The 72,089-nt window shown below is 39.4% G+C and overlaps 1 long non-coding RNA gene across 1 annotated transcript; it reads right to left on the reverse strand.

Moving 5' to 3' along the window:
- Positions 1–28,133: 28,133 nt before the first annotated feature.
- Positions 28,134–60,013, reverse strand: LOC124871874. Its single transcript, XR_007039137.1, has 3 exons — positions 59,925–60,013; positions 30,000–30,033; positions 28,134–28,304 (listed from the first exon to the last, which is right to left on the reverse strand). It is a non-coding gene; the product is annotated as an uncharacterized LOC124871874 (long non-coding RNA).
- Between the last annotated feature and the right edge of the window lie 12,076 nt (positions 60,014–72,089).

The raw sequence follows: 72,089 nt of genomic DNA on the forward strand, positions 1-72,089 counted from the left end.
AAAAAGGTTTTATCTAACCCCTTTGCATGTTACTCCATTCTCCCACTCAGCATCAACAAATAAAATCTGTTTATTTAACTTAAATAATTTTTTGTAGAACCATTCACGCTTATTGCCCCCAATGGTGAAGATATTTAAAAAAGCCTAAAATAATTAGCAGCAGCATAACCTCACACTAAAAAAAAAAAGGAATATTTTCCGCGGGAAACAGTTTAGGAAATAGTAATTTTTTATCAAACTCAGCTTTGTCACAATTATTGACACCCCTGCAGATAACACTTTGTTTGACATACACGGTTCAAGGTTCCCTGGGCGTTTGGAAGAGAAACAGGCCCACAGCATCACAGATCTTCCACCATACTTAACAAAAGCCATGAAGTGCTTTCCACCTATTCATCCTATGATTCACAGTCGACCTGTCTGGAGTGTTTGTGACTGAAAGACTTAATCACATTCTTATCTGATCAAAACTCAGTTCCAGTTAAAGTCCTAGAAGAGTTTAACAAACCCCACGTTTGTGTTGGTTGAACAGAAAATGTGTGTTTCCGTTCTTCCTGAACAACTAGTTGGTATTTAGATAGAGTCTAATGGTTGTTCTGGAGACTTGGTGATGCCAAATTACCATTATTTGCTGAAGTTCTCTAACAGTGAGCTCTGGAGATGTCCTTACCTCCCTTAACATCTTCCTCACTGTGCATGGTGTCCAGCCTAGTTTGTCTTGTTGTACATCTGGTCAAATGAAGGGTTGTATATATTTTTGTCAGTTTCACTTTTTATGCTGCAATAAAAGATAAATTTTTTGAAATGTGTATTCCACATCTTTAATAGGGTGCCAATAATTGTGCATGGTACTGTATGTGTGTCATTGTACATTTATTTGCATTTTTGTTCACTTATTCCAGTAATTCATTCTATCAGCAGTCAATCCCAATAAGCAGAAAAAATGTTGATCAAGCCTAATGTAGGATTACACATTGATGGGAATTATTATAGATACAAAGTTTAAAAATATAATGTTTTAAATCTAATTGCATAACTGCACAATTGTATGGTTTAAGAGTGAATACTGCAGACTGAAATTTCAGTTCATGCTGACAACCCTAAATTAAAATGTGACAGCAGTGTCAGATGAATGGACCAAGGGTTAATATTCACTTCATGATGAAGTGGTGCTTTTAAAACTCATGTTGGAGATCAAACCCTTTCTTTGTATTTTGCATTTGCACAGACTGCCAGTGGATTTTTTTTCATCCAATCTTTTTTTTCTATTGGCTACACTGAAACAGCTACACATAGCGTTTCATCAGCTTAAAAAGCCAAGGCAGTATTGTCAAAAGGTGGTAAAGAAATCAAGACTGGAAAATGGCCAAGGCCTAAGATCGTCTCCCTGAACTCCCCATTGGACGGCTGTCTTAATGGACAGGCAACATTCCACCTCTAAGTGGTTTGACATCTTGCTGCCATAAATAAACTCCAACAGGGATGCTCTATTAGGCTAAACAAGGCTTTGTGTGTCCCTGTGAAGCCAGGAAGCACCCTCCTAATGGTTCACTAATGCCTTTATTGGATTACTGCAACATCTCCTATTGCATTATGTCACAACCATGGCATTCTGGAGGATTTGATGGAATGGACATGGGCTATGTGTGACGAACATTACACAAGCTCAAAAACTCTTCAATCAGGAATATATCAGATCTTTCCTGTACTTGGCACTGATTGCATATTACGCTGCTACTCAAAGGCTTTCCTGCATTTGGTAATAGGACGAGTATGCTAAAAGACAAAGAACAAGACACTGTTAACCCCTTTTATTTTTCATACTGGGCAGATAGTGGACAGAGATGAAAACTTTCCCACTGAAGTTTACATCAGCAAACCATTAATGCGCAATATAAAATTGATTTTCGTTAAGTCCAGACACGTGTGCATTTGCAAAGATAAAGGACTATTATGATTCGCCCAATATTTATACCGCCCTAGAGGTTGTAAATTCTAACCTGCCGACTACGGAAGCAATTACTGTGCAAATAACACAGATGGTGCAAGAAACAAAGCACTTAAGAAAATGGTTTGTCCATTAGACAGACACTTTGGTCTCTATAAGGACCTTGGCTTCTGTATCATCCTCCAAAATAATCTGTGTGAGAAATGCATGAATGCATTTGCATCCATACATTTGAGCATGTCCATGTATGTTTTCTGACTGCTGTTTGTGACCTTTCTCTGTTTGGTTATTTTACTGCAAACATTCAGAGCTCCCAAGCAACAGTTAGGGTCTTTTTTGTTAATTACAAAGATGATACAGTTGGTGCCATAAAAAGCTGTCAAAATGCATTGTTTTGGAGGCATGCACTAACCCTAACCCCTATACATGCATTTTACTGTTCTTGCATTCTTAATGTTCTGTTAATGGCTTTTGAACAAACATGTGTGAAGACCTCTCACACCTAGAGGAATTTGTTAGTGGTACTAATGGCAAGACTGATGTAGGCAGCTGCCTTCTGAATGTGATCACCTCCCCTAATAAGTCTCTGTGGGACAAATACAACCCATCTCCACTCACCTTCCGGTATTACAATTATGCACCCTTTGCCACAGAGGCTGTGGGCACAGAAGAGGAAAGAAAGTTCAAACACATACACCAAGTCTGGTGCAAACTCTTTTGGGACTGAAAAGAAATCCAGCCGGTAGATATTTTTTTCTAGCAGCAGACAAACCTGTAGGACATATCATTCAAGGTGTCAGATGAAAGTGCAAGTATAACTTTACTGATGAGGAGGAGAAGGACAAGAGCAGCAGCTAAGGGTGTACAGGTCCAGCTTTTCCCTGTGAAAAAAATCATAATCTGATCACTGGAAGGCATTTCAGCTCCCTGTTTGTGTGTTGCAGAAAATTGCATTCTTACTTATAAGTAAGTGGGAAATAAACAGGCTGTCAATCACCCCTGAAGGTGATTAGCTTACAGTAATTAATGTGTGTGATTCCCTGAGTAGAACCAATCACATGGGACTGTGCTTGAGTAGAACTCAGTGCAGCATCCATGCTAGCACAAACTTGTGCAACCAAATGTTTGGTAGATTGCGTATCCATTCTCTGGTTGAGAATACAAGGACAAGAAGAAGTAGGCCAATGAGGCACAGTTCAGGCATCACTTGTGAAAGCGGTTTTAACTTGTTGACCAACATGAATTTTACCAGTAACAACTACACATTTCGCTAAAATTGTTCTTTTAGTTTCTGCAGCATCTTTAGAGCCTCTTCAGCAGATTTTCATTTCATTACTAAAAATCAGTGAAGTGCTTGGCATCAAGACAGATTATTGATACTTAAGAAAATGACTAATTTTGGTAGATTTATCACAGGCTGATAATTTCGGCCAACCTCACTGGTACCCCGCCAAAAGTGTAAAAATGTGCAATGTTAGATGGTCATTTAGAATTAATTGATAAAGCTATAAATAACCATAGGGTAACCATAGGATTATATACTTTCTAAAAGGTAATTTTATTTTGGGATTTTGGCAGCTACTTGAAGGCAGATGGTGCCATTTGCCACATTAGGATGTTGGGTGTTCTAGTGTTACAGTGTCAAGTTTTTAAAAAGGGATTTGGTCATTATGGTTGTTCCAGAACTTTGACCTGATATAACCAGACATTTAAGCATAAAGTTAGGGAATCCATGATCTCTCTGCATAGACGTTTTTGTACAATTTAAACAAAACAATTTAACTCATAATCTGTGGTTCTATGATGCCTCCAAAATCTCTTTTAGATTAAGAAATCTGGAATCAAATCGTTAAATTATATCCTCCCCCTGGAGTGGTTTTACTTTGTTTTGACTGTCTGCTGCTACATGCAGAGCACAAATCCTTGTGTGCTTGTGCATGGTCAGTGATCACGGAGGCTTCTACACTACCTTGTACAGACTGTAAATCACACATGATCTGGCACCCACTTTGGAAAATGGCTTTTGCTTTTTGCGACCCAAGCCCCTAAGCTTTGCCTCATCTTGTGGTAATGGCAGATAGTGAAAGAATTTGGCTTTTACTCAGTGGAGTGGGAAGGTAAAAAGGCAAAAGCTGTGCAAGAAACTGCAGAAAAATCTCTTAAAGCACCTTTCATTTTGCAAGAGGGGAAATGCTTCAATTCAGTCGGAGTAAAACCTGTGTTTAAAACAGGTAAGCATGCACAACCTTTATGTGTTACTAGTTTTCTATTTCAGAGTAAAACTGTGTTTATTGCTGATGTGAATACTTCAGTACAGCAACTATATGCAAAGATAAAACATATGACTGTATCTGCCTGAGGATTTAAAGATAATTCATAATTTAAGCAAACAAGTTGATCATTGTTTTAAATTTAATATACTGGTCTACATCCAGTACTGGGAAAAAAGTATTTTCTCTCTTAAATTTTTTTTTCTGTTTTGGCTTTTTTGTCACGTCGAAATATTTCAGATTATTAAACACATTTTAATATCAGACAAAGATAAACTAAATAAAAAAAAAAGACGCTTTCAGAAAATTGTTTAATTCGTCAGGGTTTATGGTAGTGAAGTCTGACCAGGTTGCAGGAAGACAGTGAAAATGTGATTTAACGAAGGCTAGAAAGTGCAGGATATATAAAGCCAGGAGTTCAGGTCCAAAACAGAGATGCATAAAACTTACAAACAACGAAGCTGAACAAGAACTAAGCAGGCTGGAACTCAGGAACATAGCAGGTCTCTGGCTGGCGCATGACAGGAGGATAGAAAGAGAGAAAGAAAGACACGGTGACAGGGAACAAGGAAAACTGGTAAGGTTATATACAGAGGGAAGTGAATAGTGAGACAATAGGAAGGAGAGGGAGGTAATCAGGGTGAGTACTGACAGGTGTGATGACCAGGTGTAGGGAACTGAGGGAAATAGGTTTCTATGGCTAATGGTGCGTTCACACCAAATGTGATTTCTGCCCCTCATTTGTGTGCTTTTGCCCGCCTCACATTCCGCGTGAACTCCGCGTTGGCATTTGACAACAAGCGGCAACGCTTCGCCGCGTCATCAAATAGGAGGAGTTTCCATCTGCTGCTTGCTGGTTTCAACTGAACATGCTGGACATGGATTTCACGGATAATCACGGTGTTTTACCTGTGGAGAGCTGAAAAACGCCGCCAACATCAACATCCCTGGGTTCACCAGATTCTTCAGGGACGGGAACAGTTCAGAGATTACCACCACCTACTCCAGGAGCTGCGTCTGGATGATGGTCGATTTCAGCAGTACTTCTGTCTATCCAGGACCCAGTTCGACTATCTGCTGCCCCGCGTTGGGAGACGAATCGGCCTCCGGGACGCCAACTACCGGCGACCGCAGTGAAGCCAGTCCGAAGCCGGACACCGGACACTCCAGCTCCGCGGAGCCAGCGGCATCCAGCCCACGGTCGATCCGAGTTAGGCACACAGATTTCGGCTAGCTGCTCTCTGTTGCTCCCTCTTCTGACGCACGGTGGTTCACTAGGGACCGTCAATAAGTTTCCGAACCAAACAATCGTGGAAAATCTAAGTGCCTGAATCGGATCAACCATGAGCTAGATGCCGCTAACTCCGCGGAGCTTGAACATCCAACTTAAAGTAACTTCACCGCGGTGTACCGGCGCTGTATCCCTGCTGCTGAACGCCTGTCCATCTGTCTTCGGTGAGTAAATAAATCTCAGCTCAGTAAAAAAACAGCCAATTTTTAATGTCAACATCTCCTAAATATAAGATATTTGTACCTAAACATAACCAGGCCAGGTCCTTTCTGTACTTGTCTCAGTAAAAGTAATTAGTTGAGTCATACAACTCTGGCTTGCCGCACACAGCCACTATGATCTGGTCCTCCATCTTCACTGACAACCGCTTCTTCTCCGCTTTGGTCCTTCACCCTATGTCACAGCCACATCCAGTCCCTAATTGGTTGACGCGACGCGAATTTAGGAAAAAGTTCAGATTTTTTAGCTCCCGCTTCGCTTGCCGCGCCGCTCCGCTCCTGAACGCGCCTCTACATAGGGATAACATGTAAATTGGCCGCTCCTTTCGCAGAAATCGCGTTTGGTGTGAACGCACCATGAGGGAAAGCAAACATTAAACTAACTGGGAGGAACAGGGATAAGAAAGCCTAAACATAAGCTAACATAACATAGTAACTCTAGAAGGAACTAAATCTAAGGACATGGAAAGAACTAAGTAAAGGAACAGAAATGCTGAATAACAGAATATGACTGACTGCCAGACAGGAACTGAAACAGGAGGGACTAACCAAGAGAAGTTTACTATAATAACTAACCTGGGAGAAAATAAGTAACATGAAGCATGGGGGAAAATGAACTAATAAAACTAAGGAGCACAGAACTACTGGGAAAGCCAATACAGGAACCTAGCCAGAGAATAAACACAAATGAATATAACTACTAAACAGAAAGCACATGAGAACGACATAAGAAAAACAAAGTAAACAAACACAGAACTCAAAATGGAAAATCCTGACATTATGAAGGGAAAAGAAAACTGCAGAATTGTTTTACCAAGAAAATCTAAGGAGCTTAGAGAGGGTTATTACAAAAGACTTGAAACATGAAATCCAACCAAATATCAAATTCAATTAGGACCTTTTCATTTGCAGAATTGCGAACGTTGATATTGCGATGACAGTTGTGATGCATTTCATTCTGCATATATATATTTCTGTGATAAGAATTGCGATTTATTTTGCCAACAATAAACTCATTATAATGTCTGAAAACCCCCCAAATCTGACAGTATAGCTGGGATTGTTATTTTTGCTGTTTAGTTGTACAATTGCATTACTTAATGTAACTGGACTGTTTGATAATACATTTTATTTTCAATTATGGAGGTGTTAAAGGTACAAAGGTGGATCAAAGTATTTCTTTTTGGGTGCTGTGACTGAATGTAGTGACAACAGTGATTGTAAAAATATGGTGCTGCAATGCCATTTATTGTTTTCAGACATTAAAATGAACACCTTGTAAATAGGCTCTCATAATCCGTGGATTTCAGTAACATCTGGAATATACCCTCCCAGATGTGTATTTATTACCTTAGTGTAGCATGGAATAAAAACCAAAGAATTCATCCTCATGGCTACTAACTAATTGGTCACACAGTGGACCTTTCTTTCAGCTCCAGATGATGCTCCGGGATCACAGTGAATTCTGGGAGAACAGATGGAAAAGAGTAAGAAGGCGAATTAAAAGGAGTAAAAAAAGGCCTGTGTAAAAGTAACTGTTACCCTGAGGTGTTCTGCAGACTTTAGGGTGAAGTCGTCCTAAATAACTGACAAAAGACTGATGGGTGTACAAAAGAGCCTGGGCTACTTTTGGACACCAAGGTGACTTCTAAAGGTGTTTTTTCCAGGCATCTTCCCAGAACTAGGGTCCTGTCTCATTCATGTGATGGAGTGTGAAGATGAAGCCTTTGAGGCATTCGTGCAGAAATGCTTGAAATGAAACATTAGCATGGATATAAGAGGGAAGCAGGGAGTTCATGTACCTAAAAAAGTTCTTCGAAGCACTTAGCACAGAGCGGCTGCTGTGATTCGGTGAGTGCTGACTTGGTGTTTTTTCAAGGACCTCTGTGCATGATGGAGAAGCTCTGCTGTTAAACTTTGTTTTTTCTTGGTACTTCACACTGAGCAATGTTTCTCTACTAAACACCTGTCAGCAAGAAGTCGGCCAGAATGAATTGCTCACATAGTTTAGCTACTTAAAGTAATCTGAACATTTATGACTGACACAACATAAGCAATGGTGTGAAGGCAGTATAACCTTAGTTTAGCATTCAGTGGATACAATGCTGTAAACCCTCTGAGCTGGAACCCTCTCACAATGCACAAACCTTGAGCTTGTGCAGTTATTTTTACCAACTCATGCTCATTTCTGCATGATTAATCTGTGGTCATTAGCAAACACACTGGATTCTTCAGCTGTATGTGTGGTAAATATCCATCATCATTTCACAGTGTCCAGATTTTCCCATTCGATTTGCTCCAATCCCTTGCAGCAGGTCAGGAGAGGAGAGAAGAGCAGAGGGAAAGTTGAGGGAGAATAATGTCATTTCAGGATAGGCCTTATTTAATTTACTGCAGGTCGATAGAGGTTCTCCAATTGCCTCTCCCAGATTAATAAGTAACCCACACGCGCTGTCCATCACTGTCCATCTCCCATTAGGTTTCTGAAATGGGGGCCCAAATTGCCTTGCGAGGTTGACTCTGATGGAAAACACACTCTCTCCATCCTTTTCCTTCTCAATTCCCATCCATTCCTCTCTGTCAAGTTTTCTCTTTCTCTTTCTGTTATCAGGTTTCATTTTTAAAATGCACTTTCTGCAGAGCAGTACAGGTGTTTTAAAAGAACGCAGTCATTCATAAACACCCTGAGATGATTAGGTTTGTGACTTCTCAGTTTTAATGACCATTCAGTCCATTTCTTAAGTTTTTTTTCTGTCACAGTCCTGGCAAAGTGGGGGTAAATTTAGACTCATGTCACCAAAATATGGGCTGTCCAGGACTTTGTATATCTGGACCTGAAAATATGACAGCTCAGAAAGAAGCAAGTATCTGAGCTGCAACCAGGTTCATAGGAAGCAGCTCAGTGTTACATTAAGCTGGACACTCTTTTCCGCTGATCTTTAACACCTCCATAATGGAAAGCATTCTTTCACTGCTCTTGGCAAATGGTGTAAAGAAAAGAAAATGATTTCAGGGACTTTTGAAATAACAAAACATGCTTAAAAAGGAGAATTAGGAAGTAACCTAATTTATTTAGAGAAGTTTTGCAAGCACAAGATGTCCTACCTAACTTTACAAAATGAATGTGTTTTTGTTTTCTATACAATTTTGATCCTTTATAAGATTTAAATGGGGATATTAATGTGAAACAGTAGTAGTGCTCACATATGACTGAACGTGGACCACTTTTTCAATAATCTAAGACTGAAACTGTGGAAAAATAGTAGATTCTCTTATTTTTTTGTGTTTCAAGAGACCAATTCCTACTTTTAATTTAAGAATGTGATTAATTTTTAATTTTAGAAACAAAAACTTGCATGTGGTACCTTTAAAGTAGAGACCGGGTAAACTGATCTTAAGATGAGGACATTCCCAGGATGTGTAATATTAGAACCGATCTTCCTGACCCACATGCAGAATCACTCTAGGACACAGGTAAGTTTCAAAAGTTTAATTATCTCAAGAGGCAAAACTATGGGAAGAAACTTGTGCCATCAGAAACTGAATTTGAATTTCTGTATTTGTGTAATTTGATATTAAATGCATTGATTTGAAACTGAATTTAATGGTTTGAAACTGAATTAATTTGCATTGAAAATGTATTTTGTTGCTTTGAAAATTCAGTTTGCCTACTTTCACTTTCTGTTCTAAAATTCAGTTTTTTGTGTCACACATCCGGGTCCTTGAGGATAGCCTTAGATTAATCAAACACAGATTCATCGATTTACGTTTCACATCAGGTTAAACGTCCTTTATGGCATTTTTGAGCTGGGGCAGTGCAGCATACATGAGCTTGGCGGATGTCCATCACCAAGTCAAATGAGCATCTATAAGAAGTCATGTAAACAAATGATGGTCAAACAGCAACACTTATGCTACCTGTAGCTTTAGCTAAACTTGCCAGATCAGCATGGTGTGGCCGGTGTTACATCGGTCTGCGTTTCCCTGCCTTTACCTCAGCGTAACTTATGTTGCCTAGCAACAGTGATAGTGTGAAGCACAGAGCTGTGAAGCCGAACAAAAGGAGGCCTAATGGCTTATTTTCTTGTTTTATAATCTTGTTCATTATTCAGCCATTTAAATTGTTAAAGTTTTGTTTTCATAGATAAAAAAAATATATAAAAATCTATTTGTAAAAATGTAACAATTTAACATATTAACTTTAGGAACAACGTTTAAATCAGTTTATTTGTAGAGCATAAAAATAAAAGAACCAAACATCAACATTAGATTTCATCTGACTGAATTATATCTGTGTTTAACTTCCATCCATTGGGGAAACCCAGCAGGAGCTTGAAAACAACGTGCCGGGAGTTAACTGTGCGCTGGCGAGGAGAGCGGGCTGGGAGCCCGGTGTCAGGGCAGCAGAAGCGGACGTCTCCAAACACGTCGGAGCACGTGTGGAATTAAGCGAAATCTTGATAAACCGAGCAGATATTTCGGTCAGGGTTAGTAATGAACCTGGGAGAAAGTTTCTTAGTAGAACCTTTAAGGTTGATGTCCCGAGTGGACAACCATACCTGTTGACCCGGGCTGTAAGTGGGTGCAGGAACACGGTGCCGGTTGGCCAACCTATGATTTCTAGCACAAGTGTCATTGAGAGCAGCCACCGTCCGCCGCCACACCCCTTTACATCTGCGAATCTGGCGACGTACAGAGGGAATGGCAATAGTCTGTTCGTCCCTAGGCAAGAGAAGTGGCTGGTAACCCAAAGAGACGTCGAATGGAGATAAACCTGTAGCAGCAGATACATGAATATTGTGTGCATACTCAACCCAGGGCAAATGTGAGGACCAGGAGGAGGGATTGGATGAACACACACAACGAAGCGTAGCCTCAAGCTCCTGATTCATCCTCTCTACCTGACCGTTGGTTTGAGGATGAAAGCCTGAAGTCAAGGCTACCTTGGCCCCTAAAATCGAGCAAAACTCCTTCCAAACTTTAGAAATAAACTGGGGCCCCCGATCCGATAGAATCTCCTTAGGATCCCGTGTAACCGAAATACATGCTTCACTAGTTTAGCTGTCTCAAGGGAGGATGGTAGCTTGTGTAATGGGATTAGGTGGCAAGCCTTAGAAAATCGATCTACAGGTCCTTCTCAAAAAATTAGCATATTGTGATAAAGTTCATTATTTTCCATAATGTCATGATGAAAATTTAACATTCATATATTTTAGATTCATTGCACACTAACTGAAATATTTCAGGTCTTTTATTGTCTTAATACGGATGATTTTGGCATACAGCTCATGAAAACCCAAAATTCCTATCTCAAAAAAAATTAGCATATCATTAAAAGGGTCTCTAAACGAGCTATGAACCTAATCATCTGAATCAACGAGTTAACTCTAAACACCTGCAAAAAATTCCTGCGGCCTTTAAAACTCCCAGCCTGGTTCATCACTCAAAACCCCAATCATGGGTAAGACTGCCGACCTGACTGCTGTCCAGAAGGCCACTATTGACACCCTCAAGCAAGAGGGTAAGACACAGAAAGAAATTTCTGAACGAAAAGGCTGTTCCCAGAGTGCTGTATCAAGGCACCTCAGTGGGAAGTCTGTGGGAAGGAAAAAGTGTGGCAGAAAACGGTGCACAACGAGAAGAGGTGACCGGACCCTGAGGAAGATTGTGGAGAAGGGCCGATTCCAGACCTTGGGGGACCTGCGGAAGCAGTGGACTGAGTCTGGAGTAGAAACATCCAGAGCCACCGTGCACAGGCGTGTGCAGGAAATGGGCTACAGGTGCCGCATTCCCCAGACCTGGGCTACAGAGAAGCAGCACTGGACTGTTGCTCAGTGGTCCAAAGTACTTTTTTCGGATGAAAGCAAATTCTGCATGTCATTCGGAAATCAAGGTGCCAGAGTCTGGAGGAGGACTGGGGAGAAGGAAATGCCAAAATGCCAGAAGTCCATTGTCAAGTACCCACAGTCAGTGATGGTCTGGGGTGCCGTGTCAGCTGCTGGTGTTGGTCCACTGTGTTTTATCAAGGGCAGGGTCAATGCAGCTAGCTATCAGGAGATTTTGGAGCACTTCATGCTTCCATCTGCTGAAAAGCTTTATGGAGATGAAGATTTCATTTTTCAGCACGACCTGGCACCTGCTCACAGTGCCAAAACCACTGGTAAATGGTTTACTGACCATGGTATCACTGTGCTCAATTGGCCTGCCAACTCTCCTGACCTGAACCCCATAGAGAATCTGTGGGATATTGTGAAGAGAACGTTGAGAGACTCAAGACCCAACACTCTGGATGAGCTAAAGGCCGCTATCGAAGCATCCTGGGCCTCCATAAGACCTCAGCAGTGCCACAGGCTGATTGCCTCCATGCCACGCCGCATTGAAGCAGTCATTTCTGCCAAAGGATTCCCGACCAAGTATTGAGTGCATAACTGTACATGATTATTTGAAGGTTGACGTTTTTTGTATTAAAAACACTTTTCTTTTATTGGTCAGATGAAATATGCTAATTTTGTGAGATAGGAATGTTGGGTTTTCATGAGCTGTATGCTAAAATCATCCGTATTAAGACAATAAAAGACCTGAAATATTTCAGTTAGTGTGCAATGAATCTAAAATATATGAATGTTAAATTTTCATCATGACATTATAGAAAATAATGAACTTTATCACAATATGCAAATTTTTTGAGAAGGACCTGTATAACAGTATAAATGGTGGTGAAACCCTTGGAAGGAGGGTCTCACATAGTCTATGGCTATGTGAGACCAAGGACGGCCCGGGACAGATAAAGGCTGCAATAAACCGGCCGGAGGCTGGTTGCGTGACTTATTATGCGCACAAGTTTGGGAGGTCTGTATGTAAGTCCTAGCATCCTCAAAAAGAGAGGGCCACTAGAACAGCCTATTCGTTCAGAAATTTCTTTCTGTGTCTTACCCTCTTGCTTGAGGGTGTCAATAGTGGCCTTCTAGACAGCAGTCAGGTCGGCAGTCTTACCCATGATTGGGGTTTTGAATGATGAACCAGGCTGGGAGTTTTAAAGGCCTCAGGAATCTTTTGCAGGTGTTTAGAGTTAACTCGTTTATTCAGATGATTAGGTTCATAGCTCGTTTAGAGACCCTTTTAATGATATGCTAATTTTGTGAGATAGGAATTTTGGGTTTTCATGAGCTGTATGCCAAAATCATCTGTATTAAGACAATAAAAGACCTGAAATATTTCAGTTAGTGTGCAATGAATCTAAAATATATTAATATGAAATTTTCATCATTACATTATGGAAAATAATGAACTTTATCACAATATGCTAATATTTTGAGAAGGACCTGTATACTGAAAGCATGATATTTTCTACATTAAGCATGTGTAGTTTATATTTAATTGCTGTTTCAGTTTTTTGCCTTGAACAGGTAGTTGTAAATTGTTAAAATGCCTTAAATATAATGTATAAACTAGTTTTGTAATGTATATTTTATAATATATTTACATATTTATTTTTAATAAAGATGTTTTTGTGACCTTTTTCATGGTTATCAGACGGGAAATAGGCAGAGAGAGAAGAGGGGAAGATGTGCATCAAAAGTTTGAAGGTTGGTAGTTGAACCCTGGACGACTGTCTGGAGGACTAATTGGAGTCATATATGGGGAACTCACTCTACAGCTGTGCCACTCTCCCCCCATGGTTTTTCACATCTCTTGTTCATAGACAAGCCAGTATTTAAAAGTAGCAACTGTTTGTGTTAAAACTGGCCAGCTGGATTAGACAACATTTGACAACTTACAGATCTTGCAGAGATTGGAGCTGGGGATGAAATGGGATAGATCCAAAAATCTAAGTTTGACTTACTTCCAGCACACAGATATGGACGTTTGGATCAATTATCTCAACAAACACAACGCTGAACTTAATTTGTTTCTCAGGTTCTATGAATACAGCAGGGATTTTCTCTGCCACTTTCAGAAAACCAAGAATCTGATCTACTCTACAGTTAGCTAAGTAAAGTTCAGCGTTAAATCTACAGATGCTGTAATGCACACATTAGGCAAAACTCCACTAATACCTTAAAGATTTGCACAGAGAAACATTACAGAAGAGTTATACTATTTTTATAAGGTTGTATTATTCTAAATGCACAAGCATGAAAAAACTGCAACATTATTTTAGTATTTGTGCTAAATATATAAACATTTATTATTCTCACAATCATAGCAATGAATAGTAACATAAATGTATGCACCTTAAAAGAGGTAAAAACCCACTACCAATTGAATTTGTGAAGGGGGTACCAAGTGATTTGTTGTTTGTACCAGCTGATCCAGCAGAGACTGGGGACAGGGGTCTGAGCGGTGATAACATGTTATCTCCTCACAGCAGCTGAGCTAAACAAGGATTCACCTTCAGAGACTGGCAGAGATGGAGAGGCAGAAGCAACAGATAAAGAATAATACAAGCAGTACAGTAAAACTGCCCTGACGAGGGAGAGCAACAGTAATCTGCATTTATTTCCGGACTGAAACTGGCCTGAGTTTCCCTTCTCTCCGTGTTATCAGCTGAGGCACCTCCATTAACAGTTTGTGTGAAAAATACATAAAGAGCAGGCAAAAAAACATTGTGGTTACGCTGACATCTGTAATATCTGAATGCAAGGTGCAAACCCTATTTTTGTGTGGTTGAATATTTTTGTATGGTTATTCTCTAACACCGTTCTTTGTGGCTTTCAGTCTAATTTAAGCAGATTTCTGAAAGCATTATATTTCAGCCTCTGACTTCAACAATAAACCCATTTAAAGCGGCCATTGCCAAAAGGTTCATCCTATGTTCTGTAACATAGCAGAATGGTTTTTGTTAAAGGAGGAAAGTGTTTTTCTCTCATTGAAGTTTCACAGCATCAGTTGGTAAATATTCACAACAGCTCTCTGGTTCATCATAAATATGTTTCTGTAGAGAATCACTAATTATCATTAAGATTAAACAAGAAACCAGTTCATTGTTTGCATCATGTTCTGGTGTTCTCAAAAGTCTACAGACTCCTGTTAAAATGTAAGGTTCTGTGATGTAAAAGTGTAGGGATCCAATTTCCAGGTGTTTACTAGATCTTTAAAGCTATAAAAAAAATAGATATAGATGTCACTGCAGAAATATCTTAAAACACTTGAACGGTGTCAGTTCCGTGTCCTTTGTCCCTATACACATGCACTATTCAGAACAGGAACACTTTAAACGTGACTTACAGTACATGCTTCAAAGATGTGGCAGGACTTCATGTCCCACAAAATTCCCTTAATTTCCTCACATATAGACCTCCATTAGGCTTTATTTAGTTACATGATTTTACAACTATATAAGAAAGCAAATTGAAATGCTAAGTGCGGCATGTTGTTTTAGGGGTGATGAACTATATTTCATTGTGTTTGACTGCACCATGAAGTCTGGCTATTATGTTGAAGGTTTCCGTCTTCATTGATATTTTTGCGTTAGTACTTAAAAAGGTTAACTTATTAGAAACTGGATAAATAAATAAAAAAATAAATAAAAGGCCTTTTACAGAGAACTGCCTCCCGGAGAGTCATTGTGACCCAAATGCAAGGATAATAAGTGTGTCACACAATCTGTGTTATTATACACCCACACCACTTGTCAGCGTTTGTCTCCAAAGGTCAGATCTGGGCACAGAAGGTTGACCAAGGGATTGGCTGCTGTTTCAGGCAACACTAGGCAACACAAACCTTTCTCTCTGCCCAGTGATACTGAGGCTGGTCATCCATATCATGTAACAGGTTGATCGCCTCTGGTAAATTAGCTGACTATGTCTGCGATTAGCAGCTCTCATATGCATGTAGACCAAGAGTCACATCCTGGAAATATTGAACTCTTCATAAAACACACACAGGTGCTCAAATGTCACCATCCTAAGCAGGATTGTGTCAATACCTCCCTGACCTTTCTCTGTGTTTACCCTTGTAGGACCTCAAGCTTGGTGGTTGTATGGCAAATGGAAGGCGAACAGGGGGTCTTGCTGTGCAGGAAGGGGCAGATTGGAAGTTGGCACTGCAGGCAACTGAAACAGCAAAAACTTGTTCTGAGCTGAGCCATAAAACCTTGAAGTAGCAAATCCCCCTCAGAGAGGAATTCAATTTTATGATCAGTTTTTGGGTTATTTTCAAGGCACATTGTTTGGAGGCACAGAGACAGAAGTATGAGAAATTAAAATATGTTGGATCGCAGTGAGAATCAAATCATGAAGCAAACTTCTAAATTAGGTTAGGAGAAATAAAAAAGAATCTCTGAGACTCAGACACCGCAGGTGGACAAAGACACAGTATGCAGATAGATACACACTGTCTCCATCACAGCATGTTATCATTATTTATTTCATTATTTATGTTATTTTTAGACATACTGTTCTTTTTGTTTCCACTTTAATCAGGTGCACATACAGAAATAACCTGGTTAGGTTAAGAAGATTATTATGAAGATGCTTTTTTTAAGATGGAATGTTTTTGTTAACTAGGTTTTTATGACCAACAGAGCTGATAATTATCCATATTCACCAACAGGAAATCTTTGTGTTATGTTCAACCTTTATTAAGTGAGGTTGATTGCTTGGTTGACTTCAAAGCAAGTTAGTGTGTCTACCTTTTTTAAACAAACATGGATCATGTTAGTTAACTTAGGTAAACTCATTTTAGTTGCATATGAAGTGTTAAAATTAATATTTTGCTCTAGATCTTGAACTTTCATTAGTAATGGTTTTATCCGCATTTTATCTGACCGGTCTTTAAAGGAATTTACTGCTCGTTGATAAAGCTATTCGCTCAAGTGTTTTTACTTTTTATTTGCAACAATAGCATCCTTTATTTTTATTTTATTTTTTTACAGTAAGCTCACAGGAGGGTGGAAAGAGGTGGAAGACATGCAGCAAAGATTTCCTGGGTCGAGAGTCAAGGAATGAAGCCTCTGAATATGGGTGGAATGTTTTACCCCTGCACCACCACCACACCCCCATGAGTCATTTTTAAGGGAGGAACAAAGTTTCATGTGATCATTTCATTCGGAGATGTGCCATACGTACTACTCAGGAACTGTTTAGAGACCACTGATCATATTTAAAGGGGAGGAACAAACAATCTATTAACCTTGACTGGATTTGAAGTCTGCAATTACATTGCAAAATAATCACTTTACTGTTTTACTATAATAAAGCTGTTTGTGATGCTGTGTACTGTACTGGTTAGGTCCCATACACCTATGGTGTCCAGTATAGACATGTTAAACAGACATGAATCAGGTTGTGGTGTGTCTCAGTGGAAAAAACATACAGATTTCTTGTGATAGGTAGCTTAGGTACTGTTATTCCCATGTTACAGGTGTGATTAGTCAGCAACAGTAACACAGAGGGAGCTCCAAGATGTGACATTATTCCCTTTTCAGGTCATGTACAGCGTAACCTGCAGTATACTGTGCTTTTGTAACAGAATAACTTAGATTTCTCTACAGAGTCTGTCTTTTTTGTCAGATTTAGAATGTGGAATCATTACTCTTATGACAAGTCAAAGCTGTAATTACACAGTAAATTATGGTGATGTTTGATTTGATTTTGCATTTTGAGCTGATGTATTCCTTTAAATCCTTGTCCCATGATATTTCTTTGCTAGGACTATTATCATGCTATAATGTGTTATTATACTTCAGAGTTCCCTTGATTCTCAGTGAGACACATCTTCCATTTCGATAAAAGTTAGATGAGGAGGCATGAAAACTCCAACCCACAACAATGAATATCCAGTATGTGTGTTGGCTGCTGATTTACTGCTTTTGCTGCTATAATATGGACTTTCAGCAGAGAGATAATTTTTTTCGGACAAGCTACTGGCACATCAGTGTGTAATCAGGGCCCAAACTTCAACAAGAAAATTTCATCTATGGGACTGTCTGATCAGAGGTCCCCACCAGATAGTTTGAAGAAATATCTGTGTTCATGTGTCCAGCTTGTTTTAATCCTGCCATCCTGGATAATCAGAAAGACAAGGATATTGTCCCACACGGGGTTGAGAAAAAAATCTGAAAAGATATTACAGCTCTTGAACCTTGAATTGTTTCAATACGAGAATTATAATATGTATTATTCTAGCCCCCTTATTCAAGCCTCTTTAGTTTCCGATCAGTGGAAGTAGATGAGTTTCTGTTGTTTGTCTTTGTTTTATTGGTGTGGTTTATTACCTATGCTCTTCATTAGAAAACACTTAAAAACATAGATTAGTTTGAATAACAATATATTTAGATTCAAACAGGAGCTTTGGCTGATTTTTCTCTTAAAGCTTAGGTGGCAAGTCCTTATCTCTGCTAAAGATAGATGAAAGTGTTGTGAAAAAGATGAATGCCTGGCCTTTTTGAATTTATATTATTAATTGTTGATTCTTCAATAGGAAAGGACAATAATTCACAAGAGATTGATAGTTTATTTATTGGTAAAATACAAGAGAAGTCTTGTAAATTATATAGCTGAGTGATTAAAAATAACGCTATCATGCTATATAACATTTCCTTGCACCAACATTAGCAGTGCTAGTTATTTTATTTGTCAATGTTGAGACTGCCAATAATCAATATGAAGCATGTCTGCATAAAATAACTCCCAAACGGTTTTTAAAGTCCGCTTGTAATTTACTACATCATAATAAAGAAAAAAAAAAGAGTTTTACTGCGAAGGTTTTTAGTATTAATTCATTTCACTCCATGCTGTTCTACTGCTGCAACTCAAGCCTCCATTACAAAGAGTTTGATTGGAAACAGCAAATGAAATAACAAGATTAGGTCTTTCCAACGGTTGAACATATTTTAAGAGAACAAAAACTATTGTCTTCGGCTGCTCCTTTGTCTTTCTATGTGGTGTCATTAAGATAGTGAAGATTAAAGCTGTGTGGGATTAATGGACACCCTGCACTGCAGAGAAAAGTTGGTCCGGGCACACAGGATCACAGGTAATGAAGAAGCAGCTTGAAATATGAGTTCATGCAGGGCCAAGGTGATACATTTGTAGTGCAGGAGTGGTCACTGCTGACATATCGCCCCAGCAGAAATGACTGAAATTCTGACACTGTGACTGGCTTTGTGGCCAGTAAACATTTGAAAACAATACTTAATATTCCAAATAGTTAATAAAATTGACAGTGCTGCCAAAGTGGTGCTTGGGCAGCAACAGAACACATCAAAACCAAGACTGAAAGACAATAATGGAAACTTTCAAAGAAGTAGGTGGGATCATTTATGTCATTGTGTTCGAAACAGCTCTGACCCACATACAGAAGGACACTCCAGAGAACGAAAATCAGTAAAATGATGTTTATTGAGTGACTAATAATCAGGAACAAGAACGGATAAATCTCCAACAGGATGGAAGGAAAGGGAAGAGAACTGGTGAGACAAGGGACTGAAATAAGATGAAAAACTAGTGACAAAAACTCTGAGCTGGGATAGTGAACGGCTTACTAGTTTGATGTAGTCAGGTCGCCAGGGGTTGAGGGATTTGGCGTTTAGGTCCATATAAGCAGTGTTCGTCTTGATGTTCTCTCCTGGTGCTGTTCTGAGGTGGAGGAAGAACTGTGAGGTAATCCAAGTTGTAATGGTTTACGTAGGAGGGTGGACAGGATACGCTTAATGTCAAAGGTGCAGAGAAACGGAGGAATCAGGATGGCTGCCAGCCAGAGCGAAATCCAGTCGAAGACAATAATTCAGGAAGCAAAGTCTGTAGGTAGTTTTTAGCCACAGAGTCTTCTGAGGCAGTAAATCCAAGAGTCAGGTTCTCAGCCTGCGAAGGAGCATAAACAAAGTGCACGAAAAACAAAGCTTAGTCTAGAGGTGGTTGAGTTTGTTACCACTGTAGGCAAACACTCTCACATCGAGTGCTGGCAGCCTCCTGCTTAAATACTCCTCCAAGCAATCAGCAGAACAAGACGCACCTGTCCACCAGGGCACCTGAGAACTCCAGCACCATCTGGGAAACTGAACACAATATTAGAAACACAAAAACACACACAGACAAACCAAAACCCTGACAATTTATCCATTGTTTTCCTATTGTACTGTCATGGCATTGTGAAATATACCCCTCAGGTAAGCCCAACAGCAAATACTTTAGTATCTGAAGGCATTAGCATGTCATAAAATGAGACAAACGGATTAATGAATAATTTTATGGTCCTTCTGATTCAATTCAATTAAATTCAATTCAGTTTTATTTATATAGTGGCAATTCACAACACATGTTGTCTCAAGGCACTTCACAAAGGGTTTGGAATGGTATAGGGTTGTTGGGGGGGTTAGATTAAACTACTGAGTGTTAGAGTTTGGCCATTTTAGAATGGGCTATGTGTAGGGGTACTAAGTTAAATAATACACTGATAAAGTGTATCCATCTAGAGCCCACTGATGGCCATTGTTATACTAAAAACCTCAAGGATCGGGGGTACCTCTCTCTGTCAGACTGATTATAACCATTGGAAAAGAGAAGGGGTCGCACAGGTAGCAGAAATGATTGCACTCATACTTGATACTAGAGAAACTTAGTGCTCCCTGTGTACGTAATAAACCTAGACTATGTGAAATAAAGAAATGAAGGAAATGAGTGAGCCGCAGTCTGAGCAGTTTAATCATATAGTGCATATCAAAATAATATATGGTAAATATATTATAAATGATTACAAACTTTTTCACAAAACAGATCTGCAAAATTGGTTAACATTTCTATTTAACCCCCTCTTCTCTGATATCCATAAATAAAATCAAGTGCATAAAACTTGAAGCTTTAATCTCATTACAATTGCAGCTGCTCTGTTTCTGACCTCAGAGGTTTGTTAGAGAAAAAACAGCATTATGAAGACCAAGGATCACAGTGGACAGGTGTGGGAGAACCTTTGTACGTCTCAATGAGCTCTGTTCAATGCATCGTTATTATGGAAACAAAACTGCATACCTATCAAGGTATGGCTTTCCACCTAAATTGATGGAACAGGCAATGAGAAAATTGATCAGAGAAGTACTCAAGAGCCCCATGGTAACTGGTGGAGCTGGTGGGAGGTCTGGTAGTCTTGCACTCTACAAAGCCGGTTAAACTTTCAGACCTACGTGAAAAAATTTGTGAAGGAAAGCTAAAATTGCGCTTCACCCTGAACACACCAACCCTACAGCATGTGAAACGTGGTGGGAGCATCATGCTGTGGGGATGCAATACTGCTGCAGAGACTTTCGATCCAGTCTGACTGAGTTTAAGATATTTTGTGAAGAAGAATTGAAAAAATCTCAGTCTTTAATTGTGCAAAGACTTGCAGCTGTATCTGCAGTGAAAGGTAGTTCTACAGAGTACTCACTCAGTGGGACTGAATACAAGTGCATAACACACTTTTTGTTTTTATTAGTAAAAAATATTTATGTATAATTCTTGCCATATTTTTTTACCCAACAAATTATGCACTGTGTAAATGTTTAATGAATGTGAATACTTTTGCAAGGCACCTTATTTGGTCACAGTTTCAGGCTTTTGTGAGAAACAATCGTTGATTAGTTAACCCTCTTGTTTATTCTCTATTTACTCATCAGACAGGAAAAGGGTGTTTTATCCTCTATAAAAGCTGTAATATGAAGATCAGCTCTTTGTTAATAACATAAAGCAATGCATCAATTTCCTCTCTAAAACACAGTCAACGTTTTCTTTAAATGGTGAAGCTGAGCTGGACTTCTCCAGCTGGAGGTGGTATTCCTACACATCATGGGCAGAATCACCTGGTAATGATTGTGCTGGACTCACACACTTCAGTGAAAGAGGCAAGGCACATAAATTCCCTGTGTGAGCATACATGAGCCCTGAGCAGTTAGAAATCTAAGCATGCTGTAAATAAACATGCCTGATTACGGAATCTGTTTGATGAAATAATAGGGGGTTATTTCTTCATATATAAAATATGACAAGGAGTGTGCCCCAGTTCATTGTGTACTGCTAATTCTAAGCCCTTTTTAAAAACTCTGATTACTCTCAGCATAATCTACATTTGCTGGAGCAGCGTAACTTTTAAACCTACACTAAAAGCTTGTTAAGATGTCCAACTGTTTTGGTTCCAAAACCAAATACACAGTATTTTTTTAGCAAAATACACTGGAATCTATAGCTAAATATGATGTTGCTGTTCTGACCTGGAAACATAATTTATTTTCATCAGTTGCGTAAACAATTATGACACAAATCTGATTTTCACCTTTAGAATCTTTTCCATTGTATCAAGCAGAAAGCATAAAAAACATGTTAGTAGAATTATTACAGTAACACAGGCTGCACATTAGAACTAAACATGGTCTATAGAGTTCATAGCTCACCAAAAACACACTTAAAGAAAACATTTTTTAAAATACAAACATGACTGACTCAAGGGATTTAGTCAAATTTACATCTCAGAGTTTATGTGTCTGTATGAACTGGGATGGTTTATTTATTTACACAGCTGTTTTCATCCGCAATCATCATCTTTTGCAAAGTAGCTAAATTCTTTTTAAGCATAGCAGCATTTTGAAACCTAAATGATGACATCACTGGTATGACCTGTCTGAAAATGTGACCTTAGTGTGATGTAGACCATTTTGCATGTCTTTTATATAATTCTGGCAAATCTATTGTTGACAAACAGAACAAAGCTTTATTGAGTAAACTGCCAACCTATTTGAGTGCATTATTCATACCTTCAAACGCTTGCTATGACATGCAGCCCATGAGCTGGTTTCATTTTAGAGTATGGTTATCAAAAGTGTATCTAAAGTCAGTTAAAAACTAGTCACTAACCACAGCAGCCTATCCTCCAGAGTCTGTTAAAAGAAAACAGCATAGTTTTAAATGTTTTTGTCGACAAATAGGGAGCCAGTGTAATGACTGAAGAACTGTGTGATATGATCCATTTTCCTGGTGTTTGTTAGAACACTGGCAGCAGCTTTGTGGATGAGATACAGTTGTGTGATTGATTTTTACAGAGACCAGTAAAGACACTGTTGCATTAATCGAACGGACTGAAAACAGAGACATGCACCAGTTTTGCTGTCCTGTTTTAATAGGAAACACTTCTGGACAATTCTGGAAAAGATTTTAAGATGATAGTAAACTAATTTATTAGAATTTCTGTGGTTGTCAAAATTTAGATCCGAGTCCATAACTAAACTCAGGCTCATCTTCATTATCTGGGGCCTTTAGCCCAATTGAGTTTAGTTGAGCCCTGATCACAGTCCTCACATTTTTGGCTTCTGTTTTATCTGCGTTAACCTGGATGAAATTCTGAGCCATGCGCTCGTGGATATTATCAACACAGTTAAGCTAGAGTACTAGTTTTATTTGATGACATGGAGATTTAAAGTTGTGTGGAATCTTGTAGATGTTAATCAAACTCATCTGAGAATGTTTTTTTTCAGGAACCCCAAAATAATTTTTTAGAAGCTAATCTTTCTTTTTTATCTAATTGGCTGCTGACTTGCCTAATGCTTATTGTTTTCACATTAATTAGAATCTTAAAAATACAATAATATTGGTAGCATGTCGAGTTTGAAATTTTAGTATCAGTGACAACCTTATTTGCATTACAGTCTATTAGGAACCATTTTTTATAGAACATTTGCATGTAAATTGTTTTAAGCTTTTGAGATGCCGTAGCAGTGGAAATGATCAGAAAGCTTCAGTGAGGAACCAGGTCCAGGTGTTTGTAAAACTGCACAGGTCTTTTCCCTGCACAGAAAATGAAACACCAGCAGGTCACTAAAGACATTTGAGCTGTCATGATGCATGTCCCTTATCACTGACAGGAAAAAATACTCTCCTCTTAGCTTTTGTCTTGTCTATGTGAATGCAAGTTGGAACCAGATTCGGGGAAAAATCTCAGAATCTTTAGTGGCTAAATGGTCCATTACATCCAAAGGACCCTTGATGATGGCTCTTCTGTGGAGCTTTTTCACAGAAAACAGCTAGCTGCTGTGGGTAAAAATGAAGATAAAGAGAAGTAAGAGAGCAAAAATAGTAAAGCAGCAGGACAGCCAAAACATATTTTTTAGCTTCATTTTCATTCACAGCTAGATAATTTCTGGGAATTTAAGTTTTCTTTGCACATGTAGGAGTAAAACTAGAGCGAACATGTTTATGCAACTTCCAAAGCCTTGTTGTTTTTAAAATTCATTTTATGCACATTGGATCTTTGAAAGTGAAATCATGGAAATAGTTGCTTAAAATGTATGCTGAGGATCTATGAAAGATTCAAAAGAGAATATTTATTTTTTGGCATTAAATATGCAACAGAATGAAACAGCTGTTGATATTGGGTATAATTCTATCAATGCTTTTTGTAAATATCTGAACTTTAGCCCTAAACATATCTGGAAAGGTCTGGTTTCCTTAGCAAGAAGCTTTAAAATCAACATATTTAACATATGACATTTTACTGTTATTTCTTTTTTATATCATCCCTCCTTTACAAACTATTTTTGTCTGGGAACTAATTTATTATATTTTATGCTTGTGGCCTTGTTTTTTTGTTGTTGCAAAGACCTACAAATTCAATAAAAAATATCACATATTCATTATCTATTATTCTTTTAAACTGTTTGTTTGAAGCAGTTTTTGTCATCTATAAAAATGTCACAGCAGAGAATGAATATGGCTTGACCACAATAATGAGATCTAGAGCAACTCAAGCACTGGATCAACACACAAAGTAAAAATTGCAGGGTCTGTCTCAATCAGTTTCAGTCTAATCAATTAGTAATATCATCAATATCAGCATCAAGTCAAATTAAGTGTTTACCTCCTTGTGCGTGCTGAAGGAAACAAATGAAGATTTTTATTTCTTTTAATTGCCAAAACAAAGCTGTAGTGCAGAGAGAGCTGAGAGAGCTGACACTGCAAACAGCAATAAATGTGTTTTTCAGAATAACAGTATAAATGTCAGCTTATATTGTCTGCGCAGTGCATCAGAATGAATGTGGAGTGTGCCGTGTGTACAGCTGTAAAGGAGCTCATCATTGTAAAGCAAGTATGGCAAACTGTCACTGCCAATCATCTCATACAAATGTGACATTTGGAAACCAACGCTGTGCTTTATTTCCATCAGTTATTGTGCCATGCACACATTTGCACAATTGAAAGAGCATATGAATATGGAATTAGACAAAATATTTCCATATTGCTTTTATGATTATTGGGCAATTTTTTTCTCATATGTATACCAGAGGCACCAAGAATTGCTAATGAAGGATTTTACAGATCAGCTACGGGACTGATTTTCTCACCAGGATGAGTAATACAGTCATCTGAAAAAAGCTATAACAGAGATGATGAAGGAAGGAAAATATGTATTTTTACTAAGTTTTACAGTATTACAAAAAACATTGCTAGCTGGTGTTTTGTAGAGGTAGGTTCACTAAGCCCTACAGGTTAAGTCTAATAGATCAGAATTAGTGATTGATTGTTAAAATCTTCCTATTATGCAATAGTAGGTTTGTTTTGGCTATGGATAACTATTAAGTTCAGAGGCCAGTTATTAATAAAGTTGGTCATTTTAATTAAAATGACCAAGTTGGGGCACCACCTGATAATCAGGAGTTAATAGCCAATCAGCTCTCTGTCAGTTGGTCTATGAACACCTGCCAGGTGAGGTCTGGTGTAATAGAACAACAGACGAAGCAGTGAATTTATGCACTGGCGTTGTCAAACAGCTAGTACTGCACATGTATACAGAATAAACAGAAAATATTTTATTAACAAAATGCTTTAATTTAGAGTTAAAATGCTTCAGTCAACAAACTCTTTAACTAGGCCAGTGACATTCAACTAAACTACTGAGTAAAAGGGGAAGTGATTGACAGTAGACACTGTTGTTGAGGGAAGGCAATGTAGGGGGTGTTCTCTGGAAGTCCATCGTCATCTCCACTGTCTTTAGTGGGTTTAGCTACAGGTGGTTCCGAGTGGTGCACTCAGAACCAACTGCAGCTAAGGTGGATCGCTAATCCATCTCCTGTCTGTATGCAGACTCGTCACTGTTCTGGACCAGAGTGAGAAGAAGACAAACCACTGGGATGTGCCGGTGCAGATGGTTCTTGAATGGGAGAAGAAGCTTCCCAGCCTCACATGCTGCTGCCGGTCAGTCAGGAAGCTGGTGATCCACTGATAGGTGGAGGTCGGCGCTGAAAGCTACGTGAACTTTTGGTGGAGGATGTCTGGGTTGATGGTGTTGAATGCCAAGCTGAAATCTACCAACACGATCCTGGCATATGTCATTAGGTGGTTGAGGTGCTGCAGGATGAAGTGTAGACCAAAGTTGATAGCATCATCTGCTGATCCGTTTGCTCGGTAAGAAACCTGCAGGTGGTCCAGCAGGGTGTCTGTGATTTCCTTCAGGTGCATCAACACCAGTTGCTACAATAATTTAATGACCATAGAAGTTAGAGGAACAGACCTGTTGTGATTTAGTCCTGTGATGGTGCGTTTTTTTGGTGACTGGGATTATGGTGGAGCATTTAAAGCAGGAGGTAACCTAACACAGCTCCCAAGACTTGTGAGTAAGGATACCCGGGGCTTTCTTCCCTTTCAGATACTGGAAGACCCTATTAACATCTTCCTCTTTGATCTTTATTGCAGGCAGGGGTAGAGAGTAGGGGGGGGTGTAGAGTTATTGGTGGGAGATGCAGGTAGACCCTTTGTGTGAGAGTGAGGTGTGAATGGCTGATATTCAAACCTACAGAAGTGGCCAATCTGACTCTAACACTGCAGCTCACATTTCTTTTTAGCTGAAGACGTCAACCCCAGTTTTAATATTCTGAATATCTGTTTGTGAAAAAAGAGAAAAAAAATGAATAAAGCAATAATTAGCTCTTTTTTTACCAATACCAAAGAAACATATTTAAAACATGTATGGATAACACACAGCTGACTATGTACACTGCTCAAAAAAATAAAGGGAACACTTAAACAACACAATATAACTCCAAGTATATAAAACTTCTGTGAAATCAAACTGTCCACTTAGGAAGCAACACTGATTGACAATCAATTTCACAGCTGTTGGGCAAATGGAATAGACAACAGGGGGAAATCTTTGGCGATTAGCAAGACTCACTCAATAAGGAGTGGTTCTGCAGGTGGGGACCACAGACCACTTCTCAGTACCTATGCTTTCTGGCTGATGTTTTGGTCACTTTTGAATGTTGGTGGTGCTTTCACACTCGTGGTAGCATGAGACGGACTCTACAACCCACACAAGTGGCTCAGGTAGTGCAGCTCATCCAGAATGGCACATCAATGTGAGCTGTGGCAAGAAGGTTTGCTGTGTCTGTCAGCGTAGTGTCCAGATCCTGGAGGCGCTACCAGGAGACAGGCCAGTACACCAGGAGACCTGGAGGAGGCCGTAAGACGGCAACAACCCAGCAGCAGGACCGCTACCTCCGCCTTTGTGCAAGGAGGAACAGGAGAAGCACTGTCAGAGCCCTGCAAAATGACCTCCAGCAGGCCACAAATGTGCATGTGTCTGCACAAACGGTTAGAAACTGACTCCATGAGGATGGTAGGAGGGCCCGACGTCCACAAATGGGGGTTGTGCTCACAGCCCAACACCGTGCAGGATGCTTGGCATTTGCCAGAGAACACCAGGATTGGCAAATTCACCACTGGCGCCCTGAGCTCTTCACAGATGAAAGCAGGTTCACACTGAGCACATGTAACAGACGTGACAGAGTCTGGAGACACCGTGGAGAGCGATCTGCTGCCTGCAACATCCTTCAGCATGACTGGTGACAGTGGGTCAGTAATGGTGTGGGGTGGCTGGAGTGTGTCAGCAGTTCCTGCAAGATGAAGACACTAAAGCTATGGACTGGCCCGCCCGTTCCCCAGACATTAATCCGATTGAGCACATCTGCTACATCATGTCTCGCTCCATCCACCAACGTCACGTTGCACCACAGACTGTCCAGGAGTTGGCGGATGCGTTAGTCCAGGTCTGGGAGGAGATCCCTCAGGAGACCATCCGCCGTCTCATCAGGAGCATGCCCAGAAGTTGGAGGGAGGTCATACAGGCATGTGGAGGCCACACACAATACTGAGCCTCATTTTGACTTGTTTTAAGGACATTACATCAATGTTGGATCAGCCTCTAGTGTGTTTTTCCACTTTAATTTTGTGTGTGACTCCAAATCCAGGCCTCCATTGATTAATAAATTTGATTTCCATTAAACGATTTTTGTGTGATTTTGTTGTCAGCAGATTCAACTTTGTACAGAACAAAGTATTCAATGAGAATATTTCATTCATTCAGATCTAGGATGTTATTTGAGTGTTCCCTTTATTTTTTTGAGCAGTTTATTTCATTGAAATAATGCTTTGTGGGTGTTACCAGTTATTGATATGATTGCAGAAAATGGCAAGTCTGGCAATCAGAGGTCATGTAAGCCCATCCTGAGTACCCACAACCTTCATGTGTTTGTATAGATAGTCTGATTTCAGTGCACACTGACTGCCGTTATTTTAGCCATTGTCTGTTTAAACGCTGTCAGATCCTCGTGCCCTTCATGCCTGAGAAGAGGAAAAGCACATGTTAAGTCACAGCGATCATGTAGCCGAGTGCAACTCGCTCCTCAGAGAGTTCTTTCTGCCTCTATTTGAAATGATGTTAATGCAAATCAAGTAGGAGTGAAGGACTAAGTGCAAAAGTGTGAGATGAATATCAATCGCTCCCTTTTAACATAAAACCTTCTTTTCTTTTTAACCCACTACAGTGATATCTGCACCCAGGGAATCAGTAAATGTGAGAATAAAAAAGAGTTTGCATTCAGGTTTTAATCTGAATGTGGTTTTCCCTTTTTATACAGATACCAGCACACTGAAAAAAAGATTTCTGGTAAGTCACTGCTTAGTTTGAACGTTCTGCTATATTTAATCTGTCATATTTAAATAAGTCTATTCAGTATTCTATACCAAATAAGACTAAATCAATGCATCCATTTTCTCATAAAGTAAATGATTTCGTTCACAGTATTTTGGTTTGAAAGTGACTCACTGGAGAACATTTTGCTGAGGCTGCTGGTTAGAATTAGACCTTAGCTACACTAAACTCCCTCTGCACCTGATGAATGGGTATGAATGGCTCTAAAGAGAGTTGTCCCTCTTAAATGCTTAATTCCACCTCTAACTCTAAAAACACTAAGGTGGTGTGTTATATTGCTTTTACTCTAATATGAATGGTGGTTGATACTTTCTTTAATATAAATGACCCAGTGAAATCTCCAAGGCTCACAAAGGAAGAGTTGCTTTGAGACTTTCTACCTATTTATTGTCAACATGAGCTGTGCAGTATATCTGCATCGAGTTGTTCCTAAACTTTTGCCCAGTGCTTCTGGATAACTAGCTTATATCCAAGGGTTTGTGGAAACCTACCAAACAAGGAGAATGTGTCATCCTTCAATATAAATATTCTATTTAAAATGCTTCAATGGTATTTTTTAACAATAGTTGAAAAAGGAAAATAATTTTGGATTGTATCCAAAAAACATAAAACCACGGCTGCCCAAATCACGGCAGAATTAAATATGCACCTCAACTCTCCTGTTTCCACCAGAACTGTCCGTCGGGAGCTCCACAGGGTCAATATACACGGCCGGGCTGCTATAGCCAAACCTTTGGTCACTCATGCCAATGCCAAACTTCGGTTTCAATGGTGCAAGGAGTGCAGATCTTGGGCTGTGGACAATGTGAAACATGTATTGTTCTCTGATGAGTCCACCTTTACTGTTTTCCCCACATCCGGGAGAGTTATGGTGTGGAGAAGCCCCAAAGAAGCATATCACCCAGACTGTTGCATGCCCAGAGTGAAGCATCGGGGTGGAAGACGAACTGACGCTGTATTGGGCACAAAAGGAGGCCCTACACCATACTAATAAATTATTGTGGTCTAAAACCAGGTGTTTCAGTTTCATTGTCCAACCCCTGTATAATTACTATAGACAATTTCTGCTATATATATGTAAGACATATTAAATATATATGTGATGTAATTAGCTGCAATTTTTCTCACTTTAACGTAGTATCAATGACATTAATATGTTTTAGCTTCTACATTGTGTACAATGTATAAAAGATTGAAGACTCATTAAATTGCCAGGGGTGTATACTTTAATTAACATGAAGTATAAGAAAGTGTCTATACTACAAAACAGGATCAGTGGTATATTAAGATACTCTTAAGGTTCAGGTTGGGGTTTTACTTCTTACCTGGGTTTATCACTCTGGAAACGTGTTGGAGATCCTAAGAATATAAAAAAATGAAAAGGAGAGTGGTGTGTGAACATACTCCTTCTCTGCACCTTGTTTCTCCTTTATATTAGTTTAACAGAAGTTGTGAGAGATTTTACAGCAGAATGAGACAATATGTAACCTAATACAGGGACGTATTACTTTAAACTTTGTTCCTGTTAAAAGCTGAGGATTAGAAATGATTAACTGGCCTCTTTTCTACTAAAAGCACCAGGATTTAAATTCCCAGGATTTGTTTTACCCAGGTAAAAAGAATCCTGGGAATTTGGGGGCCTTCTGTTTCCATTGCTCAGAAAGGTCCTGGTACATTTATTTAAATCAGCCATATAGGGAAGTTGTGAAGAAAACTGCAATATACCTTCAGTCCAGCAGGCATTACTCCTTTAATCCCTTTAAAACAATTAGGTAATTATGTTTTTGTCTCAACTGATAAATAATGGTAAATGATGAGCAGCTTTACTCCTTAAATTGTTCTGAATCCATAAGCAGGAAAAGTTTAAATCATTTTTTACCAACCTGCATCTGGCCAGAGTTGTTGCTTTATGACTGCATGATTCATTTACAATAACTAGTAAACACTGGTTAACTCACTTATATTTCTTTTATTATTATAGTATACTATATCTACAGCACAAACAGAAGAAAAATATCTTTAATAAAAATGTCATTTATTAGAATTTAAAAAATGGATAATCAGTCCAGAAGTACAAGGATTGATACATTGCAAAACAAATATTCAAAATATTATAAATATAATAAATTTTATGAACAAATATTTATATAATGTAGAAGATGATGAGGAGAAAGTCGGGTAGACGATGGCAGGAGATGATGGTAAAGAGGATCACTGGGAGCTTTAGGGAAAATACATCCAAATATGGAACTGTGGTCTCTCCTCCTGCAGAGCTGTCTGCATAAAACTATGAAAAATGGAAAATAATTCAGGGTTCACACTCCACTAAGTTATCTTCACATGAAAAGCTAGTTTTAGGATAATTTTTATTTTTTATGCACAAGGAAACGTTAAAATGCTATGTTTAATCAATAAGTGGTAACCTATTAAAATGTTTTTCTTACAGAACTTTGGCAAAATAATTTATAATTATTGTATTAACCTTAAATGTCAAAAATGTCTGGCAAAAAATATTGCATTTTATATTCTGGTACTTGCAGATATTGACCACATTCACCACTGGAAATCCCAGAGTGCTGCGCGGTAGATCAGGCAGCGGTTAGTGGGGAAGCAGAGCAATGCTGCTCTGAAAACTCAGAAAGCACATTTTGAGCTCTACTTTCTTGCTTAAAAACATCTTAAAAGCTACTTCTTGTGACAAATTAAAGGTATAAAATAGATAAACTTATATACTCACCTGTGCCATTACCATAGATGGCACAATGCAACTGCTGCAACAATCCTGGGGGAATTAGGAAAGACCTACTTCAGAGTACGACCTTCTACAGGTGAAAATAAAGCTTTGGGAAAGTGAAATTACCCGGGTGAACTGGTATCAAAACACACCGTGGGCTTTTGAAGAGCCTGGGACTTTCCACAAGCAATGGACAATGGGCTCCTAATTGTGTTTCTCAATAGAAATGCCTTCCTCTGAAAAGATCTCCTTGTCAAATGTGATGAAATATCATGAGCACAGAGCACCTCAAAGTTTGGAAGGTGCTGCATGTTGCGTCTGTTTATTTATGTTCATACTTAGATGCCTTTCATACATTTTTTAAGACTTTAGAATCACCGATGTAAGGATTATGATTGTTGATTAATTCATATTTATCAAGAATTATAATTTAAAACCATAATTTGAAAAAAAAAAAATTCTTAACCAAAAATCAATACTTGCAAATCGAAATCAGAGATGTCCTCTGGTGCTGTAATTATGGCTCAAGGCCCTTGATAATAACAATTATAAGGTTCTCAGTAATAATTGATAACTATTACTAGATGTCACTGTTTAATCAACTGCTTCACCGAAGGTGGGGGACCTTTGACCTTATTTTGACAGACAAACAAGAAAGAGCTTACTGCTTTGCAGTTAGTTCAAACCTCAGCTGCAAGACTTTTGACCAGAACAAACAGTAGGGCTCACATCACACCTGTGTTAAAATCTCTCCATTGGTTCCCTGTTATGTATCATATTCAGTTTAAAATTTTAGTGCTAACTTTTTGAGCCCTACATGGACAGGCTCCTGCCTACATTTGTGACCTAATTAAGCCTTACAGCTCGACTCATAGTCTGAGGTCATCAGGACAGAACCTGTTAAGGGTTGACCATTCTTTAAGGTTACTTCTCCTCGACTCTGGAATTAACTTTCTCTCGAGTTGCACTCTCTGGACTCAGTAGATGTGTTCAAAAAGCTCCTTAAAACCTATTTGTTTAGATGAGCCATTTTGTATTGTTCCATTTTAATGTTTTATATTGTATGTTGTGATTACTGTGAAGCACTTTGTGACTCTGTGTCTATGAAAAGTGCTATAGAAATAAAGTTTACTTACTTACTTACTTACTTTTGGTTTGGATGCCGCTCATGTAAATTGTAATATGGCCTTTTGCTGGTACACAGAGCATTCAGACAAACGGAAATGTAGGTTCTGGCTTGGTGTTTGAACAACCAATGAATAAAATTGAAAGCATTTTCCAGTCAGCTCTTCCAGAAGCACCAGACCGGTCCATGAAATTGATGTCTGTGTTAACTTGGCTCTCACAACCGCATGATCTGTGGTGTGTAATTAAAATTCAGCAAACAAGTCATGTCACTAATTATCTAAGATAGTGGACAGTGAAGAGAAAGCACTGTGCAGTGTCTTTGTATTCCAGTTTGATTCAAGCTTGTTGCTGATTTAAGGGAACCACTCTATCTGAAAAAGAAGCTTTCTTATTTTAAATGTACTGCACTGTTGTTATGGTTTCAGTGAGCAGATGAATCCAGGACCATCATTTTAGAGATCAATAAGTAGAGCCAACTGCAAAATAAGCACTGAAGCTGTTTCCCTCCCCGCTATGGTAGTGTTACATTCAAATCTATAAGTAATGTAGATAAAAGCACATATCATAAAAGGAAGAGAGAAAGCTTAAAGCAATCCCAAACAAATGTCCACCGGGTTCAATTAGTTGTCACATATTCCAGCAGAGTCACAGAATAACTCTCAAGGTGCAGAGAAAAAGCAGTCTAACAAGACTTTAGTAGTCAGGATAATTAAGGCACTTGTATCGTCAAGCAATTCAGTCATATAAGTGGAATGAAAATAAAAAGCAGTTATCCACTTTAACAGGAAAAAAGGAAGAATATAACAGAAAAAATAGAGAAACATCTCTGGATGATAGCAGAACAAATCACAGTTGAGTGGTGGAAAATACATCTGTCACTGGTCACTCTATATAAACACTTCCAACTCTGCTAAGCGAAATGCTTAGATTAAGTAGATAAGTGATGCAATGTTTAACAATCACACAGTCTGCTGGTGGTTTTATGGAGATGGTTGATGCAGACCACCTAAAGTGTGACTCAAACAAAACACATATAGCAAGTTGCCAATGCAATACAGAGAACAAATTAGCAAGTTAGAGAATCAACATACAGAATATATTCTTAATTAGGTTCACCTGTTCAACTGCTTGTTAACACAAGTAGCAAATCACTTACTTACCTAGTAGCACCTCAATGCAATCAAGCATCTAGAGGTGGTGCAGAGGACTTACTGAAGTTCAAAGTGAGCATCAGAATGGGAAAGAAAGGAAATTCAAATGACTTTTAATGTGGCATTGTTGCTGGATGTCAGACATGCTAGTATAAGTATTTCAGAAACTGCTGATCACCAGGGATTTGAACATCTGTCAGGCTTCCAAAGAACTGCCTGAAAATAAGAAAATATCCAGCAAGCAGCAGTTGTGTGGAAGAAAATGTCTTGTTGATGCCAGATGTCAGAGAAGAAGGGGAGCACTAGATCCAGAAGATAGAATAAAACAGTAGCTCAACCACTCCTTACAACCAAGATGTCCAGAATTACATTTCTGAATGCACAACCTTTGCGACTTTAAAGCAGATGGGCTGCAGTAGCAGAAGACCACACTGAGTGCCACTTCTGTCAGCAAATAACAGGAAACTGAGGCTACACTTCAGACAATGTAACCATCTTCTGATGGCTCCTTCCAGCATGCTAAAAAACTCAAATAATTTCAGATTGGTTTCCTGAACATGAGAATGAGTTCACTTGACTCCAGTGACTTCCCCAATCACCAGATTGTGATGTGATGGAATGGAACATACACATTTTGGATGTGCAGCTGAGAGATCTGCAGCAAGTGCATGAAGCTACCATGTCAACATGGACCAAAATCTCAGAGGAATGTATCTAAAACCTTGTTGAAGCTATGACATGAAAGATTGGGTATTGACAACCTGGTACTATCAAGGTGAACTTAACAAGGGGGCTGTTTATTGTGTGTTAAAAGGAACAATGTTAGGCTACACACTTTAGGAACAACTCTGCTGAATTTAGATTGTAACTGAAACTAGTTATTTGTCTATATGGAGGAATTTGCCAATAATCGATTGTTACACCCAAAATATTCTACTGCCTGAGTGTAACTTTCTGTGTTTTTAGTGTTTCAGTTAAACAGTAAATAATCTGAAAGCCTTTCCAACTCCATACGATGTTCTTGTTCTGATTGGAGATATCTGCCAGTAGAAGAACCATTCTGAGCCAAAATTAGCCAAATCTGTTTTCTTGTGCCAAAATGAAAATGGCTAACAACTACAGACCTGGAAGAGCTGCAGCTAGATTAATCAGCAGATAAGAAAATGCTTACAGGGCATCAATCAAAATATGATTTGATAACAGAATCATCCATCGAAACCTACACTATGATTTTGCTTGACACAGTATTACTTGAAAAATAGCCCTGAAAACTGTAGTGTGAATAAATTCCTCCACACAAGAATTTCTGCCAGGCAATTTTCTCTCTTGGTCAAAACGTTTCTAAATTACAGAGTTTGGACAATAAATACAGATCATTTTACAATACTGTATTATGCCAAAGTCTAATATAAACATTATATACTACACTAGAGGATTAATCATATTTTAATCCCCGTTGCTAACCAAATCAAATCAAACTTTATTTGCAGAACACCTTTTATTCTAGCAAGTCTAATATTAAATGCTGTACAGTTTTATTTCAATAATGCTATTTTTAGGATAAAAGCCATCAGACACACAAGTTACCAGTTTATTACTGTATCTGTTCCCACATTAAAAACACAGGACAACTGTTTTGGATTTTTGAAGTTTGGAGGTGTTCCAGTCAGAAGTTCTTGACAAACTGTCAGAAACATGTGAGCTTGTAATTGTGTAGTGCTGTTTTGGACAGCAGCTGACCAAAAAAACAGTATGCATGTGTATGTGAATGTCCCAAAGTGACCATAGCTTGTACAACACATATCACACGTCAACCTGCATAATGTAACACTGAGCAACATCAGTAAGACATGCTTTAAAAAAGAACATGAAGGAACCACTATTTTCTCCTGAAAGCCCTTGCCTGAGACATGCTTTTATCTAGAAATCCTGACATCCCAGTTCTTCAGAGGTCAATTAAGGTCAAAGTGGGACCTTTCTTGGACTATAAGGAAAAACAAGGACAAAAGAAAAGTAGCTGAACAGAGAAAATATTGGAAAGGAAGTGGAGAGATATTCTCCTTTCTGTCCTCTAAGTGCCTGCAGACAGAAATGACCTGGCAAGATGCAGGTTGGATACAGGGAGATCCATTTTCAGCCTGAGAGCCTGAGGGCACTTTCGGGACCAAAGTGTCACTAAAACAGAGAGGCTCAGTATCGCAACACTTTGGAAGCAGCCTTTGGTGACAGAGCATTGACATCGCTCAGGATAAAAACAAAACCTCTCTGACCTTTTCATGTTCAGCTTTGGGAGTTTGCATGCGTGTGTTCCTCAGGCACTCATGAAGTCAGAGCGTTTGTTATTTCTGACAGCTCTTCCGACCTCAACATACATGCACAACTTTTATTAATTTAACCAATTATTTTTATTGTTATGCAAAACACAAACATGACAGAGCAAATAAAAAGAGATCACTCCATTGAACATTATAACTTTGCTTTCAGAATTGCTTTTACTTTTTAAAGTTTTGTTCTTCTGAATAGTCTGACAACAGATTTCATATTGATGCATGCAGCATCTTTCATGCATAATTCAACTTAAACATGAAAACAATCACTACTTTTCTAGCAACATAACAAGAACAAAATTAATAACAAACTAGCTTTTTGAGTCTTGTCCAATCCCAAACACCAGGCTCACTGACTCAGGGAGGTTTCATGCTGACCCAAATATAGAACAAAGCTCCATAAAAGATGCTCCCTGTTACCCTGTTGTTGAGCTTCAGGGAAATGTCTTCATCAAAATAACTAATATTCTCTGTGATAACTTTGAGATGAGCTTATTTGTTGTTGATAAAATCAAAAAATTAAAGTCTTTTCCTTTTTTATTTTCACTATGTATTTTCCCAACCCGCTCAGTGTGTGCATGGACGCAGGATCAGTAGATGAGACAAACCAACTGTCCATTGCAGGACAGACAACTATGCAGACACACACATGCACAACGCACATATGCACACATGCATATTTTACTATGCTTATGAGGACTTTTATTGACTTTCATTCATTTTCATTTATTTCTATAGCCTAATCCTCACCCTAACCCTAACCTAAACTCAATTCACACCATAGCCCTAAACCTAACCCCTGACCCAAGAACAGCATTTAAAAAATGTCCTCACTTTGCTGGTAAAATATGAAAACATGGTTCTCACTCAGCAGCAAGTACAAGAACACTCACATAGGGGAATTTTGGGTTACCAATCCACCTAACATGCATGCTTTTGGAGGGCAGGAGAAGCCAAAGTACAATGAGATAACCAACACCTACACTGACTGAACATGCAAACTCCATGCAGAAAGGACCATATTGGGATTTGAACCCTGTGTTAGGATTATGCTTATTGATTAATTAATATTTATCAATAATTATAACTGAAAATCATAATTTGACAGAAATAATTTCTTAACCAAAAATCCTTATTTATGAATCGAAGCCAGAGATGTCCTCTGGTGTTGTAATTGTAGCCTAAAGCCCTTGATAATTACAACCGTTAAATACTCAGTAATAATTGATAACTATTACTAGATGTCACTGTTTAATCAACCGTTTCTGCCGAAACGTGGGGAACTTTGACCTTATTTTGACGGACAAATCATTCTTGCACAAAATAAACACAAACGCCTTCTCTTTATCTATGTGAATATTTATTAAATCAACAGCCCTGATACAACTCGCTCTTCCGATTCAATAATCTTCACCTAATCAAACATGCAAAGTTCTACACAAAAGGGTAAAATATCTAAATAAACAAATAAAACAAAACAGAAGTGGGTGTTTATGGGATCAAACCAGCAGTTATGGCAAACAAATGATAATATGATGAGCGGAGTTTTTGGGAGGCCACTCCCCATAGTGTAGCTCAGCGGGACACAGGCAGTCATAAACGTCCTCCAAGCAAAGTTGTAAACCCAAGAGGGCAAAGGGTAATAAACCTTTGGTGGCAAGCTAGTAACACGAGGTTGAAGACAAAGAAAATGGTTGATTTTCACCATAAGGTTATTATAGCAGTCCAGTTTCACAGCGCATCTGAGCTTGCTCTCAGGCGTTAAAACAACACAGCAAAACACACACAGCTGTGAAGCACAGCGGCTTTCAGATGTCCACAGCAAATCAAAGTTTCAATACAAGGTTGCATGCACATACAGTTTAGAACACATTAGACTATAAGTGGCGATTCTAAATCGCACTAGATCCTACTCTACCCTGCCCACGCTTTTCCTAATAAAGAAATACAAATAAATTAAAAGGATGGATTTTACTTGTTGAAGTTTTCCTTCTGGGGCAGCGAGTGAGGGGGGGGGGGGGCGTCCGCAGTTAAACCCAAGAAGAGCGGTCAATCTCCGTCCTCTGGCCTCCTTGGCGAAAGGGGAAAATATGATCTGACCGTCAGCAGTCGACTGGAACAATAACAAGGTTGGCAATCCATCTCCTTGAAACTCTGGTTTTTTTGGTTACATGTTGAACTCACGTCTTCGATCGTCAAAGTGAAAACTTACAAGCCTTCTTTTTCCTGTAAGCTTAATTCGCTTAGTTTTCTCGTTGGCCAACGAGGAGAATGAATCAAAATCCACATGGGACTTCTTCTCCAGAAAGCTGCTTCAGATGCCGGTAACCACGTCTAGGTCCCAAGCTGAAGGCAAGGGTGGGCAGTCTCATAGTCCGTTATATAGTTGCTGTGACATCGGAACTGGGACGCCCCTGTCTTATCAGCTGCGGTACCCGCTGGGAATTATAGGAGCAGACTATCCTGCAGTACAAAATGGCCGATGATGTTGGAAAGGCATAGTGGCGTCCAGCAACATGCAAATGGTCCAATATTCAGCAAACAAGTGGTCCAACACCTGGACCGTCTTTCTGTGAGGCAACAATTATTCCTCTGTATAGCCTAGTTCAAAAAATTATCTTTAAAATCTTAAAACAAACTGGAAAACCTCCAACACAATGACTGTCTTCAGAAATATTTCACAGTTCTTTGTTGCGCTGGACATTCTTGCTTTTCTTCCCCTGCAGTAACTCCTTTATTAAGAGTATAGAGTTAGTTTTCCGCAGATGGAGATTTCAGCCCTTTAAAGGATTTCTCTGGCAGTCAATGTTGAGATTTAATGCTGACCTTTTTCAATACTATTGTATTGTTGCCTTTTCTGAGCAGTGGTGCCGGATGTGTGCTGTCTTCTTCTTGTTCTGCTTAAACCAAATTTCTGTACACTAAAACAGTGCCCTAGAATTTTTAAAATTTATTTTACACATTCAGATTCTCCAGTATCTGAGTCAGAAAACAACCACACACTGTGTTTATCTGAAAGAGTCAATTTTTTTCCCACAGAGACTTTTAGAAGCAAACTGATGCTCTGCATTCCCAAAGACAACTACTTTCTTTCCTCCTGCAGACATTTGGATACACAGCAGCCTACCAGCTAAAGTTTCTCTTGCTTAGATTTTCTAGGTTTGCACAGGTCACAGTTTATATTAATATTCTAGGAGAACATTTAGAGTCTTATGACCTTTAACAGATTTTAAGGATCGCTTTAGAGGGTTTGGGTTTGCTCAGATAAAGGTCTCGAGGAACTTTGAAAACTGAAGTCAGTTAAATTTCATGTTTTCTATTTATCCTTTATTTACTTTATTGAAGGAAATGACATTTATTAAAATGAGGCAATTATCTTTGACAAACCAGATATATTTTGCTGCATCTTTCAGCTTTTTAATAGCTGGTTATCTTATTATTCTTCTGATTCAACGAGAACTAATTTGCATTTATTTTCGAAAGAGTGTCATTAAAATAAATAATATTATGAATATGATAATCAAAATGGATTCATTTTGATTAGGTGATTTTATTCATAATTTTGCTTGTTAAAAAACCATTCACTCTAAACAGTAAAGCATCAATTTAGGTGTTGGGTGTTTTTTTTTTCCTGGCCACCTATTTGAAATAACGGGTGTTACTCACCTTCAGATTCACGTCTGAGGACTTCATGAGTCTAAATTCTGGTTTGCTGCAACTGTGAGTCACTGAAGCTGTGTCCAGCTCCTGCTCCTCATTAGCCACTTTGCAGGTCAGAAACGACTCACCATGTGTCATCCTTCGGGGCATGGCTGGAGAGTTGGAGGGAAGGATGCTGTTTTGCTCGTTGCTGTCACCTGAGCAGCAGCAGCCATGAGCAGCAGCAGATAAAGCTGTTGTTTTAGATGTAAATTATGACCATCTGCTGTGCATGGTAAGCTCATCCCACTGTGGAAGTCATTATATTTAACCAGGACTTCAGGCAAAAATTTTGCAGTCGGTATTTATGTGTGCTGACATTACAGATCAGCCCTTACTGTTAGAAGCTGGCATGTGGCAGGTATGACAGCAAAGGATTCACAGTGAAGCTGTCTGGATCCTTGTGTGTGGGTGGCTCATGAGCAGATTTATCAGGCCATTTCCTTTCATTCTGCTTTTTTTAGATAAGCATGCAGATGCAGTGAAAATACATGTAAAGCTAACAATCTCATAGAGGATGCAGGGGTTTAAAGTTGTCTTAATTTATTTTGTCCATTTTATCCATTTCTAAATGTATTTAATGCTCAAGATTTGTAATTGTTTAGTTATTTCTGTCATGTGGAATGAATCAGTGCTGCAGACTGATTAAATTCCAACATATTTTAGTGCACAAATAAATATATACACAAACACATGGGGTGGATTTTTGCATGCACACCCACTGGCGTGTTCAGACGTTCACGCAAATTTACCGAATGCACGATTCTCCTTCACACAGGTCTTTTGAAGTGGCGCTAAGACACAAAGATGGGGGTGTTCTGAGAACATGATGTTACACACTGAATCCTAAATCTACTTGCATGGTTTTATGTTTACTTTTTGCACTTCCTGTAGCAGCCAATTCCTTATCTCCAATTCGGTGTGCTGCCAAGAGGATTCAGGCATAAATCCTCCAGAAGAATGATTAGCCCACTGTTGGCATGGCTGAACTGTCCAACCATGTGTATCTTTAAGGGGGCTAAATGAGGTTAGACTGTGCATAAGTGGGAGCAAATAAATAAATGTTTTGATGGTTTGATGTACCCTTTGACCTTAGTTCAGTCCATAAAAGTCCTAATTAATCAAATTTTGTTCATTTCTGGCATGTGTCCCTCAGTATGGGTGTTGCGAGTCTATGCATAACTCTCTAAGAATTAGTGGCAAGAAGAACTCCTTCAAAATGCTGCAAATCAGGGCAATCACTGCCAGTCTCCTACAGTTTCTTGAAGTCACATGAATCATTTCACTTGCTCATTTTAATGACATTAAAGTAGCTGCATAGAGTTGCTACAATAGCTAACTGCACATGTGGAGGAATCTGCATACCTGTTCTCTCTGCTATGTTATCTGCATAATTCATGCTATTGTTTGAAGCTGGCTTTTTCTCTGTACTGGGAAAACTCAAAGCAGAAAGTAACACTGAATGCATTAGTAGATTATTCCCCACATGGTCTTCTAACTGTGACATTGGATTGGATGATTTAGCTGCACACACAACAATGTTAGAGATGGATGTAAAAGGAGAAACAGTTTTGTTCCAAAGTTCCTACCGATGTCAGTCCTGGAAATCAGATGTATGAGAATGCTGCATGAACTATAGCTCTTAAATTTGCTCATCTTGTCTGCATCATTATCCTGCAAAGTCTGTGCTTAGTTTCTGTAAATCAGCAAAATAAACCACAACAGTAAGTGCAAAGGTCTCAACAGGTTCACATGTAAAAAGTTTGTGAGATATGCATAGGTCTCCTTGCAATAATTTTCAGTACTTTTGTGTGTGTTTATGTGGTAATATATTTGTTTAATAATACAATTTGAAACATTTTCAATTTAACATATTTATTTCTCAATATATAAACTTTAGTGAATATATCAAAACAACATCCAGCTGTTTGTATTGTAACATCTCAGTTGTTTCAAACATTTCTTCAACGTTAAAATCCTTAAAAGACTACGCAGTATAATGCACAAATTCAAATCCAGCCATGTTGCTGGCTACAGAAGACGAGTCGCTAACAAATGCAGGAGTTGTAGCCGTAGATCTGAGGTTGACAAAAATCTTGTGCTTTACCAGGTCAGTGTATGTAGTACACACACACTCTGGGCCTTTGGTTTCCTCTGATGAAAGCCTGTTTAAACTGTCTCCATATTCAACAGAACGTTCTTACGCAAAAAAAGAAATATTTATTTATCTTCTATCTTCTGTATTTATATATTATGTCTATATCTCTTTTTTGCTTTATCTTTAACTGTCTCTCCATCTTTATTTCTCTTTCTGTCTCTTTATCACATCTTGTTTCTTTCTTTCTTTCTCTCTTTCTTTCGCGCTGCATGCTGGGGGTTGGTGGTGGAGCGTGTGGTGAGTGGACTGAGAGATTGAAAACTTCTAACTTTGCTTTTCTATCTCTAATATGTCTTTTTGGGTATTTTTCTTTGATTGGATTGTGTTGGTGAAGTTAATTTAAGAGTTACTGATTATTTTTCAGTAAGTAGGAACCGGCGTTTTGCTGGTTGTTTGCAAAATGCCGGAACAGGTGTTACGTCGATTCGCGTTTCCCCATCAGATACAGTTTCCCCAGCGTCTCCTTGCTGTTCTCGCACCACATTGGAACTACGGTAACCCTGAAAGCTCAAACATCGTGTTTCGGAGAAGTACATTTGTTGAGCCAGTGTGTTGTTATTAGATAAACTAATATATCATCATTTTACAGATAGATAGATAGATAGATAGATAGATAGATAGATAGATAGATAGATAGATAGATAGATAGATAGATAGATAGATAGATAGATAGATAGATAGATAGATAGATAGATAGATAGATAGATAGATAGATAGATAGATAGATAGATAGATAGATAGATAGATAGATAGATAGATAGATAGATAGATAGATAGATAGATAGATAGATAGATAGATAGATAGATAGATAGATAGATAGATAGATAGATAGATAGATAGATATAACTTTTTTTTCTTACTTTTAATATTTAGAGCTTGAAATTTCCTATTTGTTTCAGAAACTATGCGAATCTTGATTCTATGTATAAATCTGGAGAGCGCCAAATCCCACTAGAAAGAACGTGAAAATTAGATAATTGACGAGGTTCATTCACATCGATAGACACAGGTGGCTGCGTGACCAATTAGCTATTATTGTACATTTGAAAACGTTTTAACGTTGCTTATGTAATTTTGGTACCTTGGTAAATTACGCCTTATTTCCTTTTTTAAGCATACATTTGAATTATCTGTAACACCACAGAGCCACAGTAATATACAAAATTAAATAATTACTTCAAGGTATTAAGCCTGTCGCAATAAGCAATTAAGAAATAAATCGCATTGAAAATCTGTATGTGGGTTAGAAAATTATTACCCAACATGACATTTATGTCATTTCTGTCTTTCTATCTATAGCAAACGCATCCAAGTAAAAATACAATTGCATATTTGAAGATTGTTATGGAATACTTACTGTTTATGTTTTTTGCACAACACCAACCACATCAGGAACCCCCATTCACATACATTCATATTGAAGTAGGTTTTTTTTTTTTTGTTGATTAAGCACGAAGTTTGCTTTGTTTTAATTTTTTTCTCAACTTGTGATATTTTGACAGGTGGAGTACTGTATTACTGCAAGGGAAGCAGTCAGTCAAAGCGGAAGGTTGTGAATGCAAAAGACGAAGCGGAACAAATATTTAAGGAGTTTCATGCCAGTGCTTTTGGTGCCCACTGTGGCATAGTTAAAACCAGAGATGCTATCACCAGAAGGTTTTACTGGCCAGGCATGACAAAAGACATTGATAAGTGGGTAGGTATTTCTTATAAATCAAGGCTCATAAACAGAAAACATAGTGACAGGTACATTGTTATTGTACAATATTTTAAAGGGTACATTGTTACAACAAGTCATTGTCTAATTAGTAGATGGTGTTGAACACAAATGTAATAGGTGGAAGTGGAGAGTAGTTAGTTGGTGGAAGTTTAATGAACTTTCATACAAGGAGATGGCAGCGAGAACAAGGAGCACATGTAGAATAACTACAGGCTTATGTGAGAAGTGAATCAAGGAGAGTTGCTTAAAAACTGGAGGTTGAATGCTGAAATAATGGACCAGTGATACTTAGAAAAGAAGGTGCAGGTGTGAGGAGACAGCTGAGGGAGAGAGAAAGAGATAAAACAGTGGAGCTAGGAGGATTAACACTAACAGGGAAATAAGAAACACGAATCCAGACTCAACTAACAATAACTGAAATAAATGCAAAGTAAAAAGAAACAGAAATAAGCTTGATTTAATCAAGACAAAGAATAATTTGGGCAAAACACAAATAACAAATTATGAAATTTCTAAATCCAGAATAAACAGAAAACAAATCAAAATCCTATTACATTCATGTTTTAGCTTATAACAGCTTTTTGATGGTTGACATATTATTAAAAAATGTGGTTCTTTAGGTCAGTCAATGTGTGCAATGCCAGCAAAGTGCACTGACAATTAAGCAGGAGACAAAACCCATCCCAATTGAAGTAAGTGGCATACATATCAAAACACTACAAGAAGAATATTTTATTATCCCTGGTCAAAAGTGCTATTCTCTGTTTTCTTTTACTTTTTCAGGTGAGTCAACCGTTTGAGCTTGTTGGGATGGACCTTATAGGAAAGGTGGTTAAGACAGAGGCTGGGAACCAGTACATTGCAGTCATGGTTGACTATTTTACAAAATGGTCTGAAGCCTATCCTTTACCGTCTAAAACAGCAGCAGATGTTGCACAATGCATTTTGAAGTTCTTTTATCGCTTTGGGGCCCCTAAGCGAATCCTGACCGACCAGGGGAACAATACACACCTGCTGGGGACCTTGCTTCCTCCACTCAACCTGCTGGGGACCTTGCTTCCTCCACTCAACCTGCTGGGGACCTTGCTTCCTCCACTCAACCTGCTGGGGACCTTGCTTCCTCCACTCAACCTGCTGGGGACCTTGCTTCCTCCACTCAACCTGCTGGGGACCTTGCTTCCTCCACTCAACCTGCTGGAGATCCAGCCTCCACCCTTCAAGGTGTTGAAGCTGCTACGGATCCTGCTGTGCCACCATTTTCAGGCTCTACAAAAGTAGAGCAGGATATGTTTTTGGACACTTTTCAATGTAAATATAATGTACATGTGTATTGTATGAGTTTCACATCCAAAATCTCAAATTCTTTCCTGTTTTATTTTAGATATCTGGAAAGCCTGGGATGGCATGACAGCGGCTGTTCTTCTTCCTAAAATTGGGCCTTATCAGCTATTATACTTTGATATTTTCAGAACAGCACCAGGAAAGGAACTCAAGAGCGAGGTAAAACACATAGTTTTTCTAACCATCCCCAATTTAGAAATGTCACTGCACTGGATGGGTATTCTTATAATAATATGATTGTGCAAGTTAACAAACAAAGACCTATCTTTTTAGCTGATCAATGCCTACATGAAATTTTTGGAGAGAAAGCACAATACATCCTCAGCAGAGAAAGTGCTGTGTATCGACTCGTTTGACATGTCTGCTGTGTGGCAAACAAAATTCCACGCTTCAAGGTTGGTTGTTTGAACTGTTTTACAATTACCTCAAAAGGCATCATGATGTTGACATCAGTGTTTCAATTTTTCAGTGGGATCCAACAGACTACAGCACTCTGTATGGCATTGTTAATGACAACCATCACTGGTTTGTCATTGTAAGTGTTTGCATATCATCAATAAAGACACAGTTCCTCCCCAATTCCTTTGTTTTACTCAAAGTTTTAAAAAGTCCATCACAGGTGTTGAATTTCTCGATTCAAGTATCTTACATTCATGTGACTTTAAAGCAATACAAGGCAGACAGTTAGTAGCCAAATCATATCTGTTGTTGTCTTTTCAGATTATATTTCCAAAACAGAGAAAGTCTCTTCTTCTGGACTCACTTGGGGAAAGTAGTCAGAAGTTGAAGAGATGTCAAGAAATATCAAGGTATGTGTATGTTTTGTGATTTTTTTTGTTTTCATGATAAAGTTTTATTATTTTTGGGTAGTTGAGAATGAAATAATTTGCATACTTTTTTGAGACCATCAGTAGCTCTACATCAAACAAACCTAGAAGCGTTTATTTTTCAATATTTTCGATGACTAAGCATGTCTTTTCAAGTGTGTATGCAGGCTGTCCGTGGTATAACGTATCACATTGTAATTGCTGTGATATACAGCCTTTAGTCTATAGAATGGCAAGACTTTTAATTCCAAACATCAACATCATAAATGGCACATAATTGTCCTTGAAAACAAATGTGTATCCTTTGCATTATCAGTTATTTCTCCTGTCATGCTTTGTATTTCTTTGAGTTGTATCAATAAAAATGTGATGGCAGGATAGTCAGTCAGTCATTTTCTACCGCTTATTCCATAGTGGGTCGCGGGGGAGCTGGTGCCTATCTCCAGCAGTCTATGGGCGAGAGGCAGGGTACACCCTGGACAGGTCGCCAGTCCATCACAGGGCAACACACAAACAACCATGCACACACTCATTCATACACCTAAGGGCAATTTAGAGTGACCAATTAACCTAACAGGCATGTCTTTGGACTGTGGGAGGAAGCCAGAGTACCCGGTGAGAACCCACGCATGCACGGGGAGAACATGCAAACTCCATGCAGAAAGACCCCTGGTTGGGAATCGAACCCAACCAGGGGATAATTCTATAAATTTAAATTGTGTTTATTTATATGGCACAAATCCTCCAGGATGAACCATGAAGCAAAATTACATAACAAATTGGTCAAATTATATACACAAGTAAATATTTTTGACGTATGCTATTTTTTTTTTTTTTTGGTAAGTTAGAAAGGAACGCAAGGAAATTTAGCTAAATATATTTATTTATTTTTAAAAGTTATTTGTCAAAGCAAGCTTACTGTTCTGCATGAAACAGGCATGTTTCAGTTAGATAATAGCTAATACCTTGCTGTTTTTTAGAGCTCTTGTGAAGAAACAGGGCATGAATGTGTCAAGGTGGGAGTGCAACACACTTCCACCCCCCCCTACAACCTGACTTCAGCTCTTGCAGCGTGTTTGCCATAAAGGTATTAAAAAATGTACTCCTATATTCTCTTGAGATACATGTTGGGCTATATGTGTTTTGTGTTTGTACTTCAGTTTGTTGAGAAAATACTTGAGGGACAACAGCCTGTTTTTCCTGCCGGACGTAAGGATGTGGAAATGCTACGTTGGCAGATTGCAGTCACTGTGCTGGAGGCATCAGGTGGGTAACAAAAGTAGCTCTCATAAAAGATAACAACTACATCATTTAAAGGTCCGTTTAGCTCCGTAAAGTAAAACTATCTGTGTTTCTAGGGTATGTACTAAAGTTTGCAAACTGGACAATTAGTTTATAACCACTTTCATCCTTGCAGATGACTTGACAGATATCTGCTGCATCTGTGGACAGAAAGACGATCCCAAAGAGAAGAAGAGCATCATTTGGGTATGATCATATTTCTCAATACAGTGTTCTAGAAAATGTTGACACTTTAAGATAAATATTTTATACATTAAATCATAAAGTACAAAAAAGTTAATAGGTAATACTATTGCTGCTAGAATTAAAACTATTAACACAGAATTAAACACTTTAAATAAAATTCAGAGCTGCAAGGAAATTGCTTTGTGTAGCTCCTGGACCAGACTGTGCAGGCTAAGGAGTTCCCAAGTGCTTATTTGGCATTTGAAGCAGACATGTGTGACTGTACCTCCCATGAAGACATTCATTGGGATATGGCCTTATGTCACAAAAAGAAAGAAGGAAGCCCCAAAATCCAAACATTTACTTTTGTGTTAGTGTGTATATGAAAGACAGCTACATATAAAGTACATTGAAAGAAGGCTAATTATTCAAAAATGTTTTTGGATTTGTTGAGTCCCAATTATTTGTTGGATTTGGCACAAAATAATGTTTGCCTGTGATGAAGGATTATGGATGGAGAGGGTCTGTAAGTGTATTGTAATAAGCACTGACACACACTACGATGTTGTCAGTGTACATAAGTTCCAGATATGGCTTGAAGAAAACAGTAAACAGACAAGTTAGTTGCTGTGACTGGGACTTTCTCCCAAAGGGCCACAAAGAAACTCCTGTATAAAATACAGATCATTCAAGGTGAGCCTTGCATCAGTCAACTACAACAGGAAGTAAACTGATGATTAACTGACTTTCCCTATTAACACTGTTAATCTTGCATATAGATCCCAAGATCAAATATTTTACACTCTTAGGCAATAAGTCTTAATAGTAGATGAAACATTAAAATATATGCTATGTGTGTACCTACATGACAGATGAAATATTACAATACATTTAAATCTTTTTGTTCTGCAGATATCCTGTGATGTGTGCTTGAGGTGGTTTCACTATGTTTGCTGTGGATGTCCAAACACATCAGCAGCTTTTATTTGTAAGGCCTGTTGAGGGAAGATGACTTGTTGAAGTTTTTCACAACTCTGCAATTTGTTCAGTGTTTATTTACAGGTGGAATTACACCAATTGTTGTTATACTATTATTTATTTTAGATTTTTAAAATAAGCACATTGTATTTATGTTGAATACTTATCTTAATTGAATGACCTATGTTTAAACAACATGTTCTTGAAAGTTTGACAGTATCTTTTAATTTGTAAGCCTAAAAACAATTAATCCTGTGGTGTTTTGTAATGAGGTATCTGTAAATTTGTCTAGTTTAAATTTTTGTCCAGCCAATATGTCTGTCTATGGTCTTCTTATGTTGAATCTGTAAATAAATATTATCTGGACCAATTCAAAGTATGTATAAAAATTTTACTGTTGTGGTAAAAGGTGTGATCATTTATTTCTAATAGGCAAGGGAGAGAAAACATAATGTTAAGTTAGGGGACATTAATGGGCAAAAACAGGCTGTTTTTATAAACTAATATTCAAGTCCAAGTGATGATTCTACTATTTCAAAGAGATGGCACCATTCATATCACCCAGTTTAACACAAGGGAAAACATGTATGTGTGTGTATATATATATATATATATATATATATTTAGTCAGTCATTTTCTACCGCTTATTCCATAGTGGGTCACGGGGGCAGGGTACACCCTGGACAGGTCGCCAGTCCATCGCAGGGCAACATACGAACAACCATGCACACACTCATTCATACACCTAAGGGCAATTTAGAGAGACCAATTAACCTAACAGTCATGTCTTTGGACTGTGGGAGGAAGCCGGAGTACCTGGTGAGAACCCACGCATGGACGGGGAGAATATATATATAAAATCTCGGATGACAGCACAGTTGCCCTCATCCGAGATTATATATAGGTATATATATATATATATATATATATATATATATATATACATATATATATATACCTATATATAATCTCGGATGAGAGCACAGTTGCAAAAACGTGGGACAGCTTCGCCGAAACACGTTGTTTGAGCTTTCACGGTGTCCGTAGATCTCCTGTGGCGCAAGCACGGCGCGCTGGTTACGAGCGCTAAACAAGCACGCGCCTTTTTTGCCGCGTGAGCGGCAAGGAGACACTGGGGAAACCGTATCTGATGGGGAAACGTGAATCGACGTAACACACCGGCATGGGAAAATTATTTCCCCGATCAGAAAGCTGCCTTCGGGTTGCAAATCACCGCTGTTAAAGCATGTTGTTTCACACAAAAGACAGGTCCTTATGATTCTGCATAAAAAGACCGAAGACCATAAATTAGTGTTCAGTGTGCAACTTTGATTATGCCATTTATGTGACTTCGGGCACTTTAGTGTGTTTGTGGAGAAGTTGGTAATTTGGTTCGAGCATGTCCCGGAAAAAATCCTCCTAATAAAAATACGGAGCAACAGCAAAATGAGGGAGGCAAAAAGATGCCGAAACAAACTAAAAACAAAGATGCAGGGAGACCAGAGGCAAATGAAACAGAAGGGCCAACGTCTGAGAATCTCGCTCAGAAAGAAAAAAAGGTAAATGAAAATAGTTTTGAGGGAGAGGACGAAGAACAAGTTGTGCAGATTCAAAGTCAAATGGTGTTAGTTTCGCAGGGAAATCAGGAGGATAACATTGTGGAAGAGCAGAGTCAGTGTTTACTAAAGTCTCAACAACAGAAAACGAACACAGACGATGTAGAGGATATGGGAAACAGTCAAATACTGGAGGAAGATTATATTGAGTTTTCTGCAAAAAGGAAATAAACTGTGTGTTATTAGTTCTCAAACCGAAAACGAAGTCAGAGATGACACGGAAATGGAAAATTCAGGAATGTGTCTGGAATTAGAAAACAATATGGATGAAGAGGAGGAAGGGGACGATGAACGTTGGACTAAAGATAGTTTGGCCAGTTCATCCTGTAAATCATTTGTGGCCAATCAACAGAGGAAAAGATATGATGTACAAGATATTAAACATTTTTTGAAGGTTAGAAAGAACATGAAAAATGTTAAAGTAGAGGATTTTTTTCCTGGCAAAAAACGTTTTCTTTTGTATGTGAGATCTCAGTTGAATAATAAAAGAAAAGGGGACTATACTGACAAAGAAGTTTACCGGTTAAAAAAAACTGATCAGAAAACTTAAACAAGAACTTAATTATGATGAGGAGTCTGAGGCTTGCTAATTTTATCTCTTTTTTAGTGTTAATCCTTACACCTTTGAGAATGAGCCACTTCAGAGTTTCCACCTTAAATCTGAATGAAGCCAGAGATGTGAGGAAGAGAATAAGTGTGTTTGAATTAATGAATCTAAAACATCTGAATGTGTTGATTGTTCAAGAAATACACTGATTATTTAAGTGAAATAGACTGGAGAAGAGAATGGGAGGGTGAAGTTATTGTGAGTCATTTAAATCAGACCAGTGGTAGAGTCGCACTTCTTTTTTCTAGAACCTTTTTACCAGAGTCATGTGAAGTTGAGGAGGTGGTAAAAGGTAGACTAATGGTGGTGAAAGCAAAGTATGAGTGTTATTATTGTATTTGTTAATGTATATGCTCCAAATACAGGACGAGAGAGGGTTCTTTTCTTACACAAACTTGAAGATGTTTTATGTAAATGTGATGCTGAAAGTTTTCTTTTTTTTGGTGGAGATTTTAACTGAACAGAAAATGATAAATTGGATAGGAATCATTTTGAACCTCATCCAGCTTCAAAAACTTGCTTAAAGCGCTTAATAGATGCATTTTCATTGGCTGATGTATTGAGAGAATAACATAATCAAGAAAGACAATATGCATAGGCCAGGATAATTCTTTTTTTGCAGCTAGGTTAGATAGAACATACAGTTTTAGATATAATCTGGGTATTTTCCAAGAGTGTAATATTCATCCTGTTAGTTTTTCTGATCATGCTTTGGTTTCTTGTAACATTTTTATTGCCAATCTTAAACATAAGTCTGCTTATTGGCATTTTAACACTAGTGTCATATTTGTGGGTTTGGTGGCAGGACCAGATTGCAGAACACGGCGAGAAGGTAGCATGGTGAGTGATGAAGGGTTTAATGTTGAAGTAGACAGACTTACAGGCAGGTATGCAGTATACAAAGTACTGGCAAGTGATCCAAAGTGTATTTTCAGGAGACAAACAAAAACTAAACCATAACCAGGAACTCGAGAAGTCAACCAGGGTAGTGAGGAAAGATAACATGAGGAACCAGCGAGGAACAATGAAAACTAGAAAGCTTATAAGCTGAGGGAAGTGGAGTATGGATCAATGAGACAGGGAGGCAGGTAATCAGAGGAAACATTAAACAGGTGAGGACCAGGCTGCAGGGAACTGAGGGAATATGAATGGCTGCTATGGTGACCAGACTGGGAGACATAGGGACACTGGAGAAACTATACTATGAAATAAACCAAAGGGAAAACGGGATCAAAAGATAAACAACACTAACTCACAAAGAGGAGCAGGAAGGCCGAGGAACAGGTGAACTGACAGCAAAACTAAACTATGGGAAAGGGACTAAATAAACTCAGGGAAACAGATCTAAGAAATTATAACAACCTGAGATATAAGAACCTGGCAAATAAGAATTAACAAAAGAAACCATAAAGGAAACCCTAACTGATAAAGTAAACAAACCCAAACAAACACTGACTGAAACTAACTGAGAGGGAAGCAGAGAAAGCGAATACTAGAATAAATGCAAATCAAAATGTAAACAATAAGTTGAACTAAGTATAGTGGCAAACAATAACTGAAAGGTGACTTATCAGAAGGAACTGAAACAATAGAGACTAACACTAGGAACTAAACTAGGGATAAAGCTGGAAAGAACTACAAATTTAAAGGGAAACGACCATTGAGTAAATAACAACTGAAGGGGAACTAACGACAAGAGGACAAGAGGAGGAATAGGGAAAAGAAACTAATAAACTGGAAGAATGCAGCAAGAAACAAATTACCTAACCATAAACAAACACAGAAACACTAAACGGGAAACTAAACAAGAAAACCCAAAGAAGCAAGAGAACTGTAATAATAATATTAATAATAAGAGAAAACCATTCTAAATAATAAATAAATGAGAACGCAACCACCAAGGAAACTACAGTATGGGTGAGGGGAGAAAGAACTACTAAAAAAAGGAGGCAGGAGAGACAACAAAACTATCAGAAAACAGAAGGAATAAACAAACATGACTATTAAACCCAAAGAAATAGAAACACCTAACTGAAGAGTAAATAAACACAAAACCAAAACAGTCCACAGTGGCAGATCCTGACAACTACTTTTTTATTAGATGTTAATTTTAAGAAGGCATTTAGTTCTTTCTGGAGAATTCACAGATCTAGAAAATAGAAGTTTATATCTATAAGGCAGTGGTGGGATCGTGGTAAAACTGAAATTAAAGAATTCTGTCAACAGTACACTGTCATTGTTTCGTCTGATTTAACCAAATCTATAAGAGATCTGGAGACTGAAATAGTGGAGCTGCAGGTTTCTGCCCCATCCAGAAGAGATCGTGGTTGTTTAGAAAACCTCAAGTCTAAAAAAGCTGCTTTGGCTGATTTGCTGGGCTCGAAGTAGATTCCAGAAGGTTGCTTTGACGGACACCACTACAAAGTTTTTCTTCTCATTGGAAAAAAAAAGAAAGGACAGAGCAAGTTCTTGCATGGTTTAAAACCGGCTGCCAAGGTTCTTTTGACTGCAAATGGGGACATCAGGCGTAGAGCAGCAGATTTTTACCCTGATCAGTATAGCTCTGAATACACTGAAGATGAAGAACGTTTTGATCATTTCTGCAGTGGTCTTCCGAGAATTTCTGTGGAGTTCACCAAGAAGTTGGGAGAGCCTTTAGCTCTGAACGAGGTTCATGCTGCACTGCAAAGTATGGAGGGAGGGAAAGCACCTGATGGACTTCCAAGTGAATTTTACAGGGCTTTGTGGTCGGACCTCTGCATCGACATCATGGAGGTTTTTGCGGAGAGCTTTGCTAAATAACTTCTTCCTCAGAGCTGCAGGAGAGCAGTTCTCACATTGCTACCAAAGAAAGATGATATTCAGGACATTAAAAACCGGTGACCAGTTTCTCTGTTGTTTACAGACAACAAACTGTTGTCAAAAGTGCTGGCAAACAGATTGAAAAAGGTGATTGATCAGATTGTCCAACACAAGCTTACTGTGTGCCTGGCAGGTCTATGCTTGATAATTTATCCCTTATTAGAGATATTTTTGAAGTCTCTGGCTCATTTGGCTGTAATGCTGGTTTGATTTCTTTGGACCAGGAAAAGGCTTTTGACAGGGTTGAGCACCGTTACCTCTGGAAGGTTTTGGGAAGGTTTGGTCTCAGCCCTGAATTTATTGCCAAGATTATGGTTCAGTATGAAAACATTGAGAGTGTACTGAAAATTAATGGCTGCTTGTGTTAACCTTTCAAGGTTACAAGAGGTGTTCGACAAGGTTGTTCTTTGTCTGAAATGTTGTATGCACTTTCAATTGAACCAATGTTAAAGAATATTAGATCACATATTGATGGATTGACTTACTGGGGTTTGATATGTCATTTATTTTATCTGCATATGCTGATGATATTATTGGTATTGTTAAAAGTCAGGAAGAAGTGACTAAGTTGGGGATAATTGTTAATTTATTTTGTAAAATTTCAGCTACATGTGTTAACTGGGCTAAGAGTGAGGCTTTAGCCATGGGAGGCTGGCTTACAGGGCTTCCTAAACTCCCTGATGGTTTAAAATGGAAAAGCGGAGGTTTGAAGTATCTCGGGGTGTACTTGGGGGATGAGGACACAGAAAAAAAGAAATGGGAAGAATTGTTTGAGAAAGTGGAAGGAAGGTTAGGAAAGTGGAAATGGTTGTTGCTGCAAATGTCTTACAGAGGAAGAGTGTTTATTATAAATAATCTAGTTGCTTCTTTATTGTGGCATAACTTAACATGTTTGGAGACCCCTTCTGACCTACTCCAAAGGATTCAATCCTGTATGATTCTATTTGTTTTGGGATAATAAACATTGGGTACTCCAGGCTGTGCTCTTCTTGCCTAAAGAGGAATGTGGACAGGGATTGGTTCATCTAGAGAGGAGAACTGCAACTTTTAGATTACAGTTTATTCAGAAATATCTGCTGGGAAGGGAGGAGGAAGTTTTCTGGAAACCATTAGCAAGTATTGTCTTGAGAAGAGTGGGAGGTTTTGGCTTGGATGTTTCTTTGTTTTTATTAAATTGTAAACCGATATGTCCTTATGAAATGCCAATGTTTTATAAAGGTCTGTTTAGAGCTTGGACTGTTTTTAATTGGAAAAAACTGGAACCAACGACGTCTGCACTGGATGGACCTGGAGTTGGGTTGACAAGAAGATTGCTTGGAAAAAAAAGTTATTTGAGACAAATAGCGGAGGTGGCTGGACCAAGATTTCAAAACACAGAGGCAACAGCTTCTTTGATTGGGTTAAAATCAGTTCGTATCATACGGACTGTCTTAGACCTCTGGGTTGCAAATTTAACATTGGATGAAAAGCAGATGTTGATGGATTATTTTAATGGGAAATAAATTCCTGATGCTAGAGATCCATTTCCAGAAACAGGATTAAATATTGATTTTACAGAAGTGATGGGTCCTTTATTGAACACTCATAAAGATTTAGATTTTTATATGTTAACTGGAAAAGTATTGTATAAAATGTCTGTTCAAGGGTTGAAAAAAAGACAGTTGAGTGGAAGGACTGATACTGTTTGGAGAGAGATTAAGCATTGTAGAAAATCAGAAGCCTGTATGGATGGAGTTTTATAAACCATCCCTGAGTAAAAGGGTAGGTGATCTACAGTGGAGGATTTTCCATGGGGCAGTGAGTGTTAATAGTTTTGTGTCTAATATTAAAAAAGATGCAATGGAACTATGTCCTTTTTGTCAAAAAATAGAAACTATTTTTCATATGTTTCTTGAATGTGAGCGACTTGCGCCTTTGTTTATTTTGTTGAAAGATGTTTTTAAAAAACGTGTAGTTAATTGGTCTAAAGTGGCTTTTATTTTTGGTGCAGGCTATACAAAAAAATAAGCTATCAAGTGGAAATTGTTAAATATTTTGATAGGACAAGATACATTTTCTATTTATATTAGTAGAAAAAACAAGATGAACAATGTTCCAGAGGAAAAAGTTGACACAATGTTCACTTTTGATAGTTACATATAGAATTAAAGCTGAGTTTTTATTTTTTTCAATGATAAAAAATCTGAATGAGTTTTTTTCTCAGCGGTGTTATAGCAATATTGTGTGTTCTGTGGTTGATGGACAGTTAATTTTTAACTTTGTGTTTATGTGATTGTGAAAACTTTGATGTTATACTGAACATTCTTTGAAAAATAAATGTGCTATTAAAATAAAAAAAAACCTTTCTTTCTTTCTTTCTTTCTTTCATCTATTAATCATGTATGTATTTAATTACCAAGTTCAGTCTTATAACTCCATGGGGGATTATTTCACCTCAGCCAAGTCAAAAACATTTATTGGGTGGTGACTGGACATTTGCTGGGGCTATTTTGTGTACTTCTACCTTTGCCATATGTACCATGAGTAGGAGAGTTAGTCCTGCTGCTGCTTGCAGAAGAGGAAGTGCTGCTGTCAAAACTAAATTTGGCACTTTTTAAAACCGCAGATATCCTTGCCTGCTTTATAGGTTTTAGCAGCATGTTTTTCTGTCCGCTGAGCTTGTGTTCACTTGCGTGCACGTAACTCAGTGTGTCAGCGTCAGTGTTGGTGACACAGAATGAGAAGTGTGTTTTCATCCAGCTTTTGTCAAGTTTGGCCATAGAAAGTAGAGTAGCAATTACACAGGGACAGGAATTCTTCACGATGTGATATATTAAAATGAATGACATTAACTGTTAAAACATACTATTACTACATGTCACGGACCTCTTGGAGGGGCGGGCATTGGGATTGGCGGGGAGCCCCCCTTGAATAGCGGTAGGGGAAGCGCTGCAGGTGCTTCCTCAGATTAGAAGTATTCCCGCCGATAGCCTTGCACATTGCATCATAAATATTGCAGCTAGCGTAATATGAACCGCATTTTGAAAAGTGGAGCCATACTTTCGAGTGCTTTCTATCAGCCATGCTTGCTTTGTTGACGGTACCAGTGGCTACTGACGTCATTATGCTCTTGTTCATGTCCGGCATGGAAAGTCCCCCACTCTTCCACTCCCAAAGATGCGTCGGTACCTATAAAAGTACTGAATTCAGTACCCCTCCCTAGAAACAGGTACATAGAAGGGCGCTGTAGAAACCCTTCATCTGATCAGGACCAATTGGCTATGTGCACAATATGGCAACCACTAACTTCCGGTCAAAAGTTGTGAGGTAGAAAACCTCCAGGTAAACGTCCCTGCCATTCAGGTTGGATTGTTTTGATAGCAAGCAGTGGAAAGAAATGAGTATGTCAATTGTCCAGAGGAAGAATTTATGCTATCAGCGGGTGAGTGGATCGTTGCTACACTGTTGTGTACCTCGATATTCGTGTTTCTCATGCTATAATTAAATGGTAACTTATATAGCGCCTTTCCAGACATACCGACCACTCAAAGCGCTGTACAATAAAGCCACATTCACCAAATAGCACTCACTAACTCTCACACATTCATACACCGATACGCAGATTGGTAGGCAACTTGAGGTTAAGTATCTTCCCCAGGGGCACATCAACATAAGGTAGGAGAAAGCTGGAATTGAACCTACAACTTTCTGATTGCAAGATGACTCCTCTTCCTACTCAGCCACAGTCGCCATAATCGCCTTAATTTCAAAGTTAGCTTTCACAGCTTCCCTGCTGATAATGTAGCACGTCAGCTAACCAAAATCCGGTGGGATAATTTTAGTTCCAGTAGAGACATGGTTTGCGAGATATAGGACCCCAGAATGCAGACGAGCAGGCAGCGTGATGGTAAGTGCAAAGGTTTAATAACAAAAAAACTCACTCACAGCAGGAGGCAGGAACAAAACAACAAACGGGAAGGCGACCCGAAACCCAAAACCAAAAACCAAACAACCCCAAATCATAACAGAAACCCCTTAAGGGCGGATACCAGACGCCCACAAGAGTCCCAAAAACAACCCACACAGGGTGGGCGAAGGGGGCTTCGGCAGGAGGGCCAGAAACAAGAACAGAGTTCAGGCGGGCGACCAGGGGGTCGTCCCCAGCAGGCACAGAGTTCAGGCCGGCGACTGGAACTGCACCACAGAGTCCTGGGTGGTCGGCGGCGAAGTCGTGGAGACCTGCGACAAAGACGTGGAGGACGACAGAAGCGTAGAGACCGTGGCGGCCTGCAACGGGAACCTGCAGGTAGGTCAGGAGGCCGACCGAGCAGAGTAGAGGACCCCCCAGAAACTCTGTGGAACTCCAGAGGCGTGGAGCCTGGCGAACCCTCAGCGGCAGAAGCAGAGCCTGGCGAACCCTCAGAGGCAGAAGCAGAGCCTGGCAAACCCTCAGAGGCAGAAGCAGAGCCTGGCGAACCCTCGTCTCTGGCTTCAAAGGCCAGAACGAGGACAAACTGTTCCTTGAACACCTCATGAACAGGGTTCGACGGCGCTTCCTCCTTGAAACCCTCATCTCTGGGTTCAGAGGCCAGAATGAGGACAAACTGTTCCTTAAACCCCTCAGGAACAGGGTTCAGCGGCGCTTCCTCCTCGAACCCCTCATCGCAGGGTTCAGAAGCCAGAACGAGGACCAGTTCCTCACTGAACCCCTGCAGACTAGGAACAGGAGCCTAGGCGTTGGCGGGACCCTCAGTAGCGTGAGCAGAGGCATCGCCGGGGCCCCCCATGACTTGAGCCAGGGTGTCCCTCTTACTACGTCCTCTGCGCCGCGTGGAAGGGGTTCGGGCTGACTTAGAGTCAGGCATCATCCCAGGCTGTGGTGTGTCTGGCCTGGAATCAGGCTGTGGTGTGTCTGGCCTGGAGTCATGCTGTGGTGTGTCAGGCTGAAGACCTGGCGGTGGACCTGACATGGGCTGCTCTGCAGCAGCAGCAGCTCCCTGGAGACCTTATGTGGGCTGCTCTGCAGCAGCACTCAAGTGGCTTGGTGTGGGTGAAGGAGGACGGCAGTAAAACAACCTTACTGCCGTTTCATAATCCATCTCTATCTGCCTTATCCTCTCCATCAGCTCAGGAGAGGAATACAGGATAATAGTCGTCCTGAGGCTCTTTATTTGGCGTGCATAGAACCTCAAGCGCTGCTCCAGCTCGTCAGGGGATGCCTCAGAACACCGGGCTGGAGCGAGCGCAGACGGCATGGGCGGAGCTGCAACAAGCCTAGCAGACGGTGCTGTGGCAGGCGAAGATGCGGGCTTACTTGCTGCAGCTCTGACGTAGGCTGGCTGGGAAACCACTTCCTCGCCAGCTGAACCACAGGAAGGTGCGAGGAGGGCGAGGGCTTCACTGCCGGACCAGAGTGCGCAGCCAGGGGAGCATGCGGAGAACGGCGACGAAGGGCGGCCCAGTGACTTCTCCGCCTCCCGAGACAGGAAGGTAAAGAGGTCCACCGCATTGCGGCCAGACCCAGGACCAGCAGGTGTGAGCTCCATGTCCTCCATCAGAAGTGGAGAGGGCACAACCTTGCAGATTCCTCATAGTCTCCTCCTTCTGACGCTGAACTCAGCCATCCAAGGTGTCTGCCTTCTGCGTGTCCGCAGGGTCCGTGATAGACGGAAAAATTCTGTTATGGTTTGCGAGATATAGGACCCCAGAATGCAGACGAGCAGGCAGCGTGATGGTAAGTGCAAAGGTTTAATAACAAAAAAACTCACTCACAGCAGGAGGCAGGAACAAAACAACAAACGGGCAAGTGAGACAGGCATGGCATGATCAAAAAACAAGACTTGAGCATCATTTGAAAGACAAGACATGGTTTGAAAAATGTTTCCGCGCCAAATGACAGAACAGGTGTGTATTTATGGAGTATAAACCAGGTGAAGCAAGACAGATTAACTAGGTGCAGGTGAACCGAATAAAGTTGATTAACAGAGAACACAACGTGACAGGAGCAAAACATGGCTTGAACAGAACGCAAATCCAGGGAAACAAACTAATAGAACTATAACTAGAAAAACATGAAACAAAAGCATAAACAGGAAAATAATAAACAGAAGAATGATTCAAAAGTTGAGCAGTGAAAAACATAAGGAAAAAACCCGAAACCAAAAACCAAACAACCCCAAATCATAACAGAGACACAAATGTATGTAGCCGACATTTAGATACACCTGTGGGAAGGAGATGGTTAAAAAAGGTGCTATTCCCATTTTATTTGAGTGGAACAACAACTCGTTGCCTGAGAAAAGACCCGGTGTGTGGGACCGTAGGCCATGGGAGGAATGTGTCGCCTGTGAACTTTTCAGAATCGGAGATGGTGTTCATAGCTCCCGACCATGACTACTGTGTTTAACCGACAACTGGAGTAATGGTCAACGAGTTACAGATTGAAAATGCGGCTCTACATAAGAGAACAGCTGCAGAGTCAAGTGGAAGGGATGCGACTGCGGATCCCTTTTGGTTTGGAGCGCTTTGCAGGCTCAGACAACGAAATCCGGTTCTATACCAGGTAAGTTTGTATTTCAACGGGCAAATTATGCTGTGTTAACAGACTGTATAAGCTAGTTAGCCAAACAGTGACTGAATGTGTTTAATGCTTACCTTCATAGTTGTCAATGTAATTCCACACGTGAAACTTGAAGCCCTTTTCTTTTTTGCAATGTGGAGCTGATGATGAGGCTCGAATCAAACCATGAACAACGCTGACTGAAACTTGTGGGAGGTCCTAAAGGCAGTGGGTGTTTTACAGTGCCATTGCTTTCAGTGGTGAGCAACTAAATAGGAAGTACTCTCCCTCACAACTTTCGATTAGCGGATGTCGAGTAGCCACATGGTGCAACGAACCAATTCTAAAAGTTTTCATTACAGTCAGATTACTCTAAAATTCCAGACTTTCAAATACTTCTCTACTCTCTGGTAAGGAAGTGCAGAGTCTGCACATTTATTGCGCACATGTTGGGGAGGCATCTGCTTAGCCCACCTCTACCACAGGAAGCATCAATGTAACGTTATTGCTTCACTGTTTCTTTGAAATATGAGACTGAGGGTGTTTACCTAACTACTAGGTGGATATTTTTAGCAGATAAAATGCCTGTATCAGACTATTACAGGCATCTAATTGGTTCTGGTCTGTTCCTGTTTAATGTTTGCAGAATAAACCCTCTTATTGTATTAAATGCTGCTTTGCAGTAGGTGTTTTGTACAATACTAAACCTTTTGTAATTCCTCTGCTTTTATTATTTCTGCTTGAGCTCTAAAACTTTAGCAATACTTTCTTTTATCAAGCTAAAGATCATTTTTCTCAATACAATATGTTGTAATACTGTACCTCACTATGCTCAGATAATTGTATATAATTTTTTCTTGTGATGACAGTTTTGGTATTCCATTACTCCTGACAGACATTTTTCAGTATATCATTACATTGATTTGATTATTTTAACGACAAATATCATAACAGCAATGCTGGAAGGTGGTTCATGCAAAACATTATAAGCCTACTTTAGCACTGTTGTAGATTAATCTGATTACCGTGACAGCAATACTGAATGAGGAAACTGGGTAAAATACAAGAACTTCTCATCTTTTACAAACAAGTTTTATTTAATGATAAATTTTGATAATGAGATTATGACTTGGAGGGAAATTTACATGAATGTACAGACAGTTTTCATCTGTTAGGAATATAAATTGACTCCACTTTTCTATTCAGATTTGTTCTCATCAATCTGTGAGCCGCATCCCTGCTTTGTATCCTCTAAGTATGAAGTCCTTCAGCTATAAGGCTCCTGAATCAGCTACCGTTTACTGGAAGATACACAGAGAAACCAGATTTCAGAAAATGATTTACTTTTCCAGAATTTTTAAGACTGTATAAGTATGCTTTCACTGAGCAATAGACATGCTATGAACATTGAAGCCACATATAGCCTTTTTTTAAACATGAGTCAATGGTAGATCTATATGCAGCTCTGATTTAGACTGCCTGATCTAAAAGGGACCTAATAGAGTTAGACATTAGAATGTCATAGTTTTTACTGAAATGCCTGTAGATAATGCAGAAAAAGCCAGAAAACATGGGAATTAGTTAAGATTACATGGCTGTAAATAAAACAATGATTCAACTGATTCATTATTAATAAATCTTTTTCAGTTGTGATATAATTTAAATTAATGAGAGAGAAAAAATACTTGATATTTCTGTGTATTTGGGAGTCTAAACCTTAGAGGATAGTAGTAAATATATCATACAACTTATTTAAATATTTGTACCATACAGGTGAATGGAGAAAAAAAAAAAAAACGTGCATTTAAATCTAAGATTTTGTTAAACATTAGAGCTGTTCAAATTGTGCCCTGACAAAAAAAAATTAGTTGGGTTTCATTAAAGCAACATTATTACTTGTTCAGCATGAATGTTGGATAAACTGATATATTTCAACCAATTGGAAACACACTCTGAAGCTCAAGTGGAACCCTTTCTATATAATACGATGCAGTTTGAATAGAATGTTGATATGAAACCACATTAGCCAGCCCATAACCAGCAGCTACACTGAGACCAGGTGCATTGTGCCAGGCTTGCTCTTTACTCCTGTCTGTGGATCCACAGGAGAGGAAACAAATCAGACCATTTAATCCTGATTTTCCTGGGAGAGCAAAGTGCCTCCTCCCACAAAATCTAATAACCCGTGTACTGCCCTAAGAAGTAGCACACTGCAGCAGATATAGGACTCAGATATTAGACCAAATAACAATTCAAGGCCAAACCTGCTGATGCCTCCAAGAGAGAGGAGGGAGAGCGCAGTGAAGATCTCCTCTGTGAATGTCGTAGCATTTTTCACAGAGGGACTGGCCTTTTTTACACTGTTCAGTTCGGATATGCTAGAAAATAAAAATGTATAGTATGCTTGTTCAACCCTGGGACTTAAAATGTTTTACTTGCACTAAAAGGATAATTTTTTGCTGCTTTTCTTATGCACACTCACAGCTGTTTTTGGCTCAGGGGCACTGATTATTTCACACATCTTCAAGCAAGCCTACATGTTCTCTGCCCCACTTCTTTCTCGTCTCTCATTGCTCTCCTATGCATTGGCCTGGATTTGTTCTCACTGTTTTAGGATCGATTGGAGACTCCCACTTGGGTGCAGACCCGTCTGAGTCTGATCTGACAGAACCAAGATTTATTTTTTCACTTTCTCTTTGGATTCCTGACAAAATTTTCTTCAAAATGTCATAGAACCCTGTATTGAATTTCCTTTACAAAAGCCTACAGCAATGTTCTCCTTTTCAATTAGATGCTGAACAGATGACATTTCCGTCTCTTTCAGCTCCAGTTTGCCAGCATGGAAAATGGGTTCAGGCTTATTGAAAGGGTACAGATGTTTGCAGGATTTTGCAACTAAATGTACAATATTGTTCCATACAAACATACTAATGTTAGCATATTTTAAATGTAATCATATCTGTCTGAAGAATATTTTTTACTGAAAATAAGTGTTTATGCATTGGATTAAAAAAAATTAACTCATTGCTAAATTACATTGAATACTGTAATTGTCAATCTAAATAAACATACAACATAAAATCGTTTAATGTTTATTATTTAGTAAAAATGCAAAGTATTTGTATTTTATGTTTTGAGCCTTGGGTTAGTAAGCAGGTAGTGGAAGCTTTGGATGTGGAACATTCTGCTTTGCTGGTAAAGATATCTGTGAAACTCCAAGTCTACACTTTCACATATTTAAAATCCTGGTGGAGGTTGGACACAAGAGACCACCCTAACACCATCTCTTTCATCTAATCCTGTGGTGTTCATGAACAGAATATGACGGTACAGTCAGAAAGAACACTCTATCCTGCATTGGAAACTGATTTTTCAGATGACTCTGGTGGTGTTTTAAAGTCATGACTTTAACTATAGGCTGGAGCAGTTTGCAGCTGAGGGCACAGTGGTTAGGGTGATACCCAGCTCCTGTAATGTCATGATTCTCTACTGGAAAAAGGTTTAATGCTCCCTCTGGATTGGTGGAGACTTTTTGTCTGAAGTGGATGAGTTCAGTTATCATGGTATTTTATTGGGGCAACAGATGGATAGACAGATCACAGCTTTACCTGCTGTGAAGCAGCTACTCTTGTCTATTTTGGTGAAGAAACACCCTTAGGTAAATCTGTGGGTTTAATGCTCCATTGTGGTTTCTAACCTAAGACCATAAGTTAAAATCCGATACTTCCGTAGGGTGGCTGAACCCGGCCTTGGGGATAAGGTCAGGAGCCTAGGGTGCACAAAGATAATAGTTACGTACTTAAACACATAAAATAACTGATTAGTAGACTGAAAGATTCTTGGTACCAAAGAATACCTCAGTCTACTAGGTCAACTTCAATTCAATTCAATTCAATTCAAAAATACTTTATTAATCCCAAAGGGAAATTAAATGTTGTTGTAGCTCATTATGAAGGTTTCTTCAAAGAGCCGTTGTAGATGCTGATGGCTGTGGGCAGGAAGGATCCCCTGTAGCGCTCCGTCTTACAGCAGATCTGAAGAAGCCTCTGATTGAAGACACTCTGTTATTGTAGGACAGTCTTATGAAGAGGATGCTCAGGGTTCTCCATAATGTTCTTCATTTTATAAAGAATCCGTCTTTCCACAATGATCTCCAGAGGTTCCAGAGGAGTCCCCAGAACAGAGCCAGCCTTCTTTATCAGCTTGTTGAGCTTTTTTAAGTCCCTGGCTCTGATGCTGCTTCCCCAGCAGATGATGGCAGACGAGATCACACTTTCCACAACAGACTTATAGAAGATATGCAGCATCTTGCTGCAAACACCAAAGGACCTACGCTTCCTCAAGAAGTACAGTCTGCTCTGTCCCTTCTTGTAGATGGCTTCACAGTTGCATCTCCACTCTAGTCTGTTGTCCAGGTGAACACCGAGGTATTTATACTCCTCCACCACCTCCACTTCTTCTCCCATGATATAAATAGTTTTTGACTTATTCCTGTTTCTCTTAAAATCTACAATCATCTCCTTTGTTTTAGTCATGTTCAAGATGAGATGATTGTTTCCACACCATCCCACAAAGCGGTCCACCACCTTCCTGTACTCAGCTTCTTGTCCATCTCTGATCCACCCCAAGACGGCATAATCATCCGAGTATTTCTGCAGATGACAGGAGTCTGTCTTGTACTGGAAGTCTGAGGTGTACAGAGTGAAACGGAATGGTGAGAGTACCGTCTCCTGTGGTGCTCCTGTGTTGCTGACTACCTGGTTAGACTCACAACCCTTCAGTCTCACAAACTGTGGTCTGTTTGTCAGGTAGTCTTTAATCCAGGAGATTGTTGAGGCCTCCACCTGAGTCTTCTGGAGTTTCTGACAAATCAAATCAGGTGTGATTGTATTAAATGCACTGGAAAAATCAAAGAAAATGATCCTCACAGTGCTGCTGGCTTTGTCCAGATGACAGTGGGTTTGTTGAAGCAGGTGTATGATGGCATCTTCAACTCCAACTCCACAGCAATAAGCAAACTGATGAGGGTCCTGATGGTTTACTGTTTGCTTAATCAAGTGGGCCAACAAGAGTCTCTCTAGGACCTTCATGATGTGAGATGTCAGGGCAACAGGTCTATAGTCATTGAGGACTGATGGGTGAGTTTTCTTTGGTACCGGAACAAGACAGGAGGTCTTCCACAACACCGGAACCTTCTTCTGGGCCAGGCTAAGGTTGAAGAGGTGCTGCAGAATCCCACATAGCTGCTCTGCACAGGCCTTCAGGACTCTAGAGCTGACATGATCTGGACCTGCAGCCTTATTCCGATTCAGTCTCTCCAGTTGCATCTTCACTTAACTTCTTGAGACTCACAGGTGGAAGGGGGAGGCAAAGGAAGCATCAGCATCTTCTGATATGGTTGAAGGCAGACATGTAGAAGCAGAAGGGTCTAGGGCTGAGGTGGAAGATAGAAAGGTTGAGGTGTTACTGGACAGCTGTAGGTCCTGTGGGTCAAAGGAGGGTGGAATGTCTGTTTGGCTCTGAGCAGGAGAGGAGGATGTGAAGCTTGTTTCTGAACTGAACCTATTGAAGAATGTGTTCAGTTCATTGGCTCTGTCCAGACCTTCATTGGTCTGATCATCCTTCTACTTGAAGCCTGTGATCTTCATCCCTGTCCACACATCTCTGATATATTTTTGCTGGAGCTTGCTCTCCAGCTTCTTCTTGTACACCTCCTTGCTGTCTTTTATCTTGACTTAAACCTTAAAGGTTATTTGAAAAATAATGGTCATCTTTAGAAAAACATTACATAGGATTAAATATGTTTACTGCCACCATAACTGGTTAGAAATAATCAGATCAACAGCAGCTTTGATCGGAGTCAGTTACTAAATTTAAACCACATTTGTTTGCTGTCATGAACAATTTTCAAAGGTCATCACCACCAAACATATTGATTAGATGGACGTTGGGTGGTCAGTCAAGACAAAGACTGAGCTGTTTGTGCAAAACACATTTTTAAAAAGCAAGGTGAGGCTTTCAGACTTAAGCACAATGTAGCAACTGTCAAGCAAGGTGGTAACAGCATCATTCTGTGGGGTTGTTTCACTGCCAATGGTAGTGCATTAGGTTTCTGGAGTGGTCCTCCAAAAGCTTTAACCTCAGCCTTCTCAAAAATATTGTGACCATGTCAGAAGCTTGTTGATGGCTACAAAAAATATGTGGATGAGGTGAGAGTTGCTAGGAGACATTTTACTTAAAGTTAACGGAGGCAGTTGCCCCTGCTGCCAGATATGTACATACGCATAACCATTTCGGTATTACAGTCAGGTGTTAAAACTAAACCTTGAATGTTTTAAGTCAGTTAGGATTACTAAGATTATTTCTATTTGTTAAAAGCCAGAATAATGAGAACATTTTCTAAAGATCAGTTTAATCAAATCCAAACATTTACCTATGCTAAAATTACTATGTCTGTAAACCATTTAGGAAAACAGAGATAATGATGCCATGGATTGTAAGCTTCTAAAAGGATGATATACAACATTTGAGTTAAATGGAGGGATACCTGTAAATGAATTTTAAAGCAACACCTCAAACACACTACTTCCTTTCTGACATCCTGGGGAAATCAAAAGAAATCAGTAATTGACTGATTTATTTTGGAAGAGAACCATGGAGATCCCAAAGTCTGGATCATCCTTGGGAACAATTTCCAGATACCTGAAGGTTCCACGTTCATCTAAACAAGTAATTCTACACAGATGTGGAATGTCCAGTCATCATACAATTTAGGAATTAAGGAAAACAAATAAGGAAAACTAAGTGAATGTTTTAGAGTGACCATCTTCAAGACCTGATCTCAGTTCCAGAGAGAATTTCTAGGCAGTTCTGAAGCAAGGTGTGTGGAGCAAGGCGACGTAACGATCTGGCCTAGTTACAGTGGTTCTGTCAGGAGAAATGGGCCAAAAATGAGCAAACTATGGTTATAATCTTTCGGAAGGAGAACTCAATTTCGCGTTTAGCAAATTGAAAAAACTTTGGTAATCAAATCTGTCTCAATTATGTGGATTTGAGCGGATCAGAGAACTTTCATAATAAATTCAAACTTGTGCGCCCAGTTCTTTTTGATGTGATTGCAGTTATTTGTTGTTTAATAAAATCAACCCGAAGTCAGAATAAATCACTGTAAGACCAAGATTAATATGACATTTGTGTCTGCTATTAGTGGGTGGAAGCTTCTCACTGGAGCTGTATGTTGCTTCATTGAGAAGCTGTATGTTGTATGAACAAACAGTGAAGTTTGTGAAAGAGTTACAAACAATAAATAATCTGTAATTGAGATGCAAGAGATCTCCATATTCTCCCTTAGAGGACAAGAAGGTCTCTGTTAGCAGTTTGTAAATGAAACAGTATTTATCATGCACTGTACTGTGTTTAATTCCTCCAGTGCAAGCTCTTAGATGGGCAGTAAAGAGGCCACTCTGAAGCCAAAACCCAGCATTATTTGTTTGTTTTTTCCTACATCCAGTTCATCCAGAAAAAACACAGCTCAGCAACTTCCTTCAGTTTCTTTTTCCCATTTCCATAATTCATGGGATATGAAAATAAAATCCCTCCTGTTGTGTCCAGTCAAGCTTTATGTTACTCAGAAAACTGCAATATGGGCAATCCTTAAAAATGAAGCCTTAAAAAACAAACTTAAGATACATGCTACTGCTTTATATTGCCTTTTACATTCTGAATATTAACACAAACGTTGCACCGGGAGCCTCCTGCAATTCAGTTTACTGCTCTGTTTTTTGTCAATGCAAAAGCAAACACACCAAGGACAAATTTTCAAATGTCGGCTTTAGTGCTCGATTTACCACAAATAATATGTTTTTGAATAAGTAGCAGTTATTTGACATTTAATTATACAGCAGTCAATTATTTCAAGGAAGTAGGACATTATTGTCCATCAAACTGAGAAAGGGGTTGAAGTCTTGGAGAAGGAGAGACAATAAAGTGGGCTAACCAGAGCCACAAAGGCGAGGCATCAGTCATTGGCCCCATTTATGGTATGCAACTCAAAGCAGCCAAACCTCATGGCATGTCTTACTCCTTCACACAGACACACACATCCATTAACACACACACAAAGCAGAAATCAGTAGGTCGTACGAGATCGTGAGATGCTGAAGTCAGAAAGGACATCTAAAGTTGCTTGGCCGTAAACACGGCTGCAGATGCTTATTTCTGCTCTACAGCTGGAGGGCCGTGATGCACTGTGTTGAAATCCCATGATACTGAAAGCCTGCCGCTGGCTATCTCCTCTTCTGCTCCTCCCTCCAGCTCATCCTCAGCGCACTACTCCATCTCCCTTTCTTCTCTGCTTTCTGCCAGTCTCTGAAACAGATGTGCACACAGAAACACACACCATTTGAAGTTACAGAAGACAATGCTTAAAGGATTCAGAGACAATGAGGCATGTGTGCATTCACACGTCACCCGTTGTTTTCTCAGCTAGCTGTTGACAAGACACTTAATAGCCTCTTTTAACATCTATATTTATGTTATGTTTGAGCTTTTATAGAGAAACTGATTGGAGCTGTAAATAAAAACAGAAAAATAAACCAACTTTGTGTTTTGTTTATGCTTTTTGTGCAGCTGCAGACCTACTAGTGAGAAAACACCCATCGTTCTTCATCATGGACTGTCAGACTTTCCTTTTCAAAAATATCTGTTTTCCAAAATTACTTGTTTTAGCAGCACACTGTGGCATTCAGTTCTCTTCCCTCTACTGTGCTAGTAAGGGGCCTTAGAATTCAGGACTTTTTTATGCTGTTTTGCATTGATTCACTGCATCCATTGACATTCATGCATAATGGACACGAATGTGAAATCAGTTCTCTGGAGGGAGGAGAGGAAGCCTTCCATTGTTGTTTTTTCTAAGGGCAGACAGAGGCAGGCCTTTAACAGAGAAAGCCAGGGCTGGGCCAGCGGGAATTTTGGTCTGTCTGTGGTTTCAAGGCAATTTCCATAAAGGACAACACCTAGATCCATCACTTGTCTTTGGATTGATTGTTTCTATATCTCCAGGCAATAAAATATGGATTGTGCATTCCTGATGGATGTTCATTCAACTGTTTGTTTTTTGTAGAATTTAGGGATAAACACAAATGTTCCATTAACCAGCACAATGTTCATGTTTTGGAATAAAGTATATTTCTAAACTGTCACAGGTGTATCAGTTAAACAATCACCAAATAAAAAAAAAAAAAAAAAAAAATTTTATTTTTAACTCTAAAAGGAGTATCAGTCTATAAGGAGTTTCCACACTCCTTATAGACTGATTACTAGTCTAGTCCATGCATTTGTTGCTTCAATAAAGTGAACTATTGTAATTCTTTACTATCAGGATGTCCACAAAATGCAGTTAAAAGCCTTCAGCTGATCCAAAATGTTGCGGCAAGAGTTCTGATGAAAATTAAAAAGAGAGATCATATTTCTCCTATTTTAGCTTCCCTTCATTGGCTCCCTGTTGAATCCAGAATAGAATTTAAAATTCTCCTCCTCACATATAAAGCCCTTAATGATCTAGCTCCATCATACATCAGAGATCTGATTGTTCCATATGTTCCTAACAGAGCACTTCGTTCTGAGACTGCAGGTTTACTGGTGGTTCCTAGAGTCTCTAGAGGTAGAATGGGAGGCAGTTCCTTTAGTTATCCGGCTCCTCTCCTGTGGAACCAGCTCCCAGTTTTAGTCCGTGAGGCAGACACCCTGTCTACTTTTAAGGCTAGGCTTAAAACGTTCCTTTTTGATAAAGCTTATAGTTAGTGTGGCTTAGGTTATCCTGAGCTATCTCTGTGGTTGCACTGCTATAGGCTTAGGCTGCAGGAGGATATAATGACATCTTTCACTCTCTCTGTCTCTCTGCTAGATTCTCATACTACTCTCCAATTTTGCATTATTTGCTGTTATTTCAGCTTTTAACTTTGTTCTCTCTCTCTTTTCTCTTCCTAGAAGCTACACCTGGCGTGACTCTATGTCTACCTGTGAAACCTTCCTGGAGGGGGGCATCTTCCAAGCTTCTGCTGCCAACAACTTAATACCCACCTTCTACCAATGATACACTTGGCCCTGTCTTTCATTGTTTAACCCTATTTTTCTCCTAACTGTGTCTAACTGTATGTTCTCTCTTTCATACTCTAAACTTGAAAAATGGCTCAATTAATCTGCTTTTTCTTCTTTGATGAAGCCACTAAAGGAGCTACATCTATTTACATTTTACTTTTCCTTCCCATAGAAAGTACTCCTGGATCAGTGCTTGTGTTCTTTTTGTGTCTCTGCTCTGTTCTCTCAAACCCCCAGTTGGTCGTTGCAGATGGCCGCTCACACTGAGCCTGGTTCTGGTGGAGGTTTCTTCCTGTTAAAAGGGAGATTTTCCTCTCCACTGTCGCTACACGCATGCTCAGTATGAGGGATTGCTGCAAAGTCAACGCTAGTGACTGTCCACTGTCTCTACATGCTCATTCAGGAGGAGTGAATGCTGCAAGTCTCTGACTGGATGCAATCTGCTGGGTTTCCTTAGATAGAAAAACTTTTTAACCAATTTGAATAAATAACTGAATCTGACTGCACTGTTCGATAGTTATGATTAATTATAATGTATGTACATGACTTTGTGAAGTGCCTTGAGATGACATGTGTTGTGAATTGGTGCTTTATAAATAAACTGAATTGAATTGAATTACATGATCCCACAGTTTAGCTTCAAAAATGACCAATACAAAATGTCCCGGATACTTAATTGGCTGCTCCTTTACCCGGTCAAAAGCAATCCAACACAAAGAATCGAGTTAGGCCTGACGATGCAATTCATACTCCTAGACACTAGGCGGTAGTATGGAGCTCAAACTAAAGCTGTAGCTCAGATATACAGAGGTTGGACAATGAAACTGAAACACCTAGTTTTAGACCACAATAATTTATTAGTATGGTGTAAGGCCTCCTCTTGCGGCCAATACAGCGTCAATTCATCTTGGTAATGACATATACAAGTCCTGCACAGTGGTCAGAGGGATTTTAAACCATTCTTCTTGCAGGATAGTGGCCAGGTCACTACGTGATGCTGGTGGAGGAAAACGTTTCCTGACTCGCTCCTCCAAAACACCCCAAAGTGGCTCAATAATATTTAGATCTGGTGACTGTGCAGGCCATGGGAGATGTTCAACTTCACTTTCATGTTCATCAAACCAGTCTTTCACCAGTCTTGCTGTGTGTATTGGTGCATTGTCATCCTGATACACGGCACCGCCTTCAGGATAGGATGTTTGAACCATTGGATGCACATGGTCCTCAAGAATGGTTTGGTAGTTCTTGGCAGTGACGTGCCCATCTAGCACAAGTATTGGGCCAAGGGAATGCCATAATATGGCAGCCCAAACCATCACTGATCCACCCCCATGCTTCACTCTGTGCATGCAACAGTCTGGGTGGTACGGTTCTTTGGGGCTTCTCCGCACCGTGACTCTCCCGGATGTGGGGAAAACATTAAAGATGGACTCATCAGAGAACAATACATGTTTTACATTGTCCAAAGCCCAAGATTTGCGCTCCTTGCACCATTGAAACCGACGTTTGGCATTGCCATGAGTGACCAAAGGTTTGGCTATAGCAGCCCGGCCGTGTATATTGACCCTGTGGAGCTCCCGACGGACAGTTCTGGTGGAAACAGGAGATTTGAGGTGCACATTTAATTCTGCCGTGATTTGGGCAGCCGTGGTTTAACAAACATGTAAACACACTGTTGAGACCCCAGCCATAGGTTACAACATTAAAGGCCAGTAAGAACTTTTATGGAATTTTCAGAATACATTACAGTAACCTACGTTCAGCTTAGCCAGGAACAGGAAAAGAAGTAACAACGGGGAGGCACCAAACAACACGCATGTCTCTTGCTGACAACAGACATAACTTTTCAAACTTTATCCAACAGTGTCATATGATCACACAATGGTATGCAACAAAGTAAAGTAATGATTTGCTGTTCGAGTATCTGGCGTTCATTTATCTAAAGGGTGTAATAAGACAAGCTTGACATGGCTTTTCTTCTGAGGCCTCCACAAGCTGCCCTAATCGAGGCGGATCTTCCCCCACAGCTGGGAAAATGAAGGCCGGGATCGAATCGCACGCCTTCCTGTGTGCAAACCCGAGAGCTACTCAGCCACATCGCGGCCACTCAAGGGGCCGAACGTGCCTTTGTCATATGGTTCGGCCAGGCCAGCTAAAGCCCT

Source organism: Girardinichthys multiradiatus, chromosome 7, assembly GCF_021462225.1.
Source record: "Girardinichthys multiradiatus isolate DD_20200921_A chromosome 7, DD_fGirMul_XY1, whole genome shotgun sequence".
In the NCBI taxonomy this organism is placed as follows: domain Eukaryota; kingdom Metazoa; phylum Chordata; class Actinopteri; order Cyprinodontiformes; family Goodeidae; genus Girardinichthys; species Girardinichthys multiradiatus.